Here is a 70,179-nt window from a genome sequence, read left to right on the forward strand (position 1 = left end):
AGTATGTTTTTTGATACAAAGTTATTATACAAACTATGTTGTTGCTCTTAAATTCATTTGGTGTTTTCCTTCTAAAACTTTATAATTGTTACCTGCTACTATTTTGCAGAAGTACCATTTTAAAAACTTTTCTTGTAGCTGCAGATGGACAGAATGCCTTATATTTATTTATTTATTTATTTATTTTTATGGGGTGCTGAGGATCGAACCCTGTGCCTCACACGTGCTAGGCAAGTGCTCCACCCCGGAGCCACAATCCCAGCCCAGAAGAAATATGTTTAACACAACAACCTGAGTTAATTAAAGACAGTAAGTCATCACCTAAGGAAAGATAAAATAGAATGCTGACTTCTAGTACTGACGCAGACTCACTGCTCCCAGTTCAAGCATGGTGAAGCTGCTGGGTGCCTTGGCCATGCCTAGAATCCCAGCTACTTGGGAGCCTGAGGCAGGAGGATCGTGAGTTCAAAGTCAGCCTCAGCAAAAGCAAGGTCCTAAGAAACTCAGTGAGACCCTGTCTCAAAATAAAATACAAAATAGGGCTGGGGATGTGGCTCCCTGGTTGAGTGCCCCTGAGTTCAATCCTTGGTACCCCCCCCCCAAAAAAAAAGACAATGGTTCTTTTAATGTAACTTGAGATTCGTACACAGGAGTGTCTAATAACTATCACAAAAGACATGGCCACAACTTGTTCTGGGTCAATTTGAGACACACAAATTTTCCTAACCTCCTACATAGGTAAACTTAATCTGTTTTTCACTGGTTTGATTGTGTAACTCTGCTATTTATCCCTCCGATTAGTCTATAGGACATAATCTGGCATGTGGAAACTCTGACCATTTACACTCAAAAGCTCTCCATGACCCTGAAAGAAGTCTCTCTCTCCTTACCATGGAGGTGGCTCTCATGAGAAAAGCTGTGTTACAAAACTGGAGGGCTTTGGATGTTCCCACTGCAGCTCAGAGTGGCCCTTGCGCCATTACCCAGATGGAATGCTGTGTCTGCATTCCTGACCACTCTGACAATGTCATGAAAATTCTTAAAGATTCACATTTTCTTTCTTTCTTTTTTGTACGGGAGATTGGACTCAGGGGCACTCCACCACTGAGCCATGTCCCCAGCCCTATTTTGTATTTTATGTAGAGACAGGGTCTCACTGAGTGGCTTAGTGCCTCGCTTTTGCTGAGGCTGGCTTTGAACTCGCAATCCTCCTGCCTCAGCCTCCCAACAGCTGGGATTACAGGAGTGGGCCACTGTGCTCGGCTAAGATTCACCTTTTCAATGAGATGCAAAGTGATGTCCTCACCTGTCTCATCATGGGATCAATGTTTTAGTGACCAGCGTTCTAACACTTCCTGGTGGAAGAGACTGCTGATATTGAGTCATTATCACATCACTGGAGTATTTAGATGTTGCTGTGTCTATTGTTGTGTCTATCTTTTTCCAATACTTATGTCTTCTCATTGTGTTCATAGGGCATCGGCCTCCCAGATGGCTTTATGACCTGTTTCTACTAACCTCGAGAATCACCATGACCCCCTGGATAGACCTGACTCATAATCTGAAGCATTTCCCTGATAGATAGCGAGGCCTGGAGACACCCACCCTGTAAACCCACGCCCCAGCTCAGCAGGAAGTAGCTGATGATTTGACTTCATACCCTTTATTCCCTGATTCAGGGTCACCAGTCTAGAGAGGGGGGTGTCAGGCAGAAGCTACCAACAGCAGTGAAATGCAGGCCAGGTCACGGGCACTCTTTAGAGTACTTTAGAGTTCTTTGAACTACGTTCAAAGTAGATGAGAGAGCAAAGGGTGGTAGTTAATTTGTGGGAAATAAACAGGAGCAAAGGAGCTAATGGGAAACTTTGCTTCTGTTTGTAAAATGGATCCCATTTTACAAGAAAGGATCCATGGGACTCCCCCGCCCCTTTTTAATGTTTTCAGTTGTAGATGGACACAATTCCTTTATTTTGTTTGGTTAGTCTTCTAGGGTGCTGAGGATCAAACCCAGGCAAGTGCTCTATCACTGAGCCCCAGCCCCAGCTCCTGGGGCTAACTCTTAACCCACTGAGGAGGGTGTGAAGCTGGGATTATGGCCCCGGGTGACTCCATCTGTCTGGGAGGGACGGTTCCTTAGTAGCACGGGCGCACTCAGGTAACTTCTGACCCGTCCCTGACCCAGTGCCCATGTTAACAGGGGACGGACTTGTAGATGAGGCCCCCCTAAATAGGAGGCCACCAGGACAGTTCCAGAGAGGACAACTCAGGTCACAACCCCACAGACCACGTGAAGGCACTGAACACCTGGTCGGCGGAGTGCAGAGGGGGTCCCGGCCCCTGTCACTTGCACTGAACTTCTCCTGATGGCTCCTGGTGTCTGACTTGAATTCTCTGTGGTCAGAATGCAGACACTGAGGTTTGGCATTTTAGCTCCCCACTTCCCTGGGACAAGGATGCTGTCACTAAATAACAAGGGATGCCAAGCAGGGCTGCAGGGGCCGAGACCACCACCCATCTGTCCTTGCCCTGTCAACTCCTGACCTTTCTCACCTGGAAGAGTCAGAGAATGTTACCACGCAGGCACGCGAGTGCCCAAACGTCCCGCTGACACTGAGGAAGGAGTGAGAACGAAGTGGCAGCAACGTGACATGCCTAGGGAATTCCGTCTCAGCAAAGCCACTAAGGCCCCCATCGACCCCAGGCTCCCAAGTGATGTGTGCCACCTCATTCCATTCTCACAACCCATTTTACAGATGAGGAAGCTGAGGCTTGGCGAGGGGACGGGATTTGCCTGCAATCAGGTACCCAGCAAGCGGAGGAGAGGGCCTGCAGGGGTGGCGTGTGCCAGAGGCTGCCCGTCCTCACCAGGCTCAGGACCGCCCCCTGGCCTCCACCCCCCAGGGGCCAGGGAGCTGACTTCAGTGTTCCAGAAGACCCCTCTCTAGGCCTGCTCCTCCACGCTGCCCCCTGCGTCACATGGAGCGCCAATGTTCCAGGAGCCTGCCAACAGGAGCGGCGTCCTAACTGCTGGTCCCAGGCCCCCCCCCATGGATGGTTCTGCTCTCCTCCAGCGTCCTCAGGTTCTACGTTCTGTGCCCTCCAGTGACCATGTGACCTCTTCAGGGCTCAGTATTCCTGCCACGCCCCCAACCCCTGCACCCAGCCCAGAACTCCAGGCCCCGGGCCCATCACCCTCCAGGGGATTCTGGAGCCACAAAACCACCAACGTCACAGACAACCCAGGCCGGCAGCAACGCCCCTCTGCACCTTCTCCCGGTCTCCCCAGCCCTCACCAGACGCCCCGCAATGGTCACAAGACAGGAGCTTCACAAGATGGAGACTGTGGGTCACTGGGCTTCCAGGTCAGGGCTGGCACAGCTTGGAAGGTGCTGAATGGGCACCCCAGGACAGCGTATGGGCAAAGCATAAGAGGCGTGTATCCATGGGTCAAAGACACTGATGGTGTGCACCAACACACAGGTGCATGCAGTCACCCTGAGACTGGCCAATCTGCGCCATCTGTGCCTTGCCACTTGGCCCAGCCCTGGGCCACAGTAGGCACTCAGGCAATAGCAGTGGGCTGAGCACTCTGAACCAGGTACAGAATCAGGAGCCGGGAGGGAGGCAGACTGAGTTCTCACCCAGGATAAGGCTCAGATGCCATGACAAGTGACCACAGGACCACAGGACAGAGCCTGTCCCATGTGGGAGGATGGCCGGGGAGGATGGCCGGGAAGGAGTGTGGAGGCCAAAGTCAGTGAGGACTGCAGCCAACAGGGACAGGGGTGAAACCATCCTCCCTGGACCCTGCCCTGGGGCCACCCCTGGCCGGGAAGCAGGATGGCTTCCCCAGTGGGGATGACCATGGCGGCTCTTCAGGAGGAGGCTGGGCCCAGCAGCAGCCAAGGCCAAGAGGAGGAAGGTGAGGACCACATGGAGATGAGCAGCCACGGCCCAGAGGCTGGACACAGGGCTCGGAGGAAGAAGGTGCAGAGGCCAGGCTGGGCCGCGGGAAGGAGGCCAGATGTGTTTGGATGAATTCCTGGGCACTGCCCCAGGAGCCCCAGGCCTGGACTCCGTGACCCAATTTCCCCGAATGAGAGCCGCAGAGGGCGCTGGCACAGGCGCCCAGCCTGGGGATGCACCTGCTACCAGGCAGCTCCAGTGGGGAGCCCGCGGCCGACTCCCGGAGGCTGCTCACGAGTGGAGGCCCCAGGATCAGACAAAGGGGAGCAGCTGCCACCTCTTCTTCCCTCTTGCCTTAGGATAGAGCTTCATTTTCATGTTTCTCATACTTTCTAGAAACTCCGGAAAGCACAGCAGCAGCAAGAGGCAGTAACGACCTCGAGGCCCGGGCCGCCTCAGCCGCTCTCCCCCTCTCGCTGGAAGGCGCCATCTCCGGGGACTTCTTGCCAATATGGGGGCAACACAAATTTCTTTCTATCCAGCTTTGGGCCTTCTCCATGTTAAAGGACAGGAGCTCAGAGCCCTGGGGACCCTGCTTTCCTTGGCTCCTTCCTGTCCATTCCCAGATCTGACCTGTAGGAAAACGTCCTTGCTTGGAGACGGCGGAGAGGGCAGGAGTGCAGTCCCGTGAAGTCCTGCTCGACTCTCCTCCCACTCCCCACCCAGGGGACCGTAAGCCTCTCTTGTGGCACTCTGGCCAAGCCCCAAGCACCCCAGGCCTCAGTATTCCTTCTGCAAAATGGGTAGGTCCAGCTGGCCACAGCCTTGAGCAGGATCCTCTGCTGGCCCTCTCTGGGCTGACCTCACAATCACCTGCACTCAGCTGCCCACTACCAACCAACACTGGCAGGAGCTGGGTCAGCAGGCTCCCATCCCTCCCACGAATCTCTCCCTTTGCCCTTAGAAACAAGGAAAGTGTGCCCTGCTGGTGGCCCTGGTGACACGCACCCAGCATCCTCCTGGTCCGTCCCCTCTGCTCACTCCACCAGCATTTCCTACCAGGCCCAGCACTGCACAGACCCTCAGCCAGGGTCTCACCATCCCACAGGACAGACATCCCACAGGCCGGCCTCACTGCACTTGGGGGTGGGGTCCCGAAGGAGGTTTACAGGTCAATCAGGACCATCCAGAACACAAGGGGGGGCACTCACACTCCAGACAGGGACCCGGCCTACAAAGGCCCCAGGGCAAAACCAGCCCCTGGGGGACTTCTGGGGTGGTGGGTGCTGGTACGTCTCCCTGAGAATGTGGGGCACGTTAGCCCTCCCCACCGGCAAGTGCCTGAAGGTTTCCTTCAATTTTCCCCTAGTGTGCGGGTCACCAGCCTGTGCCACGTGTGGCTCCAGACACTCGTGACAGCAGTGTCATGCCAGGCCCCACTCAGCCTGAGACGTCTTGGTGTCCAGATGCCCCCAGGGAGGAGGGTTGCTAGGGACATTCTGGGGTGTGCCCCCTGCCCAAGGCTAGTCCCAACAGCAGAGTCCCTGAGGGATCCTAACACAGTCCCTTCTGCAGAACTGGCCCAGACTCTCAGCTCCAGCCCTTAGCTGGAACTTTCCACTGGGCAGGAGCAGTATGTCTTTGGACTAATCACCCCATTCTCTGGGCCTCTGTGTCAGGACTAAAGATCTTGGGCTGTTTCAAGAACCAAGTTAATAGTAAACATTCCAGACGGGGCCAAACCATGGACTAGCTGGTCCCGGGCCCCAGGCCAGGGCTGGTTTTGCCTTCCCTGACCCGAGTGCATCTCATCTCCTAGAGCCTGGGCAGAGGGGCTCCTCCCCTTGCACACCCCTCACTGACGCAGCAGCACGCCCCTCGGGTGACTTCTGAACCCAGGGCGTCCCCTCCTGCCCACCGTGAGAATCCCCCCAGATCCCAGGCTGAACTTCACTAGCTAGAGCCACTCGGGTCACCCAGCCGAGGGCCCAGCCTGTCTTGCAAAGCCTCCTCCAGCCTGTGTGACAGGAGTTAGTCACTGCCCCCGCCAGAGACTCAGTTTCCACAGTGAAAAGAGAGTTATTTCCACGCAACTGTCCTGTGACACTTCAAGGGGATCCTACAGAAAAACTATGGCACGCTGGTTCTGTCCACGCCATTCATGAGTGACACCAGGTCATGTTCATGTGGCTGCTGGACGGGTGCCTTCCCCAGAACCAGCCAGTTCCGGCCATTTCTGGAAGACTCCCTCCCTGGCAGCTCTTGAAACCAACGTTCAACAAATACCTAAAGGCATTATCTGTGGAACGCCTTCTGCCTTCTGTGTGCCAGGCACGGGCCGCGCCCACCTGGGTGCTGGCCCTGGAGCCCCGCCCTTTTAATCATCCGTCGCCTGCCAGGGTTCACCCAACCAAAGGCTGCGTCCAGTAACAAGAGGAGCAGGGACCACAGGACCCGTCCAGAGTGTAAGGCAGCTGTGGGGGAGGGGCACACCCAGCCCTGCCAGCGTCCAGGAAGAGACACTGCTGCCCAGGGCGGGGGACAGCAGGTGCGTGAGAGCTGGGCGGCCAGGGACGGAGGCCAAGAGCAGGTGGGGGTCGGGGGGTCTCATGTGGCGGTTGGCACTGCACTTTGCGGGACTGGGCATCTTGGGGTCCACGGATCCCCTCAGGTGCAGGGCAGCATTTTAAAAACTGGGTTCCTAGGCTGCCACAGCAGGATTCTGATGCAGAGGGGCTGGGTGGGGCCGGGAAGTGCGTGCTTTCCCAGCAGCCCAGGACAACAGGAAGGAGGCCCGCTGTTAAAGGAGGCTGCCTGAGGCCAGGAAGCCGGGAGGCAGCTGCCTTGGGGGTGCAAGGGCAGGCCCCCTGCTGGGTGACCAAGGGGCCCAAATGGGCAGCCCTGCCGGCTCTGGGGTCCTAGGGTTTGAATGCAATCCCAGCCCTGCCACTTCCTGGCTATGAACCCCCAACTCCAGGTTCCTCCCAACTGTCCAGGGATGATAACAACAGGATCCATGCCCAGGAAGTTATGGAGAGTCACTGGGTTAGAGCACACAAAGTGCCTGGCCCTTGCCCTGCACGTATTGAGTACTCAACAAACAGCAGCAAGTCTTTGTCTTGGAGGTGGGGATGGAGAGAACCACCTAGAAAGCCGCCCATCAAGACTCTGCCAGCCAGAAGCCCAGAGCCCACCAGCGCCACCCGCCCTTGCTCAGACCCTGCACTGTTCCTTCTGGAAAGTTCAGTTTGCCTGGAGAGGGCAGCAAGAGGACAGGCCTGAGGAGCCCCGCAGGTCTCTGCCAGATCCAGCCTTCCGTCCTGGCCCCCCCTCCCCCGTGGGGAGCCCACTTCAGTGGCAAGTTTTGAGCCCAATAAGCCCTGAGTCCATAAAACCGCAGAGTAATTAGGTGCGTGAGCGATTTCTATTGTTCCAATTTTATTTTTATAGAAAAGATGAAAATAAGTGAGCCGAGGAGGAATTTCCACTTCAGGCAGCACAGGGAAGTCCTGGAGGATCATGGTAGCTTCCTGGGCTACAGGAGAGGCGTGGCCCCTGGCCAGCCCCGTTCCAGACCACGGGAGAGGGTCCCAGGCCTTCCACCAGAAGTGCTCCCTGTCCCCTTCTGGGAGGTTGGGGCAGGAATCCCTGCCAGCCAGCTCCCGGGGGCCATCCCTCTCCAGTGCAAAGCTGCCCTCTGAAGGGTCAGTCCACCCACCAGGGGAGGAGCAGGGGGTGTAAGGCCTGGACAGCAGGGCCTGGGCCAAGAATCGCTCATTCACCCACGGATTCACTCATTCATTCACCTGGTACATCCGTCACTGTCACTCATCAGGGGAACAATAAGCCTGTCAGAGAAATGGGCATGTGCTCTGGGTGGCTTCAGCAAGGGGACCTGACTCACAAGGGGTCCCTGAGCCAGCCATGCCCAAGCTGCCTTGTAAAGGGTGGGTGAGTGCCAACGAGAAGCTGTGCCTCAGTGTCCCCTCTGCAGAGGACCCAATAAATGACAGTTATTAATATTTCATGGGCAGACATGTGCATATCTAAGGGGTTGTGTGGCCGGTGGCAACAGCAGTGGGGAGAGGGTCTGTCTGATCCTGGGGTGGAGGCTGGCAGCTCAGAGGAGGCATATGAAGAAACTTCTGAGGGGTGACAGAGTCTTAAGGGACAGAGAAGAGCGAGGAGCGGAACAGATATTCAAGGATAGGAGCTGGTGTGGGTCTGTTTGGATCTCAGCTCAGAGCTCTGTTAAGCTAAAGCATGGGGTCCAGCTGGGCCATTCTGTGCAAAACCCAAGGCCAAGGTCAAGGTTAAGGCAGGTTAAAAGGTTTGGAAGGTCTCATAAAAGGAAGACTCTCAAACTGTGCCTGCCCCATCCCACAGCAGGCTGTTGGGGGTGGCCACTCGTCCCCAGCTCTCGGGCTCATCCACGCCTCCCTTGCAAGCCCCTCACCTACAGTATCTCCTGGCTCTAGCTCCCCTGAGTCTATCTGACCAATGGTACCTGGGGTCTTCTCTCCATGTTCAATCATCATTATTAAGCACCTACTGAATGCCTGGGTGCTGAAGCTGGCATGCACCACCTCCCATTAGGAGACTCTTGTTAAGCCACACAGGGAAGATGTACAGCATGGGAATCAGTCAGCACTAACTGGGGGGATTTTATCTTCTCAGAGAACATACCATTGCCTGCTGCTGGGGCAACAATTCAGAAAAGGCCACAGAGCCACAGTCAGAAGGGAAGGGAACAGGCCTCTGCCAAGGGCAAAGCAGGAGGCTCACTCTGAAGGTGGAGAAGAAGCACATGCCAGCGGAAAACACACCAGCCTGTTCAACTGGCAATAGAGCGCACCATCCCCATTTTACAGACAAGGCAACTGAGGAACAGAGATGCAGAGTCACACAGTAAGAAGTGGTGTGAGCAGGATTTGAACCAGGACGATGGATCTGGAATCTACTGTTGGCAACTCCCCCTGATCCAGGCAGCCAGCACCACCCTGGGCAGACAGAGGGTGCCTGGGGGGATCTACCACCAACTAGATGCCAATATCCTGAGAATGGCCTGTGTCTTCTCGACCCAGCACAGGACTCCTTGCCTGAAGGCACTGTGCTTCTTGGCCCAAATGTCAGAAGAAACTTCTAGAAGGGAGCACGAGTCCTTGTGGAAATCGGGGTACATTATGCAGGATGTGGAACAAAGAGGCATTGGCCTTGAGAAACAGAGCGGTATACTCCAAATATCCGGCTGTGAGACGACAGAGGTGTAGGTCTGCAGACCACCCTTCCGCTGTCCCCCATCTCCTCCCAGGGTTACCTGAGGACTGGACACTGAGCTCCCCGCTCTCAGCTGCCTCCCATTCCCATCCAGCCCACCTGCCTGCGCTAGAGGGCTCTGTCCTGGCCTGACATCTGACCTCAGATGTCCTCATTTGACAGGTAATAACACCAATGTGGTGGCCAGCAATCTCCCAAACTTCTCGGGTGCCAGGCATCCCACGCCCAACGTCTTACTCAACTCCCTCCAAAATCCTGTGAAATCCCATTTGACAGAGGTGGAAACGGAGACTCAGAAAGCCGACTCCCTTGAGGTGGGCCAGCAACTACAGAAGAGATGGCCAGTGTCCACCAGCAGCCCTGCCCACATCAGCACCTCAGGGCCCTGAGCCAGTCTGTTCCCAGTCAGCGTCACCTCAGCTCCCTGCTGTCCTCAGGAACCAGTGCCAAATGAAGCATGGCCAGCCACCTTGACTCCACCTGGTCCTCCTGCCCTTCTGCCCTCCCCCTGCCTCACCTGCCTCCTCATCACTTCTGTGGTAGCAAAGGGGCTTGTCATGCCCCACCTCCAGGGCACAGCCCAGGCCAAGCACTCAGGCCTCTGAGCCTCGCCCATGTCATTGCCTCTGCCCAGATGCCTCCTGCCCTTCTCCCCCCACAAGCCCTTTCACATTCCTGTCCTCTCCTCCTGGAAGTTCTTACCCCCTTGGGCTGGGAGCCCCTCTTTCAAACTTTCCCAGGACCTGAGCCTATCTCCTTAGCTCGGGGTAGCCTGAACATTCCTGCGGTGTGAGAAGGCATTGCCTTGCTGTCCCCCGGCATCCTCGTGTGTGACCCACTGTCTGGACCTTTAACTGCACCCCTTCCAGGTGACACACCAGGACTCCCCCATCAAGTCATAGCTGTACTGGTGTCTGTCTCAGGAATAAAGGGGGGACCACAGAGGAATCCCCCCGGGAGGTAGCGCTCTTGCCAGTACCCTTTCTGGGGTGCCTTTCAGGGTTGGAGTCATCTGACCTCAGGCCACCGGGAATGGCTGAGCTACCCATCTCTCCTTGTTGCACCCCAGCTCAGGCACCCCTCCCTACAAACACAACCCGGCTGGCTCCCCTCCCCACCCCCGGTTCCAGAACTCACTATTTGCAGATATTTATAGCGCCCTCCCCCAGCCACGATCCCTCCTCCGCCCTGGGCAGTGCAGTGCAAAGAGCGGGAGCACCCCTCCCCCTCTGGAAAGGATGGGGGCTGTTTGCCCCTGGCCTCTGCCTGGTCCCCACTGGCCGCTATGGCCCCAGCCCCCGCACCCGCCCAGCACCCTGCGCGCGCCTGGGCCTCGGCCGCTGCAGCCCCGGGTCGGGGGGTAGGGAAGGCGGGCGCCGAGGCCTCCCAACCCGAGCCCCGCGCCGCGCCGGAGTCGGGGGGCCGCGGCGCACAAAGCAGGGCTCAAGCTCGGCGCCTCGGGACGCCCCCCGCCCAGCCGGGGGAGGGGGTGGCCGCGACGCAGTTCTGCCCTGCGGCCCCGGAGAGCTCCGCGGAGCAGCCGCGTTGGGGGAGGGGACGCGGGCGAGGAGCCTCGGTGCATCCCGCCCCCACCTCGGCCGCGGCCCCCGGCTCCCGCGCCCCGGCCCCCGCCCCGAAGGCCGCGCTCCGGGAGGGGCGGCGGGAGCGGAGCCGGGGCGCCGCGCGGCGCGGGAGGCGAGGGCCGGGGGCGCGGGGCTGCGGGGCTGCGGCGAGGGTTCCCGGACGCCAGGGTCAACTCACCCATCGCCCGCTGGGTCTCAGCAGCGGCGGCAGCAGCAGCGGCGGCGGCGGCTCCGCGGCCCCCGGGGCCCCCGGCGGGGAGATGCTGGCGTCCGCCGCAGCCTCTCGCCCCATCCCGGGCTCCGGCGGCGGCGGCTGCGGCGGGCGCCCGGCATCGCAGGCGGCACGGCCCCGGCCGGGCCCCGATCCCCGCCCCCCACCCCACCTCCACCCCGTCCCGCGGGCCCGGCGCGGCCGCTCGCTGCACCCCGGGGCGGCGGCGGGGGCGCAGCGGGCGGACCGGCGCGGGGGGCGCGGCGCGAGGCCGAGCGCTGCGCACGGAGGTGCCTCTCCCGCCGGCCCAGGCAGCCCGTCCCCCGCCCCGCCCCGCGCAGCCCCCTCCCCGCCCGCCCGCGCTCCCGCCGGGCTCCCGCCGGGCTCCCTCCGGGCTCCGCTCGCCGTGCCGGGCCGGGCCGGGGGCGCCAGGGACCGCAGATCGTGCCGCGCTCCGCGCCTCCCGCGTGTGCTCGGATCAAGTGTGTGAGTGTGCGCGCGCCCTGCCTGTGACCGTGCGTGCGCCGGCCCACGGCCCGGGCGTCCTGTGCGGTTGTGTGTGTGCGGTGGGAGGCGGGGCCGGGCAGAGTGCGTGTGAGGGGTGCGCGTGGGGCTGCGCGGCGGGTTCCGAGTGTGCGTGGACGTGTGTGTCTGCGTTCTGCGGTGCACTGGGGTCTGAGTCACGGCGTGTGCCCGTCCGGTTCCTGTGTGTGTGTGTGTGTGTGTGTGGATGTGCAGCCCTGCGTTACCGTTGGTTCCTGGACCGTGATTTCGCGCACATGCGGTGAGAGGAGGACTCTGGGGCTGGGGCTGAGGATTGTGCGGGGCCCTAAGGGCTGTGATTAAGTGCACACGCACCTGTGACTCTGTGCAGAGGCTGGGCCTGTGGTGTGTGTGTCGTGTGGGGCCTGTCACCTCCTTGTCTACTCAGCTCTGTCTGGTTGGGTGTGGTAGCCGTGTTCCAGGGCCCCTGTCCCTCAACCCTCTACACCCACCAGTATGCCCAGAGCCGGCCTTTGCTGCTGTCACTTGTGTGACTTCTTGGGGAGACCTTCCTGCAGGGGCACTGGGCCTGGCCGGCCTTGCTCCCCTCTGCAGCCTCTGCTCTTGCTCCTTGTGGTTTCTGGACGCCCAGGCTTTTGCACCCTGACTCCACACACCTCTCTCAGCTCCTAGAAGGGACCTCTGTGTGATTCCTGCCCTTCCAGTGGTTTCTTTTGGGCTCGGGGTTCTGCAGGGCATCCACCTATGCTACTTGCACTGCCTGCTGGGTACCTACCAGGCGCCTTCAGCACCGGTGTGTTGCCAAGGATGTGTCACAACAGAAGTCCTGGAGAACCTTGGTGCTCCCTCAGGACAGGCTTCCTGCTCCAGGGGCTCCCTTGTCCATTTTCCTTTGTCTTTGCCAAGCAGCCAGTGACTCTTCTCCAGCATTCTTCTGGGCAGGTCACTCTCCTCCCTGACCCTTCCATGGCTCCCACTTACCCTCAGTTTGAGTTGAGTGCCTAGTGAGGCACAAGGAGGTCCTGGTGCCATGGCCCTGCCACCTTCTCTCATCTCACCCCTCTCCCCCGCACACAGACACTGCTGTCCTCTCCTGGAGGTTCCCACTGAGCCAAGGGTGGGCAAACTATTTTCTGGAAGGGCCAGATTGTAAATATATTGGGCTTTGCTGGCCATACGATCTCGGTCGCAACTCTTCCACTCGGCCATTGGACATAAAATCAACCATAGACCATATGTCAGGGAAGGAGCAGGGCTGCTTTCCAATAAGACTTTATTTATGGACATTAAGACTTGAATTTCGCATCATGTTCCTGGGTCCAGAAGCATTATTCTTTTCGTTTGTCTCCTCAACCAGTTGGGGATATAAAAGACATTCCTGGTCCCCACTGCTCTGAGTGCTTCTCTTAGCCCATGATAACGTCCCCACTTCCCGGCCTGGGGTATCCGTCACTTCACGCAGATCCAGTCTGTTTCCCCTGCCCCTATGTCAGCCTTCTGTCCCCTACCTGTGTCTGCAGGGGACTCTGTCTGACCCTCCACCACCCATCCAACCCTCACTACTGCTCACAGGTGCTCGCGGGCCGCCTCTGCCCCGGATCCCTGGCTCCTCGCAGACATGGTCCTTGCCCGGATCTCTGCCCCTCCCACACTGGCGTCCCCTGGAGAGGGGCACTGTTCCTAATCTGACATTTCCATGGGCCACGTTCTGGTCATCAAAGAAGCCTGGAGGCTGGTCCCCCAAGACCCACCTGGGCACAGAAGCACTGAAACTGGGGCTCACCCCCAGATAGGGGGTCTCATTCTTTACTCCCTTTGTCAGCATGCTCCAGGTGGGTGTCCCTAGTGCTCATCTGTCACCTAGCATGTACTCTTTCTTTCCAGGACAAACTCTGCTCTCCCAGGACTCTGAGCCCTGAGGACTGGAGCAAAACTTGAGCTAAAAAAAAAAAAAATGTGACTTTTTGTCCTTTATTATATTTGTTCATTTGTTTGTTGTGGTGCTGGGGATGGAACCCAGTGTCTCCTGCTTGCTGGGCAACCATTCTACCACTGAACTACCTCTGCAGCCCCTCCCTGCCCTTTTATTAAAAAAAAAAAATGAGTTCAGGTGAATAGATTATAGCTACACCCAAAATTATGAAAATTCCCATAAGGGGATATAGCTCGGTTGGTAGACTGCTTGCCTTGCATACACAAGGCCCTGGGTTCAATCCCCAGCACCACCACCACCAAAAAAAGAAAAAAACAAAAAACTGTTGGGCTGGGGTGGTGGCTCAGCCATAGAGCACTTGCCTAGCCTGTGCGAGGTACTGGGTTCGATGCTCAGCACCACATAAAACATGAATAAATAAAATAAAGGTATTGTGTCCAACTACAACTAAAAAAAATATATTAAAAAATATTACCAAAGCATCCAGCGGAAAAAAGGAAGGCCACGCCCCTGCCCCCACAGCTCCCCCATTGACCTGTAAGTATCTAATCCTCAAGACATTGTTCCCCCTTCCCCACTATAGGGGCTTGAGCCCAGGGGCTCTCTAACACTAAGCCTGATCTGCAGCCCCTGTCCTTTTATTTTTTATTTTGAGACAGTGTCTCTCTAAGTTACCTAGGCTGGCCTCAAACTTATGATCCTCCTTCCTCAGCCTCTCAAGTTGCTGGGGCTGGTTTACCTCTGGCAAGACATTGTTCTTGGTGCAAACAAGGACGCTCGAGAACCAATCCACCACACTTACAGCTGACTCCCTTTTAGGTTTTTAATTAAATTAATGCATTAATCAATTAATTGGTTTGGTTATTTGCAGGCTAGAATGGAGCCCGGGGCCTCGTGCATGCAAAGCAAGTGCTCTGGATAACTGAGCTAAGTCTGTTTTGGTTTTTAAAATAGATGCAAAACAGACAATACCAGCATGTCCCTGACCTCTAGCCTCTGCTCATAAAATGCAGAGAGGCAGTTGTGTGGCAGTTGTGTGGCTGGCTGAGTGTGGAACTGCCCTGCCCTGCCCAGAGCTGGTCCCTTCAGGAGGGTTCTGGGGCCTGCTGCCTGCTCTCCATCCCCCCTCCCCCACTGGGGTCTTTGTTTTCCCGACCTTTCCAGATTCCCAAGCTTCTTGGGAGGCCTCAGGGAGGAAGTGGGAGCCAGCCCTGTGTAGCCATACCAAAGTCCGCCTCCAAAATCCGCCGTCTCTGTCTCCCCAGTGCAGTTCTTCCAGCCCTTCAGAGATGACAAGAGACACACAGCCAGCCCCTGGCAGAGCCTGGCACACCAGGCTCCACCCTCGCCCCTCCCAGCTCCTGCCCTGTGGCACCCGTGGCCGCCTTTGAGAGAGCTGGCCACAGGGGAAAATGAATCCTAGTTCCTTCCTCCCCCAGCCGCCTCTCAGCTTCTGCCCTCCGGTGTTTATAGAGGCTGCACGTAGTAGGTGCGCAGCAGGTGCAGCAGCCGAGTGAAGGGTGTGGAGACCTGGTTCTGACCCAGCTCCACTGGGTGCTGCAGCCTCCATTTCTTCTTCTGTAGGATGGGAAGATGGCTGGCTCCACCTCAGTGACACAGTCCTCTCCGTCCTCTCCAGTCCCTAGTGAGGACAGGAAGGCAGGGCTGGGCAGATGGTCCTCCCGCCACGCACCCCTGGGGACTGGCTGGCTGACAGAGTCCGTGGGAGCCAGAGAGGCAGAGTACAAGATTAGCCAGCCCCAGGGTGTCACCTTACAGCCTTGTCACCTGGGGCTGGTTGGGCTCTGGGAACAATTGCCAGGTCTGTTATCCCTTCAGCAGCAGCTGCCTGGCCTGGGGACCTGCATTCCCTGGTCCTCCCTGGCCATCGCACTCTCCGTGGGGGTCTACTGACCCATGCCTTGCCCACCAGCAGCGGGAGCCCGCTGGGGGCAGGGAGCATGGAGGTGGTGGGCAGCAGCCAGCTCCAATGGAGTCCGCCCTCCCTGCCCGCCCGGCTCTGTGCTCAAAGCCTGCGTTGCGTTGTCTGCCCCCACGGGCATGGAGGGGGCTGCCCCATGGCATCCGGGGCCCGAGGCACAGAGAACAGGGGGGCAGGGCAGCAGTGGGCAGGCACCTCAGGCATCCAGTACATACTGGGTCCCTTTCTTCCCTGTTAACTGTCAGCCTCCTCCCCTCCCCCAACCTCCAACCCTAACCCCCACCCCCCTTGTCACACAGCCACAGCCCTCGGGAGTGACCGCTTCTGCAGCTAGTTTTTCTCTTCTTGGCACCTGACATATGTAAGTCCCGCCCAGAAGGCTTTTCTGAAAAATGTCCTTCAGATGGCCCCCTCTCTGAAGGGCCCTGAGGGACTTCTGGCTTCCAGAGGCCTCGCTCCCATCCATCTCCAGGCCTTTGCCGCTTTTGGGCAAAAGTGTCCCTCCAGCCCTGTCCCTGTTCTCTCCACCCAGCCCAGGCCCCGGGGCCAGCCTCCCAGCCCAGTTCAAAGGCCACCTCGCCAGGCTCCTTCAGAATTTCATCTTGGCCCACCACAGGCCACCTGGGACCTTCTTGGGACCGAGCACCTTCTGTCTGGAATCCTGGGCTCCTGCCTGGCTTGCTGTTGGCTCTCAGGACACGAGGATGACAAGGGCTCCTGCTGGCTCCTAGTTGAAGCTGGGGGTCAGAGGACCCTCAGGCAGGGACCCCTGGTGCTTCAGATTGGGTGTCTGGCCAAGTCCTGCTGACCAGTCCCTCTCCACCTGTGTGACGGTGGGCGAGTCCCTTCCTCTCGCAAGCCTCAGTTTCACCGTCAAGCGGGGGCCGTGGACTGGACACGATCCGCTATCTGGGGTCCAGGGTGTCCCGCAGGCATCTCTTAAAATCCCCAGGAGCGAGGCACAAGTGTCTGTGAGCATGTGTGACTGTGTGTGATCCAGGGCGGGGTTTATGTGTGTGCGCGTGTAAGGGCGCGCGTGCGCATGTGGTCACAGGTGAGCTTGTGAACACTGATGTGTTGCACGCCCATCCCTGTGTGTGGACACAGGCCTGCCCAGCATGCTCCCTGGGGAGGCTCCGTGCTGTTTTCCGATTTTCCAAGGGGTCAGGACCAAGGCGAGGAATCCTGGGCTCCCAGTGCTCCTCCCAGAGGGGATCCAGGGCTCCTGGAGCCTCTCTCCCCACCTCCACACCCTCAGTGGCCCCGGGCAGCAGGGTGATCCTGGACCCAGCTCCTTGCCTTCCCTCCTTCAAACCTGCCACAGCTCCCACCCTGCCCAGAATGAGGCCAGCGTCCTTCGGCTCAGGGCCTCCTGCTCTGGCTGGTGCCGCCCTGGGCCCCTAAGGCTCGGCCACAGCACGCTGGCTTCCCGGGTCCCCCGTAGCTGCCTGGACGGCTCTTCCCGGGTGCCCACAGCTCCTCGCTGCAGCCTCCCTCACATCCTGGCCTCCTCCCCGCCCCCCCCCCCCCGCCTCACCAAGCGCAGCCTCCCTGGTCCCTTTGCCCACTTTCCTTCTCAGCAGCTGGCAGCTCACTGTAGTTCCCCGTCGGCCTGCCTCCTTCTAGAACATCCCATAGGAGGGCAGGGACCTTTGCTGCTGACCCCTCACCCTGAGCTCAGCCTGGCACACAGTAGGCGCTTGGTAGATACTGCTGCACAGTAAGGTGCATCAGAACCCCCCTCCCTGGCTCTGTGTGATGTGGGGTGCACAGCCCTCAGCTGGAAGTGTCTAGTACCGGGGCACGGGCTGGTAGGAGCCCAGGGAGAGGAGCGCCAGCCCTCCAGGCAAGGGGACACCTTTGCATTGGAAAGTCCCCAGAGTGAGGCCAGGGTGGCTGCGCGTCACCTGAGTGTGACCTGGGATGCTGTAGCCTTTTGTATACAGGACACACCCATGTGCTGTCCTCTTAGCTGGGTCCTGGCAACAGCTCCCACACCCCACTGTGACCACAGCCCTGGCTCTCTGTCTTCCCCACGGTGCCCAAATGTTCCACTGTGGGGCCCCCAGGGGAGGGAGCTAGGACTGGGACCTGGGTCTGGGACTCCAGAGTGAATTTCTGTCTTCTCCCAGTTCCACCCACGGTCACCGCAGGGATGGGACCAGGGAGGTCTTTCAGGCTTGGACCCTTGTGAGCTCCAAGATGCCCAGGTGCTGCAGGCTGGATGCAGTCCCCAAGCAGAAGCCAGTAACTAGACACTCCCAAGGTCCCCTGAGCAAGGAGCAAAAACTACTGTCCACGCTGGCCCAGGCACGTGGCCTGCAGAACGAGGCTGGATGCCCCAGGGGAACGGGCTGAGTCACACCAGTGACCCCAACTGGTTTCTTCTTGCCTGGGGACTCTTCCAGAGGAGAAGTGGACACCCACACACCAGGTGGGGCACTCCCCCGCACCTCCCCTGACAGTACTCCGCGGGGACACGGCAGGGAGGGCAGGGCTGGGAACCGCAAGGACAGTGGCACGAGCCCCCCAGAGCCCCCTCCTCCAGGTTCCTCTTCCAGCCACACCCCTCGCCTGCTTGGGCGAAGGTGGTTTGTGACACAGACATGGGGCCACAAGCCAGCGCCGACTCACAGCCCGTCCACCTAATGCAGCTGCAGTTCCTGGGCTGCTTCAGGTTCCAAGGCCCGGACACTGGGCCACACACTCCCCTGGACACAGGAAGGTGGGTCCGGACCAGGCCTGGAAGGGACCTTGAGAGCATCTGGTATAAATGATCTTTTCTGAGCCTGAGAACGACAGGCCCAGAGGTGGCCTGTGCATGCCAGCGGTCTCTCTGGACCAGCTGATGACGGGAAACTCAGACGAGCTGGGGAGCTGCTGCAGGACCCCGGGCAAGGGTCTGTAGCCTTTTGTATACAGGACACACCCATGTGCTGCGGAGTCAGGTGTCCAGCGGAGTCAGGCCTGTGGGTGGAACTGGAAGAGAGAAACTCACCCCTGGGATCTGACCTGCAGCAGGAGAAGGCGACTTGCCTGCTGGGGGCCTGAGCTAGAAGCAGGGGCTCTGCATGACCTCGTCCTGCCTCCCGCAGGCAGCAGAACTGCCAGGCTCTCAGGGCTCAAGGCCATCTCCTCCCGGACCCCCGTGTCGCTCTGCCAGCTCCTGTTGATGGGGCAGCTCTGGCTGCCTAGAACCTGCCGTGGGACCAGGTCCTCCTCAGGAACTCGGCAGCTCTCTCACCACTTACTTCCCTGCCCAGGTTCTAGGCGCCCTGGGGGGAGGCTGAGGCAGGAGGACCGCCAGTTTAAGGCCAGTCTGGACAACTTAGGGAGACCCTGTCCCAAAATAAAATAAAGACATCTCGGGGTACCGTTCAGTGGTAGAGGGCTCCTGGGTTCGACCCCTAGTACTGCAAAAATCGAAAGCTTTCAAATTCTGTTATTTATGCTTGGGCTGATCTTTCAACCTCTCTGTGCCTCGGTTTCCTCATCTGTGGAAGGGGAACCTGGAGCAGCTGTGGCAGGGACGGAATGGGTGCACGCGCGTCGAGTGTCACTACTGCCACTACTCTGTGGGCGTGGCCCAGAGACGGGCTGCTCAGGGTCCCCCTCCTTCTGGGGATTTAGGGTCATGAAGTCTAGTTGGGAAGCTCTTTGGCAGCTCCTGAGTTGGAGTACCCTATGACACCAGTGAGGAAATGGGGTTCAGGGAGGTTGGCCTGTTCAGGGCCACAGGAAGCCGCTAGGAGAGGACCCCAGCACCAGGACCACTCAGCAGGACTGTGGCACCAAGGACCCACACTTGACCACTCCTCTGGCACTGTGCTGCCACCCTTGAGAATGATGGACACCCCGCCCCCAGCCCAGATTGGGGCTGCAGAGTCTGGGTCCTTGGGACCTTCAGAGGCTCTGCAGCAGGGACACCCGCCTCTGGCACCTTCCCTCGGAGGATAGAGCGCCAACACCTCAGCATGGGACCAGGGACTTCTGGGCCTGCTGTCCTTACACCTACCTCCCGAAGGCCTGAGCGGGGTGTGGAGGGAGCAGGGGTGGGCTCCAGGAGCTGGGCCAGGCCTCTCGATCTGGAGAGTCGCCTGGACACTGAGCAGCTTGCTTGGGGATTCCTCGGAGGAGCTGGGAGAGTCCGAGTTCATAAAGCCAGTCCTCAAGCCTTGTGCCCCCAGGGACTGTCACCCCAGGCAGGGGAGGGGAACCCTGAGCCCCGGAAAGGCAGGGTGTGTGGCAGAGGCCACACAGCAGGTCACGTTAGGGACCCTGTGACAGGAAGTTTCTACCCCAGGGCCTGACTCTGCCCAGGCCTGAGCCCTACCAGGTGCCATGTGTCCCCCAGGCTGGCCTCGGTCATCTTCCCTGCCCTGGTAGAGCAGGGCCAAGGGCTCAGTGACCACTGTGGGGACCCGGCAAGCCGGCTCTGGGGCCCACCTGTGGCAAGGACACCCTGCCCCTGCCACCAGCGCTGGAGCTGTTGGACTTCTGCTGGCTCCTTGCCCATCCTGCCAGGCGCCTGCGGCAGCGGCCACCCTGGTGCCCGGGATGGAGTCAAACTGGGTGCTGGAGGGCCAGGAGCCCCCGTGCACCACAGGTAGGGACCTCGAACTGCGCAACGGCCCCCGGGAAGCCACCAAACGTAAGAGTTGGCACAGGACCCGGCAAGTCCCCACCTATACCCAAAAGAAAGGAAAGCAGGGCGCATGTTCACTGCTGCACCACCCAAACGCCAAAGATAGAGGCAAGCCAGCCGTCCAGCGGAGTCGCATGTCCACGCGGTGGGACGTTGGCCTTAAAAAGAAGGGCGTCTGTCACTGCCCGGGTAGGGTGAGCCTGGGGTGGTGCCAAGTGGAATGAGCCAATCAGAAAAGGGCAGAGCTGCAGGCCTCCACCGCAGTGAGGCCCTGAGCAACTCCACAGACAGACAGGACAGACAGCAGGACGGCGGCCAGAGGCCACTGGGGGTGTGGGGCAGGGGCTGGGGTTTGATGGGCGCAGAGTCTGTTTCTAAAGATGAAAACGTTCTAGACGCGGCTGGTGGTGAGGGCGGCCCCCAACACCACTGGCCTGCACCTGGGAGCCGCGTGGACAGGGAGGAGAGCAGAGCGGCCCGAGGATCCAGGATGGTGACAGTGTGTGATAGTGATCAGAGCCACTGAGAGGCGCTGACCACAGCTGGCTGGCTCTTCTCACACTGCCAAGACACCAGCCAGGGGTGGGGGGCAGAGCGGCCACCCCGGCCCAAATCCCCAATTCCCCAACTGTGCCCTCAGGCAAGTTACCTGACCTCTCTGTGCCTATCTCCTCCTGCCGGTAAAGCCAGGTGCATCCTGGGTAGGGTGGCCACGGAGACTTCCTGGGACTTTCTAAGGGTGGAGGAGGAAGAAGGACGCTCCACCCACCCCACCCTCCCCAGAGACCATCAGCATCATGAACGTCATTATCCTTGGACTTTTTCTCAGAACCTGTAACAGGGTGCGGCCAGGGAGGGGCAGGGGAGGAAGGTTCTCAGGCCCAAGGCAGGGAGGGGCAGGCCTGAGGGGACAGGCAGGGCCCATGAGTGACCCCCAACAGGAGGAGCAGGCCCGGCCTCATTCCTCACTGGGGCCTGGCGGTCACCCTTGGGCGGGAAGCAGGGTGACAGTGGACCAGGAAGACAAAGGCCCTGAGGCCTGGGGAGAAAGGGCCTGGCCCGGCCAGCTGACCACCCAGCAACCAGCATTCACAGGCACACCCACCTCCACCCTGTCGCCCAGGAGCCCCTTGGCAGCCCTCTGTGTCCCCACTCTGCCTTCGGGGTGGGCACCCACGGGTGGAAGAGTCTGCCAAGGTGGCGCTGCCCGTCCCCCCTCGCGGACACAGCCCGCGCCTCCCAGTCCCCCTCCCCTGGAATGTGTGCTGGCCAGTGACTCGCCTTGGCCAATAGGGGAAGTGACCTGGAAATTTCCAGGCCTGGGCCTCAGGAGACCTTGCAGTGTCCCTGTCCTCCCGTGTGGAAGCCGGAGGTCGCCGAAGGAAACCTGATGGCCCTGGTGCTGGGGAGAGAGGCCACCGAGGAAGCAGCAGCCCTGGAGACCCCCAGGGACAGGGCCCAGCGTCCCGTCCTTTGTGCTGCAGAGACACCACCTGACAGAGCAGGTCCCAGTCCCGCTTCTGCTGCTAGGAGGGCTAAGGGCAGGCTAGGGGGTGGGTACTGGGGCTCCCTGGAGGGTCCCCTCCCCACGGGAGGGTGGCCTCTTCCTGTCACCGCTCTGCCCAGCCATGGTGGCTGCTTTTCGTCAGCCGAGCCAGGCAGATGGAGGGGGAAGGGGTCTCTCTCCCACCTCAGGGAAGCCATCGGGCTCCTGGGCTTTGGGTCTTCTAAGGTAGAAAGGCCCCAGGACGGAAGCAGGTGGACCCCTTCCCAGCTGCCCCCAGGGAGCTACGGACACCCCCGTACGACAGGCCACTGCTGAGTGACATCCATCCTGCGCCACATCTGAGCCTCCTCCAGCCCCAGGCGGGAGGCTGAGGGATAGTGACTTCCCCACGGTCACAGAATTTGGGCAGAGCTGGGCCCCCAGCCCAGGCCTGGCAGGTCTGGTGGCCCTGGGCCTGTCCTCCTTCTACCTGACCTGAGTCCTCCCCTGCTCTAGGGGAGGGGAAGATGAGCAGGGCCACCTGCCAAGGCTAACTGGAGAGTGGCACAGTGTCCACCCCGTGTCTCTTCCCCTCCCCCCAGCCCTGCTGCCATGCCTGTCACTCTCTGGCCGGGTGACCAAGAGCTCGGCTCAAGGAGCCACGTGCGTGTCATGGGGAGGGGTGACGCCTTCCCCCGTCAGCAACATTCCTGAGAACCCTCAGGAGCCCAGTGTCCCCAGAGCCAGAGAAGTGGGCGCCACGCCCCGGGCCACACAGCAAGAGGATGGCCGCCGGCCATCTCTCCCCTGGGCCAAGTCCTGCTCCCACCCCTCACGTCAGGCTCTCCAGTTTGAGGAACTGCCAGAAATTCGGGGTGCTCAGCCCACCCAGAAGGGTTGTGGGACTAAATCTCTACAGAGGGGCTCAGCGGGGCCTGGGGACACATATCTGCTTGGCCAGCAAGCACGTCCTTTACAAGTCAGTGGTAGGTTCATCTGAGGCCCGTGGGGACTGGAGGTCACCAAGACCCCTGGAAACCGCCACGGTGCTGCGTGGTCTGCCCTCCGCAGGGCCTGCTTCCCACTGCCTGCTCCATCCCCCGTGCCTGGGCACGGTTCTCCCCCCAGAGCCCACCCTAGACCCTCCTGCTCGGCCTGGATGCTGCCCACTGCTCTTGGTCACCTCTGCAGCAGACAAGACCCAAGCAAGACTCTGTCATCCACTAGCAGGGTTCAGGGCAGCCAGGTCCTGGGGCTGACCCCTGGGGGCCCACCCAGCCAGAGGCCTCTCCAGCCTCTGCCACCTGATGGTACATCCTAAAGGGTGACAGAATAGGCCTTCCCCAAAGATGTCATTTTAAGAATTATTTGGGGCTAAAGGCCCTTAAACAGAAGGTGCAAGACTCTCTGAGCCTCTCCTTTTTCCTCCTGAAAACAGATGAAATTCCACGTGCAAGATGTCCTCTGTGCACCACCAGGAAGGACCATGCTGACCTTCCAGGCAGGAAGTTGGGATCAAGAGGTTTCTTTTGCTTCCATTGCTGGGGATGGAACTCAGGGCCTTTGCACATGCTAGGCAAGCGCTCAAGCCCAAGCCATAACTCCAGTCCTTTTTATTTTTTAACTTGAGACAAGGGCTCACCAAGTTGCCCCCGGCTGTCCTCCTCCCTCAGTCTCATGAGTTGCTGGGAAGGCACCACAGCTCTGTGTGTGTGTGTGTGTGTGTGTGTGTGTGTGTGTGTGTGTGTTGCTGGTGATGGAACTCAGTGCCTCACGGATGCTCAGCTAGTGCGGTACCACGGGGCCACTGGACCCCATCCCACGTCCCCCCACCCCAGACTGAGAGGTTCTCTGCGGACCTCGTTGAATAATTCTAGTCCTTCCTTTGCCTCCCCACCCGTGTCCTGACTTCCCTGGGTCTTCCTTTCCTCCTGAGGGCTCCTGTATGTGCTAGAATTTATATTAAATAAATGTGCTTTTCTCTTCTCTGTCCTAAATCAGTTTAATTTTCATGTCCTATCCAAAGTCCCTAAGAAGATAGAGGTAAGTTTTTGTGTCCCCTGTGACCTTTGCTGGCGGACTGTAATGGGGCAGGGGGCTCTGCCTCTCTTCAAGACGCAGCCAACAGGCCCAGGGGGGTCCACCTGCCCACGTCACCCAGCAGGAAAGGGCTGAGCCTGGCACCTGGCTCTGATCCCATCTCAGCAGCTCCCGGAAATGGCATCTCCTTCCCTGGGGCTGAAGGGAGAGCGGAGGTGGCCACTGCTCCTCTGCCACCGACTTTTAACCCTTGATTCCAGTAGAAGAGGGTTTGCGGTCTCCGCCCGTGACCTGCTCCCCCCACCTTGGAGGGGCCACCTCCACGTCACAGGTGCCTGGCGCCAGCCCTGAGCCGGGCATCGGGGCCCCACGTGGCTTGAGCAGGTGTCTCTGCCCGGGGACCCTGGCTCGCTTCTGCCTTGCGGGTCCCTCCACACTCCCAGGTCTGCCGGTGCCTGGGACCTGGGGACAAGAGGAGGCACTGATGATCCCACGGCAGCCCTGAAACCGCAGGAGGGGACCTCTGGTACTGGACTCGTGGCGCGTGGGCAATCGCATTTGTGCTGGGGGACAGGAGAGGGGCTGTTTATAAATGGGGTCCCTCAGCCTCCCAGAAGGGTTGGGGATCCTGTGACCCGCGCAGTGTTTCTGCTCTCCACACCCCCTGGAGACTGACCTGCTCCAGATCTCGCAGCCACCCCATCCTCTGTGTGCAGACCTGACAGCTGACAGAGGCTGAGGGGTCACCCGGGCAGGGCTGGCATTCCCAGGAGGCCTGGGGCCAGGCCTCTGAGGGCACAGAGGTGTCCGAGCGCCCTTCCTCCCTCGCCTGTCTTCCCCTGCTGCCCTGGCCACTGGCTGGGTGTGATACGGGCACCATTGCTCTTGTGCCGGCTTCCTCTCCCCGGGGAAAAACTAGGTGCTCAATGCGTATTTGCCAAAGGAGTGAGTCGGCGTCCACTGGCCGTTCCTGGAGATGCAGGTCAGATGGACAAGCCTGGCAGAGGGGAGGCCCATGGGGGCCGATGGGTAGTGAGAGGTGTGGCTAAGGGGCCTGGGCCAGGGGTGCAGGCTGGAAAGGAGGAGAGGCCAACAGGTCCAGGCACTCTGTGGAGGCCGGGGCAGGAAGGGGTGGGGCACTGACTCTAGGGGCTCTGAGGGGCTAGGCTGCCCCTTGGCTACCCACCCCTGCAAACCTGCAAACCGGGCTCAGAGTCTGGGTTCCAGGTGTGACATAATGGGGGCAGAGCCAGGTGCCCTCAACCCTCTCTGCACTGGGGCTGTGGCCCCCCTGGATATGCCATTCCACCTTCATCTCTTGCTCCCCCAAGGCCGGGATGCAGGCCTCCTCCGGGAAGCCTTCCCTGATTCCCCTCCCCTGGGACGAGCTCCTCCTCCCCTGCTCCTCCACTCACCCCCTCCCTCACTGGCTTCACTCAGGAAACAGTTCCAAGATTGGCCCTGGATGCAACCCCTGGGGACACAGATGACCTCGCTTCAAAGGAAGATACCAGAAGCCAAACCACAGCATGACTCACCACCCAGTGATGCCTGAGCTTCCTTCTCATGGAGCCTGGGGTGGTCCTCCGTCATTTTTATTATGGTGTTTCTTAAATATGTGCAGACGCTGAGCCAGGTAGAAACAGCTGTGTGCAGCTGGCCTCCGACGCTAAGCAAATTTACAAAGGAATATAGAGGGGGCATGGGAACCAATCCAAATCCAGGTTGGCAGCAGGAGGAGGCTTCCCTGCTCACGGCAGGCAGGAGTTCAGGAGCCCAGGAGGGCTTGGGTCTCCAGGGCCAGGTGGCCTTGGCCACCATGGCCCCGCTTCTCCCTGTCCCCTCCTGTGTCCAGCCACCCTGTGAGCCGTTGGCCGACATAGTGCCTGACAGTACAGGGCCATTCCGGGCACCTCAGCTGGGCACTAAGTCTTCCCGTCTTTTCTGATGGACCTCTAGTGCCCTGGTCAACACCAACCCTAACACACTGAGCAGGAGGACAGTTTTTAACTGTGGTGGCCAAGCTTGGCGCACGCCTGGAATCCTGGCAACTGGGGAGGCTGAGGTAGGAGGAAAAGGCTGAGCCCAGAGGATGGCAAGTTCAAAGCCAACCTCAGCAAAACCCAGGCGCTAAGCACCTCGGCGAGATCCTGTCTCTAAATAAAATACAAAATAGGGCTGGGGATGTGGCTCAGTGAAAAAGGGACTCTGGGATCAACCTCCAGTGTTGAATAAACACATATATAAACAAAAAGACTGTGGTGAAATAGACACAGCACGAGTACCACGTTGGCCACTTTTGAGGGTATGGCCTGGGGGCGGGGAGAGCACAGCCTGGAGGCATTGAGTGTGTTCCACTGGTCACCTCTGCCCGTCTGGAGATCCATGTCCTCCTCTCCTCCAGCACTTTCGGTCTATGAACTTGGCCCTTGGTCTTCACACGTGGTGAGCCAGGTGCTATCTGCCCTTTCGTGACTGGTGCGTTTCTCTTGGCAGGTTCTCAGGCTCATCCAGGTTGTGGCCCCGGCAGGGTGCCCACCCTCTTTCTCTGAATGACATTCTGCTGTCTGGACAGACGCATCTGGCTTGTCCATCCCCCGTGGCGCCCACCTTCCGCCATGGTGAGCAATCCCCGGCAAGTCTCACTGGGAGCATCTGCTGGAGTCTTTGCTTTCAAATCTTTGAGATGTGTACCCCAAAGAAGAATTGTGGGGTCCAGAGGGAAGTCGGTTTTTTATTTAGGACATTTTTAAGGTGCTTATTTACATGATCTTAAATGGGATTATAGTCAATATGGTTTTAATTTATAGACTCAAAAAATCCACCAAGTTAAAAAATCCTCACACTCTTCAGATGATGTCCAGACTCTGTTGGAAACAGTCTGGAGCTGTACCATCCAGTGGGGTGACCTTGAACCCCGTGGCCAAGCAGCCCCAGAGGGTGGCCAGCCTTGTGGGAATGTTCTGTAGGAGCAGAAGGCGGCCAGATTCTGCCGACGTGGCAAACAGAGAACGCGAGGTCCTCGCTGGTTCCATCCTGCCCCCGCCCCAGGCAAACACTGCAGTGTTTTCCATCCCTAGGATTTACCTCTTCTGGACGTTTCCTTTCAAGGGAATCATAGAACACATGGCCTTCTGTGTCTGGCTTCTGTCACTGAGCATGATGCTTTTGTTTTGTTTTGTGGGTACAGGGGATTGAACCTGGGGGTTTTTCTACCACCCCTTTTTATTTTTGAGACAGTCTTGCTAAATTGCTGAGGCTGGCCTAGGACTTGTGATCCTCCTGCCTCAGCCTCTTGAATCGCTGAGATTACAGTTGTGTGCCACGATACCGGGCAGTGAGAATGAGGTTTCTAAGGTTTGTTCACACTGTAAGGCGTGAAAACATTCATTCCTTTGCACAGCTGAATAATATTCCATTGTATGGACATACTGCAATGTGTTTACCCCTTGATCTGTTGATGAATGTGTGGATTGTTTCCTCCTTTTGGCTATTATGGGTAACGCTGCTGTGAACTTTCTTGTATAGTTTATGTATGGATACGCGTTTTCATTTCTTAGGAGTAGAATTGAGGCTCATACAGCAATGGCTGGCTCCTTCTGTCTTTCTAACATTTACCTTATTTATCAAAGTTCCAAGTTGCCAAGGTCAACTGGCTCCTAAGAGTGCGAGGACAGACACTTGACTTCAGGTAGGTAAGGTGTGGGAGGACTTGTTGGGCATCTCTCATGTCCTTCCTGGAGGGTGTAGGCCTGGCTGCCCACTGGTGACTCAGCTGCTACCCTGAACACTTGGGATATAGCTTGTCAGTGTCCCTAAGTCAGTTGCCTCTTTTTATGGGGCATGGGAGTACCAGGGATTAAACTCAGGGGCATTCAGCCACTGATCCATACCCCCAGCCCTAAATTTTTTTTCTTTTTCTTTTTGTGGTGCTGGGGATCGAATCCAGGGCCTTGTGCATGGGAGGCAAGCACTCTACCAACTGAGCTATAGCCCAGCCCTCTCTTCTGTCATTTTAATGAGAGAAATTCCTGTGTTCCGCCTGCCAACTTAGCAGCCTGGTCAGGACAAGACCAGCCTCCAGCAGTGCCCAGCCCTGGTGCAGTGCCCGCCTGCTCTGGGAAGCTTCCCGGACCCTGTCAGCTGGAGGCTCCCCTGGCCTGGCCTCAGTGCCCATTCTGCTGGGCCTCCAGTGGCTTCCTTCACCCAGTCCTCCTTTCTCTGCGCCCTCCAACTGCAGCCCAGTCTTGTACTTTGCGCTGCAGAACGGAGTGGTGGGCACCTGTGGAGACAGCTTGCAAACCCTGGGAGGTCACAAAGGGCCCCTGTGGGCACCTCCCTTGCCTCCCTCTTCAGTCTCTTTTGGCCTGATCTTAAAACTTTCCCAGACCCCAGTGGTCTCAGGTTCAAGAAGGCTGGGACTGAGGCCTCCCCCAGGCCACCCCACTGAGGACTTAGGCCCTGCAGGTCCGTATGACAGAGCTGTCTTCCTGACTGGGTGCAGGGGGCACAGAGCCTTGGGTCTCTATGCTTTTAGGGGCCTATGAGAATGTTTCACTTTCTTTGAGTCAGAAAAAACCCCAAAACTTTTAGTTCAAAGAAGAATTTTAGTTGGATGCAGTGGCACACACCCTCAATCCCAGCAACTGTGGAGGCTGAGGCAGAGGATTGCAAGTTCGAGGCCTGGGTAACTTGGAGAGAGTAAAAATTAAAAGGGCTGAGGAAGTAGCTCAGGGGCAGAACACCCCTGGATTCAATCCCCAGGACCAATATATATATGAATGATACCAACACAGTCAGAAAATACAATTTTAAGTATTTTTTTTTTTTTGCAGAAGAGGCCCATGGAAGCCCAAGTGCACCCATGCCCATGCCCAGGGCCACCCACCATCTTGAGCTCCCAGACTCTGCAGTAGAGTGGTCCCTTCCACAGAACAGTAGTGGCCCTTCCAGTCCCACCCAATGCCCACATGCTGCCCTGTGCAGGGTGCTGGGACCTACAGATGAACCACATGTGGGTCTCAGCAGGAGCCTCAGGGTCACACTGTGGACTGAGTCCGGGAACTGTCCCGGATGCCCTGGGCCTTTGGGATTCAAGGAAGGCCTGGGAGCAGGGATGTCCTGGGGAGGGAGGTGTCATCGAGCTGTGGCCTGTAGGTGAGTAGCTCTGTCAGGGAGTGTCAGCAAAGGCACAGCTGCCCAGTGTCCAGGCCAGTCCTAGGCCTGAAGGGTGGCCCAGCTGGCTTGAGTGAGGTGTGGGGCCTGCTGCTTGGCCAGTTATCTTTCTCTGCCAGTGGACTCCAGCCGCCCCTGTCCCCAAGGTCACAGAACTGCTGGTGTACATGTCACTCTCTGGGCTCAGTCCAAGGGGCCTGAGCTCTTGGCCAGGACTGGTCAAGACTGGTGATGGCAACCCCTTCCCACACTCCACTGCCTGGTCCCCCCACCTGCCCAGACCCACACCCCCTGCTAAGCTCACACCCCCCACCTGAGGCCCGAGTTAAGGCACTGTGAGCACCCAGGGGACCTGGCCATACAAAACAGTCTCTAATTAGGATCACCTGGGCCCCTCGGCCAGACCACATGGGTCTTCAAACCTGTATGATTAACATGATGTTTTTTTCTGATGCACTGATTTACTTTGATAATGAGTAATTTGAAATATCGTTTTGAAAAAAAAAAGTGATGCTATTTTTGTATTAAAATTAACACAGGACCTGACATACAAAAATGATAGGTGTGTAAGCTAATAAACATTAGTTAGCTTGACTTAGTATTCCTATATGTATACATGTATCAAAATATTAAGGTACACAAACACATATATCTATAACATTTGTCAATTAAATAGATGAAATAATTCCTATCCCTACTCTAAACCAAAAAAAAAAAAAAATTTAACACAGGGAACTGGGAACATGGTGGCACATGCCTATAATCCCAGTGCCTTGGAAGGCTGAGACAGGAGGATCGCTAGTTCAAAGCCAGCCTCAGCAAAAGCAAGGAAGGCCCTAAGCAACTCAGTGAGACCTGTCTCTAAATAAAATACAAAACAGGGCTGGGGATGTAGGTCAGTGGTTGAGTGCCCCTGAGTCCAATCCCTGGTACCAAAAAAAAAAAAAAATTAACACGGGGGGGATGGAGAGGGGTTCTGAGGACAGTAAAGATGGTGGAATGAAATGGACATCATTACCCTAAGTACAGGTATGATTGCATGAATAGTGCGTCTCTACACTGTGTACAGAGAATTGAAATGGTGCGCTCCATTTGTGTACATTAGAAATGCACTCTGCTGCATTAAACAAAAAGGTAAATAAATAGAAAGGCAAAAAAATTTACTTTGTTTTTCTATTCTTATTAAATATCCTTTTTACATAAAAAAATAAAATTAACACAGGGATAGTATGAATTTAATTACAGAATCCACGTATTCAGAATGAACGACAAGGGCTGGGGACGTAGCTCTAGGGGAGTGCTTGCCTAGGGGTCCAATTCCCGGCACCCCCACACACAGAACAAAACGAGGACACATCTAACTTCTTTTTTTTTTTGAGAGAGAATTTTAATATTACTGACCCCCAAACCCTGGGGCCTGGGGTGAAGACCTTCCTGTAGCCACGCTCTGGAGCCCTGCTCTGTGACTCACCACCTGTCCGTGGTCATCCTGGGGCTGGGGAGGACCAGTGGCAAAGCAGGTGCTGGAGGTAGAGGCTGGGGCCACAGAGGTGCCTGAGCTCAGAAGTGGGCCCTGGGATGGCTCTGCGAGGCCACAGTGCAGGACCTTCATCCTGGTGCACGTGGAAACCAGCCACGGCGCTGAAGGCCCGCCTCTGCCCTACCCCGGCCCCTTGGTGGCCCGAGAACAAGGCAAGAGGGCTGCGTCTGGCAACGGCCACAGTCCAGGGTCCTCCGACACCTGTGGGGTCTCCAAAGGCAGTTATGGGGTCCAGGCACTGGGGTCAACACTGCTCAAGGCTGGCTGCCAGGCGGTCTGTCCTCATGAGGCCACCCAGTCTCGAGGAAATGTCCAGCACTGGTCTGCTCTGGGCTGGTGTCACCTTTGAGTGGGAACAGAGTGTGCTTGTGCTGAGCCCACCAGGAGTGGCAGTGACCAGAGTTCTCCCAGGTTTCAGGAGGTCCCCAGAAGGAAGCATCACCAAAGACTCCTGAGGGGGAGTAGGGGGCCTGGTCACGGCCTCTGTCTGCGGCTGAGAGGAGGCAAGAACCACAGCCACCACCCAGCCCCTGGGTCCCAGCAGCCACAGGGACATCAAGCCTGCTGTCCGTCCCCCCCACCCCAGGTTTGAGCATGTGCCTGTGGGTAGTGTTCCTCTAGGGACGTGTCCTGGACCAGGCTCCACTCGGGCGGGAGGGCAGAGGTAGGGAGGGGACCGCCTGGGGCCACTGGCTAATCTCAACAAGCAGGTCCTATCTTCACAGAGGGGAAGACCAAGGCTCAGCGCGAGCCCCTGGCCCAGGTCACAGGACGAGTCCTCCCCCCACTCACTCGTCCACTGAGTCCCTAAGCACTTGTGAGAGGGCCCACTAGGGGCCTTAGGGCTGGAGCCAGTGGAGTAAAGGTCACAAAGTCGCTGTCCTCACAAAATGGATAACAGTGGACAAGGGAGATGACACAGATAAAGCAGCAAGTGACATTTGTGAGTTTCTAGGAAAACTGAGCAGAGTGGGCAGGTGGCCTCCCACAGGAGGGAACGAGAAGGGGGCAGCATGCGGAGAGCACCTGTGCCTTCCCTTGTGACTCAGGGTAGCCAGAGTCCCTGCTCCTGTCCCCTCCCACAGCCACCCATGGAGGTGCCCCATCAGCAGGGGTGTCTTGGGAACCTGCGCTGCAGCCTGGTGGATGGCCAGCTCAGGATAGTCAGAGGCCAGGGCCAGGCCCGGAAGTCACAGCAACCAGTGGTGGCCCAGGGGACCTTGCTCTCTGGCTGGTCCAGTCCAGGGCCCCAGTGGAGCCCCAGGCTGCTGTCAAGGGATGGGGCTGGCAGTGGGCTTCCCGGCTCTCACCTGCCTCAGGGAATGAGGGTCTCCCCCTAGAGCTGTGGGAGGGGTCAGCCCTAAGACCCTGGGCCCAGGGCCAGCCGCCTGCCACCTGTTGGACACCTGGAGAAGACGCTCACCAGTGACTGGCCACGGCACAGCTCTGCCTGGCCGTCGGACTTTTCCTGGTCACCTCACCATCAGCCAAGGGGACCCGGCCTCCAGTGGTGTCCTTCCATTTGCCCTCAGGAGGGCTCACACAGAGCTAAATGACACCAAAGCAAGGGACGGAGACAAGGCCAATAGGGCGTGCCCAGGGCCTTCGGGTTGGATGTGGCCTGTTTCCTCCTCTGAGAAGGGGAACGGCCAGCCTGCCGGCAGCCCTGGCACTGTCCCTCCAGTGGAGACGGAGACCGTGTGCAGCGGTGCAGCCCAGGCCTGGCAGCTCAAGCCTCCTGCACCTGTGGCTCACCAGAGAGCAGTGCTCTCACCACCTCCCCGAGGGTGGCCGGAGGGACACCATGGCTGCAGGAGTGTGCAGGGCCCCGTGGTCATCAGACACCAGGGCACGGCTGGGTGCTGAGGGAGGAAGAGACTCTGAAAGGCCTGACAGTGAGGCAGGTGTGCAGGACTCCCTGACCACACCCACAGCTCTGGACCAAAGCAGCACCCAGCCTGCCAGGCCTGCGCTTCCAGAGGGAGAGTCTGTCCCAGGGAGCAGAAAGAGGCCCCCTGCGGCCTGGTGCTTATAGAACATCCTTAACCAAACAAAGCCAAGTAGAGCAAACCAGCCAGAGGGCGAGGCCCCTCCCCTGGTGACCACAGCACCACCCACACACAGAGGCCCTGGGCTTCCACTCTCTCAGGGAGTGAGGAGAGCACCACAGGGGAGCCCCTGGCACGGCTGGGGCCCTGCCGCCTGGCAACGGTGTGGCTGTGAGCGCCTGGCAGGCAGTGCCTGTGCTCCCCTGGGGACGATGGGCACAGCTGTAGTCAGAACCCCTGGCTCCACCCCATCCCTGCCCTTACCAGCCTGGCTAGCTTGGTCCTTAGCATCCTGGGCAGGACAGGAGGCAGCCACCTCCCAGGGAGAGAGTCATGTGGGACAGACACTGCACCATGTGACGCCACCCTGTGTGACTTTACTGCATTAAAAACAGAACTCTACTGCGAGAGACCAAACAGCCAAACAGTGACCGAGACATTCCTGGGAGAATTCCCTTTGTTCCAGAGCCTTTGTGACGGTTTAACCTGCTCCCTGCAGGAGAGCGATGGGGGGCTTCACAGGGGCGGGCAGCTGCCTTTCCTCTGCTTCCCCAGGAGACCCGGCCTGTCCCTGGCACTGCACTGGCCTCAGCTCTGCTGCAGAAATGGACTTTGGGATCATGGAGCGGGCAGGGGACCCTGGGGCCAGCCTCCACACTACAGAGAACAAGCATACTGGGGCTGTTCAGTGGTGGCAGGTCCCTGGCCAGAGGGACATCATGGGTTGCAGACTCTAAAGAAGCCACAGGCCTGAGCTCCAGCTCTGCCATCGATGGTGTGACACTGGCAAGGAGCAAGTCTCTGTTTCCTCCTCTGAAAATGGGAATGGCAACCCTTCCTGGCAGCCCTGGCGGTGTCCCTCCAGTGGTGACAGACCGTGTGAAGCGGTGCAGCCCAGGCCTGGCCAGCCCAGTCCTTCCCCTTCAAGGCCTTGAGGCATCTCTTCCCTTGTGGAACCAGTTTTTGCTCTTTTCTCTTGACCACGCCCCTCAGCCTGACCCACAGGCAGTGTGTCAACCAGAGTCTTCCAGAATCGTCCCCAGTGTAAAGGCCACGCACCTCACCTGTTCCTAATGTGGCCTCCCTAGCACCAGTAGGGAGGATGCAGGGTGGAACTGGCTCACTGACTTGGGCCTGCCCTGCCTCTTCACAGCTCAGTGGGGCTCAGCCTCACCTCTCCAGCACCCTCTTGGGAAGGCCCAGCTGCCCAGTGCACGCCCCTCTGGCAGCTCCAGGGCTTCTCTTAGGCCAGTTCTCTCGGGTCCTCTCCGTCTGACCTGGTCCCGGTGGCCATGGGAACACGAGGCTGAGAAGCTGGAGAGGGGAAACCACTTCCTGGGAGTGGAGGGGCGCTAGCAGTGGCCCAGGTTATTTTACAGGAGATGGTGGCACTCGGGGCCCACAGGACAGCCTCTTCCCACGCTGCTGCAGGGCTGAAGGAATCCCCGGTGGCCTGCAGGCCAGCTACAGCTTCCACACTTGGGCCCTTGCTCTGAGGAACAGCAATGTCCTGGCTGAGGCTGTGGCAGAGTGGCCTCCAGCCTCCCGCGAGGTGACAAGGCATGGACAAGCAGCACAGTCTGCACCCGCAGCTCTACAGCCCAAGAGCCACGGGGCAGAGGCTGGTGCAGGCCGAGGACGGGGGTGCCCCTGCTCCTGGGCACAGGCAGTCAGGAAAGGCTGAACCAGGGCTGGCTCCTGCCCTCACTTGAGGTCCACTGGGCTGTACTCGCTGGCCAGGCTACGGCGCCGTCATCACGCTCTGCTCGCCATGGTCCACGCTCCAAAGGCGATAAAATTCAGCAAAGTCCACGTAGGGCTCCACGCGGCCGTCCTCGCCAGGCGGGAGAGAGTGGGCGGGCCGGGAGCGGAAGAGGCCGCCGTCGGAGCTGGAGCTGCTGCTCTGGGTGTGGGTGTTGGTGGACTGCAGGGTCAGCGTAGGGCTCTGGCTGCAGGGACAAGAGGGGAGAACCACTCTGGGATGGCTGGGTCAAGGGGGTCTTGGTCCCTGGCCTGGGGACAGAGAATTCCCTGACTCATCAGGCCCTTGGGCCACAGGAATCTCTGGCAAAGGTGGCCACAGAAGGACAGATAAAATGTCAGACACGTTTCTTAAGGACTGGCCGCATGTGGCTGTTTCAATCAGCCACTCCTGGTGAGTGGCTCCTGTGGGACAGGCAGACCCACCCCTGCCAGCCTCCCAGTCTGCCTGGCCACGCCTCCACCCCACCCCACCCCACCCTCAGCCCACTGAGTACAGGCAGCCAGTCCCTTCCAGACACCTGCCTCCTCTCCCCTCCCCCTGCTCCCTCCCTGGCCACACAGGGACAGGTGCCAAGGCCTTGGACACCCACCTTCTGTCACAGAACTATCTGTTAGCCGCTGACCTGTCAATGCCCAGGACACCCAGCTCAGGCACAGGGTCAGCCCTCTCGGAGCTGGGGAGGGACGAGGCCGCACAGCCCAGGAGGCCAGAGGCAGAGGATGCTGAGTGTCCTGTCTTACCGGAGACAGTCCACGGCCATCAGGCTCTGCCTTGTGGACACAGCTGGTGGTTTCCTGGGGCAGCCCCACAGGGGTGAAGGATCGGCCACCCCGACCCTGTGCTGGAGGTGGAGCTTGGCTGCTGGGCAGGCTCCCACCCGCCACAGCAAGGACAGCAAGGACAGCAGGGGGGGGGAGGCAGGGGAAGGAAGGACCCCTGCAGAGTGGAGGAAAACAGGCCACTCCCTCCTTTCAGCCACTTGTAATTGGCCACATCCTGTCAGCCACCCTGGGATGGGCTGGGTGTGGCATCTCTATTATTCTGTGCTGGAATGTGGAAACCAGATCTGTCTCGGGCTTCCTGGGGTGGGGGGTGGGGGTGGGGGTGGTGGACACCAGGCCTGCCAGGCAGCTCTGCACGGAGGTGCCCCCTGCATCCCACCCAGGCTGCGGCCTCCACGCACCCCTCTTAATCTAGTCAGCCCCCTCAGAAGCTGGACTCTGGGCATCACAGTTGAGAGCAGCAGCTGTGCCAGGCCAGGCCACAGGGAGCCACCTACGCCACAGGGAGAAGAATGAGAGCATGTCCCCGTGAACAAAAGCCAGAACACAGGCCCCAGCAGGCAGAGCAGCGGGCTGGCACCTTCAGCAGCCCCCCCCCCCACAGGTCCAGCTTTATCCAGCTGCTGGACCAACAGTGCCACCTCTTCCTGCCCTGGGCTCTAAGGAGATCTCCCTCAGCAGGGCCCCAGGGCTTACTTGGTGAGCGTGGGAGTGGCTTCGTCCAGGGTGGAAGCACTGTGGGCCCCATTGACCATCTGGCCCTGGGAGGGCATGACGAGGGAGAGGGTCACGCTAGTCTTGCTGGTGCTCTGGGCACTCGAGTAGGGCACGGACACGGGGTACACGCGGCCCCCTGCAGCTGTAGGGGGAGAGAGCATTGGGCACCAGATCAGGAGGAGGGTTAGGGCTACTCTGAGGCCTGACAGGCACCTGGGGGCTGAAACCCTTCAAGCCCTGGCACAGCCCTTGCCCCTTGGGGCAGCCCAGGAGTGTCCCTTGGCAGAGATTCTTCCAGAGAGGCTGGGACCTCCCTCCACCAGGGAAGCCACTGATGCTCAATGGAATCAAGAGCCCGGCTTCCCGTGGATGATCCAAGGACAGTCTGCTCCTAGCGGATCTTGACCCAATACAAACATGGCTGCAGGAACAGTGAGCCTGAGAAACTCCAGCAAGCCCAGGGGCACAAAGCATCAGGGATGCCTGGGCTCCAAGGTTTCCTTGTTTAAAAAAGAAAAGGAGGTCAGCCCTGAGGAGCCCAGTGATGCCTTGGGAGGGACACCCCAAGGCACGACCATTTCTGCGCTTATGATTTAAGAATTAAAAGGAAAAAGGAAGAAAGTAACAGTCTTCCCTGTCCAATGAGGCCAGAGACAGAGCCAGATGCTGCAGCCTGACCATCTGTCCAGTACCTAATCTTACCTAGGTCCCTTTGCTCTGAAACTGTTTCCTCTTCCTGTCCTTACACTTGCTCACAAGGACTACAGCAAGCAATGCAGGACAGGATCTGGCCTCACGGGCCCTCAGCCAGGGGTGCTATCACCTTCATGTGCCTCTGTGACCCTGCATACCACCTGTTCACCCCTTAGGTCTGCAGGAGGACAGGGCAGGTGGTGCTACCCTCATTTCACAGACAGAAGGAATAAAGGGGCAACCAGGTGTAATGGCGCACGCCTGCCTATAATCCCAGCAGCTTGGGAGGCTGAGGTAGGAGGATTATGAGTTCAAAGCCGGCCTTAGCAGCAAGACCCTGATCAACTCAGTGAGATCCTGCCTTTAATAAAATATAAAAAATAGCTGAGGGGGCTGGGGTTGTGGCTCAGTGGTAACGCGCTTGCCTAACGTGTGTGAGGCACTGGGTTTGATTCTCAGCACCACATACAAATAAATAAAAAATAAATAAATAAAACAAAACAAAACAACAAGGGGCAGCTCAGAGGCTGGAGGTCAGGGGCCTGGGTTAGAACTGCAACCCAAACCTCCTAGCTCCACCTGCACTCCAGGTGCGAGTCCAAGGCTCAGCGGCTCTGCACCCACCTACAGCCTCTCTATAAGGTACACATACCTGGGGCCTGGGTTGGTGTGGGCTGGCTCATTTCACCCAGCGGGTAGCCAAAGTTCCTCACCAGCAGGGTCATGTCCTCGTGTCGTGGGCAGAACTTGGCACGCTCCCCACCACTGGCGAAGGTGTCACCATGGATGCGCTTCACCCGGTCCACCACAGCCTGGGCCACTGCATCCAGGGAGGTCTGCTTGGCGAACTCAGTGTCAATCATTGCAGCAATCTCCTGGGGACAGGGCAATGAACCTGGTGAGGAATGAGGGGTGGCCAAGGGACTGGGGGTGGTCACTCCAGAGCCTTCTTTGAGAGACTTAGGTTTTACCAGACCACAGGTGAAGGAAGTACCCCGTTAGCCAAGCCTATAATCTGAGCTTGTCAAGGCATTCAGGATAATCCTTCTGGAACTTTCTCATTAGCAAAAGGCAAAAGATTTATCTGATCCAAAGAGAAACCAGAGTATTAAGAGTATTAAGAACTTTCTCATTAGCAAAAGGGTGTGACCTTGTGACCTCTCTGATTGTTTAAATGGGTAATATGCACCTTGCTGGTCATTATGAGGGTTATATAACACGGACGTGACAGCACTCTGCACACTACCACAGGGCCCAGTGTAGATGCACATCAGTAAGGACTTCCTTCTGGAAAGACTTCATGTAGGCTATGATGCACCAGATCAGGCATTTTAGGGATGCGGAACAAAGACACTGTTCTTGCCTTCAGATAAATCCCCTGTCCAGCATAATCTAGAACCCCATAGAAGCCACTGGAAAATTCTAATGATTAGACAAAAAAAAAAAAAAAAAAAAGAAAGAAAAAGAAAACCACACTGATGAAAACATCAAAAATGGATCTAATCCTATTTTACTCAGGAGGCTGAGGCAGGAGAGTTGTAAATTCAAGGCCAGTTTTAGTAAGGCCCTCAAAATAAACAATAAAAAGGGCTGAGGATATGGCTCAGTGGTAGAGCTAGTACTGATTCAGGCCCCAGTACCAAAAAAATAAAAAATTAGAAGCACAAAATCCTCTACATGAGGGCTGGCTACAGCCTGCTCCCCCATTACTGGGCCAGGGGTGCTCTATCACAGAGCTCTGTACACAGTCATTATTATTTTTTGAAACAGGGTCTCACAAAGTTGCTGAGGCTGGTCTTGAAGTGTAATCCTCCTGCCTCAGCCTCCTGAGTAGCTGGATAATAGGCATCACTACTGCACCCAGTCTTTGGCTCCAGCTTCTTGGAGGCAGGAAGGGAGGGCAATTAAGGGCAATGACCTTGACCTGGACCTGGACCTGAGGAACCCAGCTCCACCGCCATCAGCGTTTCACCTCAGGCAAGATCCTGAACTAGAACTAAGTAAGCCAGGGCCCCTCTTGTTAGGAGGCTGCTGGAATGAATAATAAGATAAAATGGTGGGAAAGCCTTGAGCACAGGGATCAGGGATAGTCAGGCACTTAAGACTTCTTCCTTTTAGTGAAGAAGGATGAGGCAGAAAAGGTGAGCCCCCATCACACCCACTGCTGATGGAGGAAGACACGGAACACAACCCAAGGCTAGGCGAGGGCGGCCTCCTCCTGAACACCTGCCCGCAAGTCCCACTTCCTGCCACGGTGCAGAAATAAGCCACTCCATGTTCCCACGCCTGACCTCACCACGGTCCCTCCAAGGGAGATGGCACCCTCCCCATCCACTACAGGAGGGAGGACACTCTGGTGTTCTGACCAGAAGCCCCAGAGAACCCCTCCTGGAAAGGGGAACAAGCCTGACCCACTGCCCCCCTGGGTCCAGGCCTCTGTCCAGCACCCCAGAACAAGGCTGCCAGGAGGAACTCACTGCCCTCTTGCCCTCTGCCCTTGGGCCTGAGGGCCCTGGGCGCTGATACTGCTGCTCACCCAGGAACAGAGCTTTGGGAGGGACAGGTGTTTTCAGGGCTATGGGCTTTTCTTTTTGGTGGTGCTGAGGACGGAACCCAGGGCCCCATGCGTGCTAGGCAAGTGCTCTACCACATCCCCAGCCTAAGCTCTGGGCTGTCCCTTCCCTCAGCTCTGCACTCAGAAAAGGTGTCTGGTGATAGCATCTGGGGATCAGTGCTCTGGGCTGCCAGGAGAGCACCTATCCTGCAGGCCAGCCAGTCATGCCACGTGGTTGCCAGCTCTGTCCCGACCAGCTCACCTGGTTGGCTTGGCCAGGCCCGTGGGCGGCCTCCAGGGCCTTGTACAGCCCCTCAGACATCAGGACCAGGAAGCCGGTCACCCCATCCAGAGGCTGTGCTCCATGGATTTCTGGCTCTGCGATGATGGGTTTGGACTTGGCAGCACTATGGAGAGAGAGTGGAGGGAGGACTTTGTGTGGAAAGGTCTCCAGGTGAACGTTGAGTCTGCTGAGGGGAAGAATCTACACCCAGAGTGTAAAATAAAATGCATGAGTTGGTGAGAGAGAAAGAAAGAGAGGCAAGAGAAAGTCAGCTGCTAGAATAAAGCTCAGAGGGCAAGAAAAACTGGCAGGCTGTGGGGTCAAGACAGCAAAGGCCCAGTGCTGGCTTCTGGCCCTGCTCCATCCTCCTACCCCCAAGAGCTCAGCCCTGGCAGGCTGCAGGGCAGAGCAGCAAGAGGTAGCATGTGCACACTTGTGCGTTCTCTTTTATACCAGTGATTGACCCCATGGGCACTTAACCACGAGCCACATCCCCGTCCTTTTGAGATAGTTTCACTAAATTGCTTAGGGCCTTGCTAAGTTGCTGAGACTGGCTTTGAACTTGTGATCCTCATGTCTCAGTCTCCTGAGCCACCACCGTGCTGGCTAGGAATGGCTGTCTCTTAAAGCTTGCGCCTCTTGCTGTTACTGGGGCTCCACCAAAACAGATTCCCATGCTGACTAAGGGCTTGGGGGCCATTTCTGATGTGCGGGTCATTAGATGTAAAAAAAAAACCTCCAGTGTGTGTGTGCACATGCGCACGTGCACATGAGGATGTGCCTGGTAACAATACTTGGAAGAGAGAAGTCTAGTGTATCCTGAGGGTTGGTCAGTTGGGGGCTACTCAGGTAAGGAATCCTATGGGAATCCCAGCAACCTCCACTGCAGGTGTGAGGGGAGGAGGGATGCACATTCTTTGTGAAAACAGGGGGTCGGTGTAAACTCAGCTCTAACCTCACCGAGCTGCATATATTAAATATACACAGCTTTTGTGTGTCAACCGGACCTCAATAAAGGGTGAGATCAGAAAGCCAGAAAGGTGTGTCCAAACTTGTGGCAGCCTGCTTCTCAGTTGCCACAAAACACAAACTTATGCAAAGGCACATGTATGCACACGTGCACAGACATCTGTGGGCAGGACTCACGAGAAACTAGAAGGCTCTGGTTGGGGGTCCTGGCTGGCTTTCACCACACACATCCTAAGGCCTGTTCAAAGCACTTTAACCAGACCTACTTTCCTTCTTTTTGTAGTACTGGGTTGGGTTTTTTTTAATATTTATTTTTTAGCTATAAGTGGACATAATATCTTTATTTTATTTTAATGTGTTGCTGAGGATGGAACCTAGTACCTCACACATGCTAGGCGAGCGGTCTACCTCTGGGCCACAATTCCAGCACAGGATTTTTTTTTTTTTAGTATATATTTTTTTAGTTGCACATGGACACTATACCTTTACTTTATTTACTTTTATGTGGTGCTAAGGATTGAACCCAGTGCCTCACATGTGCTAGGCAAGTGATCTCCACTGAGCCACAACCCCAGCCCTGTGGTACTGGGATTTTGAGACAGGTTTTTTTTGTTTTGTTTTGTTTTGGGGGGGGGGTACCAAGGATTGAACTCAGGGGCACTCAACCTCTGAGCTACATCCCCAGCCCGTTTTTGTATTTTATTTAGAGACAGGGTCTCACTGAGTTGCTTAGTGCCTCGCTATTGCTGAGGCTAGCTTTGAACTCACAATCCTCTTGTTTTAGCCTTCTGGGTGGCTGGCATGTGACACTATGCCCAGCTTTGCTAAGTTTCTGAGCCTGACCCGGAACTTGCAATCCTTCTGCCTCAGCATCCCAAGTAGCAGGGGGCCACCACACCCAGGTACCACAGACCTAATTTTTTTCTTTTTTTCCATGGTGCTGGGGGTTGAACCCAGGGCTTTGTGTTTGTGAGGTAAGCACTCTACCGACTGACCTACATCCCCAGCCCACCAGAGACCTAACTTTCAAATAAAGCAAAGAGAACCCCACAAACTAGGAACAAAGGTTCTAAACTTGCTTTCCTAAACCTTAGATGGACAAGGAGTTGAAACTAAGCCACGAGGCCTGCCTGCAGCTGGGGTCTCTGGCAGGATCCCTGCAGCCCTGGCTGTGACTGGTGCCCTACAAGTGCACAGGCGTGTCTGCCCAGCCTGTTTCCCGTGAAGGTCAGCCGGCAGGTGAGGACACATGCTCCAAGTTCAGACTGCCTGGGATCCAGGCCTGCCGCAACCATCCCTAGCCCTGAGACTGGTGGCCACCTCAGTTTCTTCCTAGGAACATGCCTATGGGGTGGTGACAGCATGCACGTCACTGCTGAGTGGGGGATCCATGTCTGAGGAGCTGTGCAGGGTGGACTCAAGGGCTCGCCATCCCTACTACTGCTAATTTGTTGCCATGAGGACCTGGGTGACACCCAGAAGGGAACTGTCCCTGGAGGGAAATGGACAACTAATCTCAACTCTGGCCTGGCCTGTCACAGGCAGCATCCATCAGCCATCCATCTCTATCCATGCCAGGTACCTCATGCCAGGTACATCCACGCCAGGTGCTTCATGCCCCAGGCTCTGGGGCACTACTGCTGCCTTGGGCTTTGGCCCAGCGCCCTACTATGACACCTTGCCAGTCTGGCTTCACAGACCCCCAACTCTGCTGAGCTCGGGTCCCACCCTACACCAACCTCTCTGGGAGGAAGAAAGAATACCCTTGTGCTCTGAACTAGTTCAACTGTACCCACCCCTGCAGCCTGAAATGTGCTTCTGCCCCAGACCCTCAAGTCTGACAAAGAACTGGGGGCAGCTGGGCTGGCCACCTACCTGAGCAGGTCAATGTCAGTATAGCCGTACTTGACTTTATAATCCCCAATGCGCCTGGTACTCTCCTGCCCACAGATGATCCCCACTTGCTTGATCTTTCCTGCGTCCAAACCTACCAGAGGGAGAACAGTGCACATGAAAAACCAAGAAAAGGGGACAGAGGCAGATCCACCAAGACGAGGAGTGAGGACCCACCAAGAAGGAAGTGAAGACATCAGGGCACTGGAGAGCAACCTAAGGTCCCTTGCTGTCCTCAGCCTCACTCCCACGAGAATGCCCAGGCCCTCCTCCACACACTGCGGCCCCACCTACCACGGCCCTGTCTGCCTTGGGAGCAGCAAGCTGCCCTCAGCCTCCATGTCTGTCACATCTGCCAGGAGCTCAGGGAAAGAAGGAAAGTTACGCAGTGGCTGGAATCTCAGGGTTCCTTGGCTTTTCTCAGTTTCTGTCAATAACAGTGAGTACTACTGTGTGCCAGGTACTTTAGGGAGCATTTTCATGTATTATTAACTCTTTTAACCCTCACAACACCCTGGGGTAGGTGTTACTACCATTCTCATTACAAAGATGAGGAATCTGAGGCAGAGAAAGCTTAAATATGTCCCCAAGTCACCACTTAGTAAGCAGCAGAGCTGAACAAAGCCCCAGGCAGGCTGGTCACAGGGTCTCGTGGCTCTTCCACTATGCACCTGTCTGCCTGCCACCAAAGGAGGACAGGGGAGTCCCAGAGCCAGTCTCCTTTCCCATTTATCCCTCAGCCTGGCGCCCCCTCTCACCCAGCTGTGAGAGGCGGAAGAGCTCATCCTCATTCTCTGTGGTGTGGTCCACGTTTAGTTGGGTCACCTGCAACCCGTCCACCGTAGATTTGCATAGAAGTGCCCGGTTCGTACCTGCAGTAGAATTTGAACAGTGACCAGAGACTTAGCGGAGGAGGAGAGGAACCCCCAGCCTGGAGGGATTTAGGCCTCGGGCCCTGGAACGGCCTTTCCTCCTGCCCTTCACTGCCCACAGCTGGCATCTCATGCCTGCATCTGCCCACCTCTAGCTGGGACACGACACACGGTGGCAGTAAGGAGGAAACAGAGGATGGCCTTGAGACACTCTACGTCCAAAGCATCCACGTGTGTGGACCCTGAAGCCAAAACTTCCTCCCCGCGCCTGGATGGGTGAGCAGCTCACCTACATTGGCGACGTAGAGTTTGTTGTTGAGAAGGACGGCCACCACGGCCATGGCTCCTCCTGAAATCTCCCTCTCCAGCGTCTTGAGCCTCTCAAGGATCTTCTGATACTGAGGAGGCAACTGGTGCTGAGGGACGCCCTGCAACCCACCACCAGAGGGTCAGGGCAGGGCTGGGCCTCGAGGGCCAGCTGACCAACGCCCTCCTACCCTCAGGAGCAAGGATGTGAGCCCCGGAGGACAGATGGTCTGTGGCACCACCAGGAGGGAGGCCTGGGCTGAACCCCAGGGAGTGGCAGTGACCCAGCTCAGTGGTGGCCCCAAAGGTACTGGTGGGTGACAAGAGGGATAAGTGATGAGGCTGAGGACTGATTTAGGCCTTGGGCCCTGGAAAGGCCTCTCCTCCTGCCCTTCACTGCCCACGTCAGGCCAAGGAGGCCCCTTGAGGACAACCCCTGGCACCCCCAGCCTCTCCATCAGGATCTGCTCCCTTAGCTCCTGCTGCTCGGGCCCAGCATGCGAGCGACACAGTGGAGGTGTCTGGCCCCGACCTCCCCGGGTGCGTGGAAAGAGTACCTCTGGCAGCTGGGACTGGAGGCTGGCCTTCTCAGCCAGGGTGTCGTCGATAGACTCCAGGAAGCTCCTCTCCACCACATCAAAGGCCTGTGGGGACAGAGAGGGGGCAGAGCCTGGCTCACACACCACTGCACCTGACGCCAAAAATGTCCCTACTGATGACACCGTTGTCATGTGACAGAGGCTTTGCACACAGCAGTCCTGTCTCACAAACTGCAAGGCACCCAATGCTTCCTGCAAATCACCTCTGACAAAGAACTTAGGCCCAAGGGACAGGCACACTGCACGGGAGCCATTGTAGAAGGGACAGCAAGACAGGCTCAGGCAGGACCAGAGCACAGACCTAGAATCAGACTGGCGGGGTGTGAACTTCAGCTCCGCCACCTTGGGCTCCTCAGCTGCAGAACGGGACCACAAGGTTCTGAAGTGCCTTCGGCACATCCCCGGCCCAGAGGAGGGCTGGGCACAACCTCTGCAGGAGCAGGGTGCCTTTCCCAGGGCTTCTGCAAATCCTCCTGCTCCCTGAACACTGATGACACTGACAACTTCCCTGGGGTGTGGGGCCTGCTGAGAACCACTGGCCCAGAAGCCCTGGGGCCCAAGAGGACAGGAGAAGGCTGGGCTGCTCTCCTGGATCAGGAGGACAGCCTCACCTCAGGCAAAGGCCTCCAGCTAGGCTTTGAAAGGAGCCCCCAGGAGGGCTCCCCACACAGCAGCAGCAGAAAGGCAGACTCCCTCCGGGGGCTGGGACCCACCAGCCTCCCCTGTTCCCTTAACTCCTGCTGCTCTGGCCTTAGCACCACATAAAAATAAATACATAAAATACAACTAAAAATACATTAAAAGAAAAAAGAAAGGCAGAGTCCCAGCAAGCGTGGGGAGGCCAGGCCCCTGCACACCCACCCAGGACTCTCCGAAGTCAGAGGCAAGCACCTGACCACATCAAGGAAAGAGTCGCTCTAAAGCACCTACCAGGCCTGGCCGCACCCACCCACACTTCAGCCCGAGCCCACAACCCTGGCTCCCCTTCTCCAGCCGAGTTGCCTCCTCGGCCGGCCAGTCACAGGAGGGATGGCTCCTCCCTGCCTGGCCCTACACTCCCTGGGAGCAGCGAGTCCCTGCCACTGGGAAGGGCTTCCAGGGCTGACCCTGGGTGGGATGAAGAAGCCTGGAGTCTTCAGAACAATCCTGTCACATTTCACAGTTGCGGAACCCGAGTTCTGGGGGACGGGGAGGACACACAGTAGGCGAGGGTACCACAGCAGCCTATACCCCGTACCTGCAGCAGCACCCGCCGCACGTCAGCCTCGGTGTGTTCGGCGTTGAGCTGGCCAAGCAGGAGCTCTGCGGACAGCCGCTGGGCAACAAAGTTGGTCACCCGGTTGCCATCGTAGCCATTGAAGACCCCATAGAGGAAGCAGTTGTTCTCACTCCTGGCGGAGGCAAGGCACAGAAGGCCTGAGACCAGGGCATCACAGGCAGCGGGGGAGAGGGAAAGGAACTGGGGAGACCAAGGTAGATCAGCTGCAGCTTCAAGTACCCACCGGGGGGTTGGGGTTGTGGCTCAGTGGTAGAGTGCTCGCCTATCATGCACAAGGCACTGAGTTCAATCCTCAGCACCACATAAATGTAAAATAAAGATATTGTGTCCACCTAATGCTTAAGAATAGATATTTAAAAAAAAAAAAAAAAAAGTACCCACCGGGGTCCCCCCACTTTGGCTATCATGTCACTGTGGCTGTGCTCTCTTGGGATGCCTTCCCCCAGCTGTATCAGGCCTTGAATTACACACGAAGGGACCACAACAGAGGCCACTCCTGTAGGCCACATCTCATCGGCAAATCCCACGAGACAGTGGCAAGACTGGCACCTTTTCTTGCTTACAAACCAACTCTCTGCCAAAAGCAAGGCCAGCATGCACACCTGAACTTGAGCCAGCTGTCCTCCGGAGGGTGGCTCTCAGTGCCCTTGCCATCAGCAGAGTAGATGCGGTTGGAGGCTGATCCCACTCCAGAGAGGTGGCAGAGTGGCAGGTCGTCTGTCCAACTCGGTTGCTGCTCCTAGAAAAGGGGGCCAGGAAGCCATGAAGTCACCTTCCCAGGGCAGACCCCATCTCACTTTCTTTTTTTTTTTTTTTTTTTTGGGGGGGGTACCAAAGATTGAACCTGGGGGCGTTCAACCACTCAGCCACACCTCCAGCCTTTTTTAGTTTTTATTTTTAGACAAGGTCTCCCTAAGTTGCTGAGGTTGGCTTTGAACTTGCAATCCTCCCCGCTCAGCCTCCCAAGCGGCTGGGATCACAGGTGTGCACCACCTGCTTCCCTTTACCTTCTTTCCCAACAAAATCCTAGCAGGCCCAGCAGAGCCTGGACCCCACCCCCTGCAATACTCACAGAGGGCTCCACTTCTTTCCGGAGAACAGTGATGCTTCTGTGAACAGACACTTGAGGGGGCTTTGCTAGTCCGCAAACTGGTTCCCCAAGACAGAGGCATTCCCAAGCACAAGGCTCGGGAGGTCTCCACCAGAGAGCTGTGCAGCAAACGCCCCGCACGAAGCTCCCCACAGCCCCACTCCTCCCTGCAGAGCTTCTGACTGCGTGCACAGGAGTCCCCTGGCACCAGCTACACCCGCAGGTCTCAATGTCCAACCTGGGCACAGCCCTGGACATCTGCCTGGTAAACAGCTCCCCACACGGGACTCTCACTGGGGCCTGAACTTGAGAAACTCCCACTCACAAGCTGGCCGCAGACCCTCTGACACTGGGGCCTCTGCTGCTGGCATCCTCCCCTCTGCCCCTCCAGCTTGTCCTCCTGGGCCAACACCTACAGCCCGCAGCCCTGCACACACCCTTCTCCCTCCATGCAGAGCACCCCAGCAATCCTCCACGTCCTCTGGACTCTGGCTCAGGAGCCTTGCTCTGGGGAACTCATTCTACACGCCATTCCACCCTCCGCCTGTCTGCATCTGACTCCCACCCTACTCCACACACCGTCACTGTGGCTGACACATGCATGCTCACCCAGGTGTCCAGGCCCTGATCTGTGATGAACTTCCTATATCTCTATGGGGTGCGCTCTGAGTAGCTGTATCTTGATAAGCCCAGAGACAACCCAAAACAGGTGTGATTCCTGCTTCTTGCCTGGCCTGTCACCTGAGCACCACCCCTGGTTCACACAGGTCCTGCCACTGTGTTGAACTAGAGCAAACTGAACAGGGCCTCTGCCACCCGGCCACAGCTGTAGCCCTTTTTATTGTTTGAGACAAGAGTCTTGCTAGTTTGCTAAGGGTCTCACTACATTGCCCAAACTGGTCTCAACTTGCAATCCTCCTGTCTCGGCCTCCTGAATAGCTGATATTAAAGGCATGTGCCACCACAGCAGGCTCTATGTCTAATTTTTGTGACTATTTTCGTCTTTTGTTTATTTACATACTTAGAGGGAATTGCTTTATTACCTTTCCCCCCCATTTTAAATACTTTTATGTTACATTTATCTATTTCAGTGTTTCAGTTCTATATTTAGTACACAGGAGCAATTTTGGCAGGGTGTGGGAATCTATTTTATTCTTAAATTAACATGTAGTAAAATTCACTTTAAGAGTCCTGTTAACACATGGAGAGATCACTGCAACAGCTGGGCACAGTGGTGCATGCCCAATTCCCGCAACTTGGCAGGCTAAGGCAGGAAGATCCCAAGTTCAAGGCCAGCTGGTGCAACAGTGAGACCCCTGTCTCAAAAAAATAAAAAAGGGTTGAAGTAGCGGTAGAATACCTGTCTATTATGTGTGTCCCCAGTACAAAGAAAAAACAAAGCAAAATAAAGCGTGTAAGTGAAATCATGCAGTGTACATTCACGCTCCCTTCTGTACTAGGGATTGATACCAGGGATGCTCTATCACTGAGCCACCTCCCAGGCCCTCTTCCTTTTTATTTTTTGAGACAATATTTCACTACCACTGAGCTACATTCCCAGAGGAGGGCCCCACCTTTCTTTTTATTTTGAGATAAGGTCTCACTAAGCTGCCAAGGCTGGCCTTGAACTTGCCATCCTCCATCCTCCTGCCTCAGCCTCCTGGGTGGCTGGGATTATGGGCGTGCATCTCAGTGCCCTTTGAGGCTGGCTTCTTTCATCCACACCATGCCCGAGACCCCTCTGTGTGCTCCTGTGCACACCCACAGCTGCTCCTCATGCTGCAGACCATTCTCTGAGCAGCGGATGTTTACTTACTCATCCACCAGAGGGCACAGGGCTGATTCCAGGGTTTAGTGATCATTAACAGTGCTGCTATAAACATTCACTTTGGTTCTCTGGGGTAAATACCCAGGGTGGGACTGCTGGGTCCTACGGTGAATGTGTGTTTATCAGACTCTGCCAGGCGGTCCTCCAGGTGGCTGTACTGGCTGCACTTCCCCCTCCCGGCTGTGTGGTTTCATTTGTTGTTTTGGACTTCCAGGAGGCTGCAGGCACTCCTCCTGCTTTAATTCAAACTTCCCTCAAGGTCAATGATGTTGAGTTTCATGTGCTTATTTGCCACCTGTCTCTCTGCTCAAGCATCTGAGTCTTAAGCCCCCTTTTAATGGAGTTTCCTTAACTATTGAGTTTTTTGAGTTCTTACAGCCTCAGCAATAGCAAGGTGCTAAGCAACTCAGTGAGATTCAGTCTCTAAGTAAAATACAAAATAGGGCTGAGGATGTGGCTCAGTGACTGAGTGCCCCTGAGTTCAATCCCTGGGACCAAAAATAAATAAATACATAAATAAATAAATTCCCAGTCCGCAGCCGTTCACTCCACTCCCTCAGCCGTATCTTCTGCAGAGCAGGCTTTAGTTTGATGGTATCCATCTCACCAATTTTTTTCCTTTCATGGTTCACACTTCTGGAGTCCTAAGAACTTTTTGCTCAGGCTGGGGTCAAAAAGATCTTCTGTTTTCTTCTGAAAGTTTTTAGTTTTATATCTTACAGATCTGTGATCTATTTTGAATTAATTTGTGTAGAAACTAGGAGCTTGAGGTCCATTTTTTTCCTGCACATGATATCCAATTGTCCCAACACCATCTGTTGAAAAGATTAGCCTTCCTCCACTGAATTATCTTTGTATGTCTGTCAAAGTTGACTGGCCACATTGTATGGGTCTATTTCCAGACTCCACTATTTTACTGATCTGTGTGTCTCTCTGCCAATATCACAGTTTATTACCTCAGCTTTATTACTGTGGCTTTATAGTTAAGTCTTAAAATAACTCGATGTGATTCTTCTAATTCTATCCTTTAAAAAAAAACATTTATTTTTTTAGACGTAGTTGGACACAATACCTTTATTTTGTTTATTTATTTATTTATTTCATTTTTTTTAAGAGAGAGAGAGAGAGAGAATTTTTTAATATTTATTTTTTTAGTTTTCGGTAGACACAACATCTTTATTTTTATTTTTAATGTGGTGCTGAGGATTGTACATACCAGGCAAGTGCTCTACTGCTGAGCCACAACCCCAGCCCTAACTTTATTCTTTTAGTTGTTCTAGTCCTTTGCCTTTCCATATAAATTTTATTTTAAAAATCTTGTTAGGAATTTTTTATTTTTTGGGTTACTGGGGAATGAACTCAGGGGCACTGGACCACTGAGCCACATCCCCAGCCCTATTTTGAATATTATTTAGAGACAGGGTCTCACTGAGTTTTCGCTGAGGCTGGGTTTGAACCTTTGATCCTCCTGCGCCACTAGGATTACAGGTGTGTGCCTCCCGCCTGGTCTTGTTCGGAATTTGATTACACCTGTTTTAAACCCATGGGTCAATATGGGGAGAACCGGAATCTTCACTGGCTGGTTCTTTTAAATCCATCAACATGGCATGTCTCCATACTTATTATGTCATCTTTTTTTTTTTTGTACTGAGGATTGAACTCAGGGGCACTCAACCACTGAGGCACACCCCCAACATGTTTTTTTATATTTTATTTATAGAAAGGGTCTCATTAAGTTTCTTAGGGCCTCAATAAGTTGCTGAGGCCGGCTTTGAACTCGTGACCCTCCCGCCTTAGCCTCCCAAGCCACTAGGATTACAAGCATGCACCACCACGCCCAGCTTGACCTGTCTCATTTTAAACCAAAATAAATGTCTCCCTTTACATAAATGGGAAATTAAGTCTTGGGAACCCACCTGTGATATTATGTGATTATAGGACATTCAACTAATATATTCATTCAACAAACATCTGCTGAGCATTTGCAACAGGCTGGCAGGACGATCCCAAGTTCAAGGGCTTCTGGCATCTTAGCAAAACCTTGTCTCAAAATAGAAAATAAGGGCTGGAGTGTAGCTCAGTGACAGAGCACCCTGGGTTCAATCCTCAGTATTGAAAGAGAAAAACAAAGGGTTGATTGAGCTCATCCTGTGAGATGAACAATACAAATGCATCGCCCACGACGCAAAGCCTGTCATGGATACTGCAGTTTGTGCCTCTTCTGCCATATTCTAACTCCCACAAGGGGCAGGAATAGGCATCCTGGGCTGGAATCTTTCTAACAATCCATACTTTCCAGCAAAAAGTAAACATTACCCAAACAATTTATGGGCCAACTTGATATTAGAGATACACTATTAAAAAAACTAGTGAAGGGCTGGGGATGTGGCTCAAGCGGTAGCGCGCTCGCCTGGCATGCGTGTGGCCCGGGTTCGATCCTCAGCACCACATACAAACAAAGAAGTTGTGTCCGCCGATAACTAAAAAATAAATATTAAAATTCTCTCTCTTCTCTCACTCTCTCTTTAAAAAAAAAAAAAAAAACCTAGTGAAGTTGTCTTGCCAAGAAGGAAACTATTCAAATAGACAACTGCAGGGCTCGCCACACTGGTATCATGGCACAAGGACAATTCACCTGGAAGCACTTCATGGGGGTGCCCAGGACGATGCTAGCAGGGGCAGGAAGTTGTACTGACAATTTGTCATATTTGGCTGATGTGGGAATAACAAATTCTCCCAAACTAGAAAACCTATGTGTGTGACAATGATCAACCTACTCAGCAAGCACCTTATTTCTGAGGAAGTCTGCTGAACAGTGAGTCAGACTAATGTCTAGCTACTTCCTTCTTTCTTCCTTTGTTTGGTATTAGGGATTAAATCCAGGGGTGCTGAGCTACATCCCTAACCCTTCTTATGAACTAGGTTTGTTCTACTTGATAGAAATAATCAAGAAAATAGAAATTGATTAAGACTTTTTTTGGAGGGGGGATGGGGAAGAGGTACTTGGGATTGAACCCAAGTGCACTGTACCACTGAGCTGCATCCCTAGTCTGCCTGTCTGTCTATCTATCTATTTATTTATTTATTTATTTGTTGTGGTGCTGGGAATTGAACCCAGGGCCTTGTGCATGTGAGGCAAGCACTCTGTCAACTGAGCTATACCACCAGCCCTCATTTAACTTTTTTTTAATTTTGAGACAGGGTCTACATTGCAGATTCTGGCCTCAAATTTGCAATCCTTCTGCCTCAGCTTCCTAAGTAGCTGAGATTACAGGCATGTGCCACCACACCCAGTGATCAATACTTTTTAAATATGCTATAAATGTATACTTTAGTCAGTCCCAATGCCAGCATCTTACTCAGTAGGAAAGACAACAGAAGAGACTTTCCCATTATGACTAGGAACCCATTATGATCAGAAACCCAGCAAGAATGCCTGTTCTCCCCATTACTTAACATTCAACTGGAATGTTAACCCAGGCACCTAGACCAGAGAAAAGATAAGAGCATAAGAATTGAAGGGGGGAGGGTCTATTTGCAGTTGATATGATAGCATACCTGGAAATCCTAAAGAATTAATTAAAATTAACTCAATAAAAGAAACTAAGTGGCAGGATAGAAAGTTAACACTCAAAACCCAATAGCCTTCATATATCAAATGAAAGACGGGCAGCTAGCTGGCTTCTCAAAGTTCCTATCTGCTGTTAACTAAACCAGCAACATCTTCCCGTAAGTCCTAATGTGTCAGTGTCCCCCAACCACACTCCTGCAGAAAACTTTTAAATCTAGATTTATATAGGTTGATTCTGTCTTCATGCTCTCATCCCAGGAGGCTGGCGCAGTACTGAACACTGCCCTCTCACACCAACAACCTCACGCAGCCTCTATCGCGTGCAGATAAAGCCACCTACGCAGGGTTCCAAATGACTGTTGTAAACTGTAACCAGACCAAACTCCTGGGAAGCTAACCAACCCACTTCTGGCAGGAGGGGCCCACACCAAACACAGAAGAGAATGACATTTCCACCAAACACTGCACTCCTGGAAGGCAGGAGACAATCTGGGACCTCAAATAAAGAAGCTCTGTCCCCACAGGTACAGTCCCAGAGACTGGTAAGACCAAATCAAGTCTTTCCCTGGAGAACATCAGAAATCTGAAAACGGAAAGGCAAGGAGCTTTCTCGGCTTTTAAGATCAGTTTTATTCCCTGTCCCTCCAGCACACTCTGAACCAGCTCATGGAGGCCCAGACTCGGGCACAGGGCTCAAACCCTGGAGCCCCTGCCCTGAGACTCTCTCCCCGTGGCCTCACCTTGGCACTCTGTGTACATGCAGCCTGTGGCTTCTGTCCATTGTCACACTAGAGCCTGGTGGTTTTTTTGTTTTTTTTTTTCTTTTTTTTGGTACTAAGGATTGAACTCAGGAGCACTCGACCATTGAGCCACACCCCCAGACCTATTTTTGTATTTTTATTGAGAGACAGGGTCTCACCAAGTTAGTTGCTTAGTGCCTTACTAAATTGCTGAGGCTGGCTTTGAACTTACAATCCTGGCTCTGCCTCCTGAGCCACTGGAATCACAGGCGTGCGCCACCGTGCCCAGGCAGAGCCTGGAACTGTTAATTAGCTCCCTTAGTCCGCTGACTTAAGTGCCTGCACTTTGTGTTTTATGATGTCTGCAGAGGGTATGTTACAAGCTAATTAGCATTTTTTTTCCTAAGTAGTACCGAAAAATACCGATGTGTCCTTACCATAATGGTGTCTCAGGTTCACTAACAAAAGGGCAATTTCTTGTGTCATTTGGGCCCTCCTTTGGTGGCAGCCCTGCCTGGAAGGTGATCCTTAGAGCATCTCAGACACTGACTCAGTAACAGGTGGCCCAGAATTCCAGGAGGTCCCACCAACAGGAGACTTCGCAGTGTGGAGGCCGAGCTTTGAGCTTTCCCATCTCATCTCTGGCAGGAGTCACCCACGCAAGGCACCCAGGGCCCTCCACCAGCAAGCCTGCCAAGGCTTGTCGCCCCCCCCCTTTGGAACAGCTTCAAGAAAGGTCACGTTTGCTATTCTCAAGCCGCCCACCCGCCCTGCCATCCCTGAGGCATGCTTTCTCCCACATCCCCAAATGCCAGGCGGTGAGCTCAGGGCACCAGCCTCCAGGAAGCTGAGAAGGGGGCGACTTTTGCTGGCACCCTCAGCCCAGATCTGTTCGCACACGACAGTGAGCACAAGGGCATTCCCTCCTCCGCCGTTCAAAGGAAATTTATGAAAAATATGGCAAAAAGAGAAGGCTGCTCAAAAGGGTCTCACGCCGACTTGACTCTGTGTCCGGAAGTCCTATTTGGCATGAAGAGCTTCTGCAGAGACCCATTTAACCTGCCAGGGGCTTCTGAACACCTGAGCAGGTCTGTTTGAGCTGAACTCTACACACGAACATGTGTCGGTGTCACACTGAGAGCAAGCACCCATGCTCATCTCCAACCTGAGTCGCACATGAGGACAAAGCACAATTCCAAGCTCAGGGCTCAGCCTCCACATCAGATTATGGTGTGAAAGACCAAGTGTTTCTGTGCTGAGAGCACCCGGATGTCTGAGGCAAAAAGGCACTCACAGGGGGGACTAAAGGCCTCCGGGAAGGTGGCTCAGCGACAGGGGCAGTTTCTCCTCTCCAGAAAGCCTCTAGCCATCTCTATCCTGCTGAATGACCCACTTCTCCAAGGCCAACTCCCTCCTAGCCTCCACTGCCCCAAGGGTTTCCACCAAAGGCCCCCTGAGCTGCCATTTCAGAGCCCCTAACAAACACCTGTAGGGGTACTTATGGGGACCAGGGCAGCAGATGGACTGCATGACTGACTGCCGGCGAACAGCTACAGGTGACAGCCTAATGATGTTTTTAAAAGATGTTTTTACTTTCGTAGGTATATACTTATTTTAATAGAAAAAAATGCATGACTAGTACCTGTGATTTCATAGATGTAATTGCTTACAACACGCATGTCTAAGTTTAAAAAATCGATTTCAACCTCATTATCTTGTATTTAACTTTTATTTTTTTGGAGACAGGGTCTCACTGTGTTGCCCAGGCTGGCTTCAAACTCCTGAACTCAAGTGACTTCCGGTCTGTTTCCAGAGAGGCACACACCACAGTGCCTGGCTGACTGTTTTTTCTCTCAGGACTGGGGACCCAACCCTGGGCCTCGGGCTTGCTAGGCAAGCACACCACCACTAAGCTACATCCTCAGCCCTTGTTTTAAAATTTTATTTTGAGACAAAGTTTTGCCAAGTTGTCCAGGCTGGTCTCAAATTTGCAATCTATAGCCTCACCTTCCCAAGTAGCTGTGGTTACAGGCGGACCCCATGATTTTCTTTTTATACTTACATGACCGTCCTCAAACACTTGTCCTCCCTGGCCACAAACCATAAAAGGCACCAATGTTGTTCAAAACTAACTTTGAAGCACTTCTTGGCTTTTCTTCCTCTGCCATGCCCCCAACATCAGTAAAACACACCAGCTTTTCTGCCAAAATACTGCTGGACTCTGAGACTTCCAACCACTCCAGCTACCAGCTGGCCAAGCCACTGTCCTATAGCACCTAGATTATTCTAGTAGCCGCTTGGCAGGTACCAGGTTTCCATTCTTGCCACTAAAAAGAGGATTTTTCTCTGATCATAAATCACACCACATCAAGCCCCTACCACCCAGAAGCTTCATATCATGCTCAGGATGGAATCCAAAGGCTACTCCAGCACCCACAGACCTGAAGGGCCCAGCTTCCTTGGATGGTACTGACCCAACGTGATCCTTTCCAGCCACACTGGCCTTCTTGGGAGTCCTGAAAAGGGCAGGCCTTTGTACCCCCAACTCCCTTCCCATGTCCCCCACTTCATCTCATCAAAAATTGACATGTCATCCCCTGCCAAAAATGGCCCTCCACCCTTGTGTGTGCCTCACAACACATCTGCGGTTGGATCAGAGACACTGTGCCGTCACGATCATCCGTGCGGGCTCAGGGCTCACTGCCTGTCTCCACACATAAGCTTCACCACAGCAATGTTCCTGTACCTGCAGGCACCTATCACATGGTGAGTGCTCAGTGACACTGGAGGGGACAAACGGAAGACGTTCAAAAGCAGGATTAAAGCTGGAAGTTCATGGCTAGAGTGTGACCGTGCCAGGTTAGGGGAATAATGTGTGAGTTCATTTAACACCAGCAATATTCCCAGGAACCTTCTTGGTTTGGAGAAACTGAGGCTCAGGGACAAGTGACTCTGTTTTATCAGGCTGAAAGGGCTGGGGTTTTTTGGGGGGAGGTTGTTTTATCAGGCTGAAAGGGCTGGGTTTTTTTGGGGGGGGTTGGTTTTTTGGTTTTTTTTGGTACCAGGGATTGAACCCAGGGGCGTTCAACCACCAAGCCCCAGCCCTTTTTTATATTTTATTTAGAGACAAGGTCTCACTGAATTGCTTAAGGCCTCACCAAGTTGCTGAGGCTGACTTTGAACTTGAGATTCTCCTGCCTCAGCCTCTCAAGTTGCTGGGATTACAGGGGTGCACCACTGTGCATGGCTGACGGCTGGATTCTTTAGAACATATCAAGCTTTCTCTGAAAATTTTTTTTTTTAAAGAGAGAGAATTTTAATATTTATTTTTTTAGTTTTTCGGCAGACACAACATCTTTGTTTGTATGTGGTGCTGAGGCTTGAACCCGGGTCGCACGCATGCCAGGTGAGCACACTACCTCTTGAGCCACATCCCCAGCCCTGAAAGTCTTTCTTCAAAAAGATGTGTTAAGGTATCAATCTACCTAGGGAGGAACGACGAAACTCTTCAGGATGATGTTCCACTCTGCCAACATCAGGGTACAGCCTGGTAAGCACCAAATCGGCAAACCCCCACCCTTGCCTACAATCCCACTGCCCCAGTCACCTGAGACGGCTGCACTGCTCAACACAGACTCTGGTACCCATTCTAGCCTGGGAAAGGCTTTCCAGACACCTGATGCATACATATTTAAACACATGTCCCCCTGGAATGTCCCTCTTTTCCCCTGCCTGGCAAGCTCCAATGTCCTTTAAAGCCTCTGCAGTTCTCTACTACCTGCCCAGGGCTCCTTGCTGACCCAGGTCTACATTCCCAAGAGTGCCTTACCCACCGTGCCACTGGTATAGGCTCCTTCACAAAGTTGAACTGCAAACACAGTAAGAGTGGACACCAGGCCTCACTCATCTTCACACCTGCAGGGCCAGCAGCCACAGAGCAGGTGGCTAAGCACAGGTGTCTGAGATGCTCTCAGCAGACTTGGGTCAGAGGCCAGGTCAGCAAGGCCTACACTCTGGACTAGACCCTCACATCCTCTCTAAGTAGGAACATCCTGGTTATTATGAGGCCAGGATGGACCTTGTATAGACAACCTTGCCAGCCAGCCCCTTGCCTTACATCAAGATGCTATGTTTTTAACGCTATTCTTATTTATTTATTTGTTTATTTATTTATTTATTGGTATCAGAGGTTAAACCCAGGGGTGTTTCAACACTGACCCATATCCCCAACCCTTTTAAAAAATTATCTTGAAACAATGGCTCACAAAGTTGCTGAGGCTGGCTTTGAACTTGTGATCCTCCTGTCTCAGCCTCCTGAGCCACTGGGATTACAGGCATGTGCCACCATGCCCCACGACACAATTCTTTCTTTAAAAAAGCCCACCACCATCCAGAGAAGCACATTCTAGAGCTCATAAAGCTGAACTTCTATCTAACTCAGGTTCCTTGGGCCCAATTACACCTAGGAGGGAGGGAAGCTGGCAGCCACCCTGCTCTGCGTGATCCAGGTGACCAGGTGACCGTTTGCTCCTCAGCAAAACAGCTCAGTCTGCCCTATTTACCACTTCTTCCCAGTCCTTCTTTCTTAAGGGTGCAATCAAGCTAGTGTTTCCTGGATGCTTTCTACAATGAGGACATTTATACAGGGGCCCTGCCCTCGAGGAGTTTACAGAGCAGAGGGCCAGAACTCTCTGCTTCCAGTCTACACTGCATGCAGCAGTGATGGCCACCCCTCACGCACCAGCTCCAAGGCTTCAAGACCCTCCCAGACTCCACCAGTGGAACTCCACATCATGTACAACCACAAGAATGGGACGTTACGCCCCAGGTGTGTATATGTCCAAATACATTCTACTGTCATGTATAACTAAAAAGAACAACGACAAAAACCCTCACAAGCAGGAAGGCCACAGTCTGCTCATTTCTGTAAGGGAAAGGCTTAACACTGGGCCTGGCTTTACTCATATTTCACCGATATTAATTGAGCACCCAGCGTAGAGGGGTGATAGGAGGAGACACAATGGTAAGCAAGAGATCACAGCCTCTGTCTTAGAGGAGTCCACTTTCTAGTTCAGGGGACAGAAAAGTCCACAGGCAATTCCCACAGAGCGCCATAACAGGGGAGGACTCAGGGGACAGGCCCCCTGTCCTGGAAGGTCAAGAGTAGGCCACAGTGCCAACCTGCGTGTGCACCTGCCTGTCAGGAAATGCAGGGGCTAGAAAGCCCTGAGGGCGACTGGGGGAGTGGGAGCATCCTGGGCCCCACTCTCTCGGAGGCCAAAGGCACAGTGAGTTACAGGGGGACCATGGCTTCAGTACAGCCCCGAGATTACGGGGCGAGAAAAACTGCCGGATTTTGATCCTGTCTCTGCCACTTACCAGCTGCGTGGCCGGGGGCCGATGACGGCCACTCTGTGCCTGAGTTTCCTCATCTGTAAACAGGAATCGCTATGGTACCTATCTCCTGAGGCTGTCATGAAAATTAAACTCACTGACGTAAGGGCATGGGCACATCACGTCTCACGCAAGCGGAGGCGGCTACTGCTATTCCTGCACACACGCTCGGGGCTCCGCGGCGCCCCAGACCCCTTCCGGCCCGCGGACGCTCCCGCCGGGGGAGACCCCGGCGGCCTGGCCCGCGGCGCGCATGCGCAGGCCTCGCTGGGCCGCGGGTCTCGAGCGCGCCGCTCGCGCCGTCGGCCTCGAGAGGGAGGCTAGGACGGCGGACACACTCCGCCACCGACAGGAGCGGCGCCTGCACCGACAGCCCTCCCGGGCTCCCAACCCCCAAACTTGGAGTGGGTCGGATCCTCACACTCTGCAGCAGACTCCTCCTCTGCGCCGCCATCTTGGAAGGACCCCCGCGGCGCGCCCTCCTCTGGGCGGAGCAACGAGTCGGGTGGCTAGAGCGGCTTAAGGAGCCGCGGAGGACTGCGCCGCCGGGCGCGTGAGCACAGCGCCGCCCAGGACGGGAGGCGGGATGGGGCGCGCGGACCATGTGCGCAGGCGCGCTCTGCCACCCTTACCCCCCCCCCGCCCCAGGGACGGAATATGCGGAGTATCTTATTTAACACTCCATATGAGATTGTTCCTAGCCCGTCTCTCTTTTTTCTTCTTTTGGTTCCTGGAATTGAACCCAAGGCACTTAACCACTGAGCCACATCCCCACCCTCTTTTTTTCTATTTTATTTAGAGACAAGGACTCTTGAGTTTTTTAGGGCCTCTCTAAGTTGCTGAGGCTGGCTTTGAACTCGCGATCCTCCTGCCTCGGCCTCCCAAGCCACTGGGATTGCAGGCGTGCGCCACCGCGCGGCTCCTCACCGGCCGTTAAGTGCTGACTTTCTCCAGGATGCCTTTCCGAGGGGGTTCCTAAGGCTCTGGCTTAGGGCTCTGAATCAGGGGGACAGGGGAGTGAATTATTCACTCAGTGAACTCAGGCTCTTGGTCTGTGCCTGGCCCCATAGTGAATTTCACAACCAGCAGAACAGGCCTTCCGGAAGCTAACGTTTTAATTTGCAAGGACAGAATTGACATCCCAAAAACATTGCCAAGGCTTTGAATGATTGAAAGAAGTTCAAGTGTAGAGGCACTGGAGTGTGGTATTGCTGGCGACAGGGACACAGGCCAGGTGCAGGGAACTGGTGCAGAGGAACCAGGGAAAAGAGTGAGTTCAGGAAGCATGCAGGTCACAGAGGGCCACCAAGGCCAGGCAGAGGAGCTTGGAGGGGCGTGGGCCCCAGGCAGAAGCTTAGCGATCCCTCTTGAAGGCAAAGCTGTCGAACCTGAGGAAGCCATTACCGTCCCCTTGGTAGAAAGAGTTCTTTGATATTTTCAGGGGGATGGGAGTGGGGACAGGAAGACCAATTAAGGGACTCTTCTAGGTTAACAGTTGGGTCGGCTGAGGGCCGTGGGTGAATTTTATTTAGGAAATGATTTGATCCTGGATTGGTTGTGGGTGGTTGCTGAGGTTTGAATGTGTCCTCCCCAAATTCATGTGTTAATGGTAATTGGAGGTGAGGCCTTAGGGACTTAATTAGGATTACGGAGATCCTGAGGGGGTGCCTCACGACGTCATTAATGGCTTTTTGAGAGGAAGAGAGACTCATTCGCACACTTGCCTGCAGCGCCCTCCGACGTGTTGTGATGCAGCGCAGGACCCTTGCCAGCAGCTGCTCCAGGCTCTGGGACTCCCCAGCCTCTGGAACTATGATCCAAATAAACTTTTATTCTTTATAAATTTCCCAGTCTCAGGTATTTTGTTACAGCAACAGAAAATGGACTTAGATAGTGGTGACAGGGAGAGAGATGTCAAAGATTCTCCCCAAGGTAACTACCCAGGTAACTACCGTAATTTCCCAAAGAGCCCCTTAGTTTCCTGTCGACACCTGTGGAGTGCCCTTCCCCGACACCCAGAGACCACTGATGAGCTTCTGCTCTTATCTAATGAAATTCCTCCTTAGAAAGTTTTCTTGATTCCCACCCCAGTAGGAGCCCCTCTGTCACTTTTTTTTTGAGGGGGGGGGTGCTGGGGATTGAACCCAGGGCCCTGTGCATGCCAGGCCAGCACTCCACCAACTGAGCTATATCCCCAGCCTCACCCCTCCTCACTTTTAATCATTTGGTCACTTTGAGTCATTTAAAGGCGAGTGTAAATGCTGACAGTGAACCTCCCGAGGGCAGGAGCTCCGGAGACTAGGCCCTGGGTTTCTCCACAGCCTCCAGGAAGCTGCTTGGCAAATGTTCACAGCACCAAATTGATTAAAGAACCAAAAAAGTGGGGTGCGATGGCTCACACCAGTAACCAGTGGCTCCGGAGGCTGAGGCAGGAGGATCATGAGTTCAAAACCAGCCTCAGCAATTTAGCAAGGCCCTATCGAGAGGGGGCAAATTGTGACATATGCAGTGGAGGGGAGAAATAAAGAATGTCCACGTGCTTCTGCTCCTTTCAATGCTGTATTCACTCAAATTACTCGATACAATTTCACTCTATAGGTTCTTAATCAAGAAAACAGCAATCCTAATGCTGGGCACTGCAATAGACATGATCAATTGACAGCAAACAATTCTAGATTAATTCTAGGCACTGCAGACACACTTAATCATGACAGGCTCGTGACAGACATCCCCTCTCGCGCTGAGTTCAGAAGTCTCAAGCCTTAGGCTTTACGTCCAGCAGGTGCCCACTCGCTCAGACCGCGGTGACCAGGTGGGGAACAAGGCAGGCTTCCCCTGGTGTGGAGCGGACGCCCGGCTGAGGAGAGGTCGCAGGGAGAAGGTGCGGCTCTCACCAGGGTGGAGTTTGGAGCTGGGAGGATCCCGCAGAGGCTCGGGAAGGATGACAAGTGATGGGACGTCAGGTCCTCCTCAGGTCTCCAGCTCCAGTGCACCCTTGTTTCCGCGGGCTGGATCCCTGCTCATCAGCTCTATTATTTATACTAAATTTGGGGGGCTTTTGACCCCCCTTTCAGTCCTTACCAGCTACCACTAGATTTCTCAGTGACATCATTCTGTCCGGGGTCAGAGACATCTGATCTGGTGGTTCCCACCCTGATCTTCTGGCCTTTCCCTCCTTCCAGGCCAGGACAGCCTGCCGGGGGCTTCACTCTGTTGATCAGGGTGAGGGGAAGTGACTTGTCTGAGGCCACACTGGAGGGCTCCGTGGGTGTGCCTGGGGAGAGTGCTAACCTGGAGTTTTTAAGATGGAGTTGCTTAGGCTCAGGCCTCAGGCCATCCTCACAGGCCTAAGCAACTCGGCATGACCCTGTCTCTAAATAAAATATAGCATGGGCTGGGGATGTGGCTCAGTGATTAACTGCCCTGGGTTCAATCCCTGGACCATGTCCCCCCAATAAAATAATAAAGAAGAGGACCCTGAGCCCAGAATGGCCCTTGGAGAATACACATTAAGTCAGCACCTTCTGTTTGCAGGGACTGAGCTCTGAAGGACTGCAGGAAGGACACAAGGACGTCTGCTGTGGACGGGCCTCCTTCCCCTCTGGGGACAGCGTGCCTGGAAGCCAAACTAAATGGATCCTCTTCTCCCAGGAGAACGGTGCGCGTCATGTTGGAGTCTGCAGTCAGTTAAGACTGTCTCCTGCCGGAGGGACAGAGGCACCGCAGCCACTGGCTTTGGTAACCATTTAAACAGCCAGAGTGAGCTCTGGGCCACATCAAGCTGTCCCCGTGGGCGGGCTGGCTGGGGTGGACCAGGGTCCCCATGCGCCGTGGAACACACACCTGCCTGGAGCACTGGTGATGACTGCACTGTGACCTTCCAGGCCCAGACACCATCAGCTTTGGCTGCAACAGCCACCTTCTGGGAACCGAGAAGGGAAGGTTCCAGACCTCCTCTTAAGTCACAAGGAGGGCCCCTCACCCCAGCAGCGCCACCCAGCCAGCAGATGCCAGTCCCCCTTCGCCCTCTCATACGGTGTTGCAGCCACCTGGTTTGCAGGCAGTTCCTTGAAAAGATGACACATGGGAGAAGGTCGTGAAGGGACAATAAGATTCTCCCCTCACCCACCGCCGCCCCCTTCCTTCCCCTTGCTCTGACCCGGATCCCAGACAGATGCTTTGAAGGAGGGCGAGGAGCAGCAGCCGAGCCCTGGGCCTTCTTATTCCTTCTCTATTGCGAGCATTGTGTCCAGCGGCCTTGGCACTGACCATCTTAATGGCTGCATCAATTGGAGATGGTCGGTCAGGAAACTTCTCTGCAGTTGCTGTGCACTGAGGACTCACTTGTGCATTTAAGAGCTATTTATTGAACTTCTTAGAGGCACAGGGAAATGCCACGGGAAGGGGAGGATTTGTTTTTATAACACGTCAGCAAAAGAAAAAAGGAGACCCGTGGGGTAAAATCTGGATCTCTGTGGGATCTGGGGTGCGGGGCGAGTGGGGTTTCCTGCTGCCCTCTCTGTTTTTTTGAAAGGTATATTTGAAATGTCTTTTAATAAAAAATTCAAAATTCAGGATACGCTTCACTGTCGTGTCTATCTAAAAAGAACAGATAAAAAATTAAGAATAGAGGATGGGGTAGGAGCCCTAGCCGGGGGGCCAGGAAATCAAGGGCGGCTTCCTGGACAAGGTGACACCTGAGCTGAGGCCTGCAGAGTGCCTAGGCGGAGAGGGACTGGCCAGGGCAGAGAGCTGGTGGAGATGGCCCAGCCGCAGGGACACCTGGACACAGAGGCCCGGCTGGCTTGAGTGCGGCGAGTCCACAGGGAGCCACGGCCAGCTTGGCAGGGCCGGAGCAGCCACACTCCGAACCATGGTAGAGTCTGGCGTCCCCCAGCGAGCCGTGCAGCAGGGGACACAGGACCTGAGGACACTCCCTCTAGCTGCAGGGCAGGACCGGTTGTGGGGCTGTGGGTGAGAGACTGTCGCGCCTCGGGGGCACCCCTTTCAGACAGGGTCCCCAGGTCTTGTCCCTGGTATCTCTGTGCACCTTGATTTTCAGACCAGCTTGTGCCTCCTGGCACAGGCCCTCCAGGAAGCAGGGGTCGGTTCTACTCCTCTCTGCCACCCCAGTGTCTCGCACACAGCAGTCACCAAATAAATGCTTGGTGAATGAGCATATACTGAGCGCACACCAAGCGGCACATTCATTACTTCCTGTGCCGGGGCTACGGGTGTGTGACTGTCATCCCTGCTCTCCGGGTCCTCCAGAAGTGAGCGCCAAGATCAGGTATCCTGGGGAGACCCCTGTGGAGGACAGGAGGGGAGCCAGAGAAGAAGGGAGTTCCCCAGACAGAGGCAGGTCAGCGTCCCACACAGGGGACCGGGGTTAGGGGAGATGAAGGGGGTTTGGTAGGAGGGGCTCAGACCTTCGTGTAGCCTAAGGAAGTGCTGACCAGACCAATCTCTCAGGAGCCCCCTTGTGCTCAGTCGCTGGCTGGGAGCAGCCTGTTCCTGTAGGAATGGGAGGGGAGATCTAGAGGGCAGCAGCTAGAACTGCTGGCTAACAATGTGCACAATCACCATTGATAGCTCTGCGAATTGAGGCCCAGAGAGGTAAGGCCACTTGTCCAAAGTCACACAGCTGGGAAGGAGCGAAGTCCCTTTGTTTTCGAGGCTGTTTGTGACTCCAACTTGACAACAGCATTGTTACGGTGGAATTATGTCCCCAATTATGGGATTAGGTCAATGCAGATGTAATGAGTTCAGATGAGGTCACACTGGAGTAGGCTGGGCCACTGACCCATGTCATTGGTGCCCTTACGAAGAGGGGGAATTTGGACCCAGAAACAAATGCATACGAGGAGAACACCAGGTGGACACTAAAGCAGAGCCTGGGCGGCAGCACCTACAAACCAAGGGACGCCGAGGGCCACCAGAGCCAGGAGGGACTCAGGAGAGCGTCTCCCTTACGGCTTGGAAGGAACGGACCCTCCGACACCTTGACCTCAGACTTCCAAGCCAATACCTTCCTCTTCTTGGGCCCCAGTAGGTGGCCTTGTCACAGCAGCCATAGGCAGTTCAGACAGTGTGACATCCTTAGGAGCAAAGAAGGCTGAGGTCTCGGGCTGAGAAGCAGCTCTGGGCTGCAGGAGGAGCCGGGCAGGCCTTGGCCGTGGACCCAGGTGGGCCTGCTCTGCCCGGGCACAGGTGCACATGGAGTCCAGGCTGCAGGAGCGTTTCCAAAGGTGTCCGAGCGGCATCGGTGACAGGATCACAGCCAGGAGACTGAGGCCCAAAGGATGGGAGTGACCAGCTTGAGGGTGGCATGGCATCGGTGAACCCCAGATGGGCCCATGTCCCGTCTCTCCGGCCAGCCCCTGGAGAGGGCCGAACCGCGGCCAGCTGCGCCCCTGGCCGACCTGGGCAAACACACGGGCAATCCCTGGCCCTCCGGAGGCCGGTGGCCGGCCAGCCTGGGACGAGGGCTGCTGAGGCCCCTCTCCTGCACTTACCCTCAGCTCTGTCCACCGAGGCCCTGGCTTCTGAGCCGTCCTTCCCACCAGGAGGCTGCCGGTGCCCATCTGCCAGGCAGGCTGCTCTTCCGTCTGGAGGCTCCTGGAAACTAGCCTGTCCTCCAGCCGCCTCGGACCCCCCCTCAGCCACCCGCCCACCCCAACCACCTGGCCACTGGCCCCAAAGGAAGGGGAGTTTGCTGGAAGATGGCCAAGTGGGAACCCAAAGGTGTCTTTCCGGAGCATCCAGAGGACTGTGGGCAAAGGAGAGCCAGAGTTTGCCTCCCAGCCGGTGGCACCCACTTCGCCATCTCTGCAGCAGATGGGCACCCAGCAGGTGTCAGGCCACAGCAGGGAGGCGCGGGCAGCGCGTGGACTGAGGCACCGCTCTCGGGAGACCTTGTTCGGGGCTCAAGTCAGCCACGACTCACTTTGTGACCTCAGACAGGTTGCTTCACCTCTCTGGGCCTCCTTTGTGTCAACAGTTAAATGGAGGTAATTTTACCCCCTCTGCAAGATGCCTGGGAGATAGAGCAGGCATGGGGCAGGGGCCAGCGCAGCCGGCACTCGGCAAAGACTCCAGCACTGGCTCTGTGTTGCTATGGAAGGCGCTGGGGGTTGGGCGGTAAGGTGGTGCCCCTGTTCTTGAGGAGCAAACAGGTAAAGACAAGTGTGACTCACCCATTACTGACCCACACCACGGGCGAGTCACAGAAGAGGGCCGTACAGGCTGGTGGTGGGAAGAGGAGAGGAGAAAACCCCAGAAGGCTTCCTGGTGGAGGGAGCAGCGCTAGGCAGCTCAGCTAACTTCTCTAAGAATCTGGTCAATTGTTCCTCCCTTCCTCCCTCCCTCCCTTCCTTCCTTTTGCACTTCTGGGGATTGAATGGGGCCTTGCTACCCAAGTTCTCTACCACTGAGTTACACCCCAGCCCTTTTTTTAAACAATGAGACAGGTCTTGCCAATTTGCTCAGGCCAGACTCAAACTCGAAATCCCCCAGCCTCAGGCTTCCAAATAGCTGGGTGGAGAGGTGTGGATCCCTGCCTGGCCAAGCTGCTTCTCTTCCTTTTCCTTCTTTCCCTTTCCTTTCCTTTCTTCCCACCCAACCCCAGGAACTAGGGATTAAGCCCAGGGGGACTTTGCCACTGAGCTACATACATCCCCAGCCCCTTCTATTTTTATTTTGAGACGGGGTGGTGCTAAGTTGCCAGGCTGGCCTCAAGAAGTAACTTTGAGACAAAACCAAAGCTGATCAGTGCTTACAGGAGTAGGGCTGGTAAGGAGCCCAGGGAATGTTCTGGGATGTTCTGGGCCTCATTGTGCCGCTGTGTTTGTGGGACCTCATGGCACTTCACACTTGGAAGTGGTGAGTTTTACTGTGTGTGAATTGTGTCTGATGGGGCGGGGCTGGGGCTGGGGCTGGGGCTAGGCGGAGAGCGCTTGCCTCACAAGTGTGAGACCCTGCGTTCCATCCTCAGCGCCACATAAAAATAAATCAGCAGTCACCCATAATCCCCACTGCATTGTTAATGACTTGGTAGATGACCTAGAGAAGTAATATGTGTACTCCATACTTACCTTTACAAAAATCTGGTATCACTGTAATACTATTTTCTAATCTGATTTGTGTGTGTGTGTGTGTGTGTGTGTGTGTGTGTGTGTGTGTGTGTGTGTATCAGGGATTGAACCCAGGGACTTAACCACTGAGCCACATCCTCAACCCTTTTTATTTTTTTGAAACAGGGTCTCACTCAGGAGCTTAGGACCTCACTGCATGGCTGAGGCTGGCCTCCAACTTGCAATCCTCCTGCCTCAGGCTCCCAAGCTGCTGGAGTTACAGGTGTGCACCACTGTGCCCAGTTAATTTTCAAATCTATTTTGATATTATCACGTGAACATTTTCACTCTGCTATTATCCTGCAATGAAGTTTTATTTCCCACATGGTGGCCCACCTACAGATACCACCCGCCTGAGTGCCCCCCCCACTCCCATGTGATGGCCTGTCATTTCCTGCTTCTCAGGCTCCTGCAGGGTGCCTTGCACATCCTACAGCACAACTCAGCATTCCCTGTGTGGCCCCAAGTGGACCTGGTGTGAGGGCCCCCCAGCAGACCGTCTCCCTTCAGGAGAGGCAGAGCAGCCCCTGCCCCAGCACCTCCACCTGAAGCTGAGCCCCCAGGCCAACCCAGCCTGGGTGAGCTGACCAGGGGACCCACAGACGCACGATGAGTCCTGGAGGGTTTGCTCTGCAGCAAAAGCTGCCCCATGCAGTGAGGGGACCCGGCCTTCAGCCTTCGTGCAGAGAGCACCATCTGGGCTGGGAGTCAGGCCAGGCCGGGGAGGGCCAGGAAGCACTGAGGGTGCCGCACATCGTGAGCTGCAGTGAGATGTCACTGCACACCCTCCATGGCTAAATCCCAACACCGACTACACCAAGTGCTGACGAGGATGCAGAGCAACAGAAATTCCCGTTCTTTGCTAGTGGGAATGCAAACTGGTGCAGCCACCTGGAAGATGGTTAGGGGGTCTTCACAGAGCTGAATATTCTCCTACCATAAGAAGCAGCTCCTTAGTATTTACCAGAGATGGAAAGAAATGCGTTATCAGACCGTGAAAGGACATGGAGGGACTTCACAGTATATTGCTAAGTAGGAGAAGCCAGTCTGTAGAGACCACATAATGTATGATTCCAACATTCTGGAAAAGGCAAAACTGGGGAGATGGCAAAGAAAGCAATGGCTTCAGCCAGGCACTGTGGGTGGAAGCCCAGTGACTCGGGAGGCTGAGGCAGGAGGATTGCGAGTTTGAGGCCAGCCTGTGCAAATTAGTGAGGCTCCGTCTCAAAATAAGTAAATAAATAAAGATGTCTGGGGATGTAGCTCAGAGGTAGAGCACCCCTGAGTTCAATCCCCAGGAAGGAAGGAAGGAAGGAAGGAAGGAAGGAAGGAAGGAAGGAAGGAAGGAAGGGCATCCAGGAATGCAGGGAAAGAGAGGGAAGGATGAATAGGTGATACATAGGGGATTTCTAGGGCCATGAAATTATTATTCTTTATGTGCTTCATTTATTTTCAGAACTAGAGACTGAATCCAGAGGCATTTTACCCCTGAGCTTCAGCCTCGGCTCTTTTCATTTACTGATTTCATTTTATTTTGAGGCAGAGTCTTGCTTAGTTGCTGAGGCTGGTCTCAAACTTGTGATCCTCCTGCCTCAGCCTCCTGAGTAGCTGGGATGACAGGCACGCACCGCCCTGCCTGGTGCCCTGAGATTATTAACCCCCTAGGACGGGTTCTGTTGCCTAAGCACATGCCCGTTTTTAATGGTTGATGACCGGAGGGAGAGTTGACTCTGTCTACAGCTGGGCCTCTGGGCTTTTTAACTCAGATGAAAACTGCGGCAGTCCACGGGGTCAGGCTTCGAGGGCCCCCACCCCACTGCCCACCCCTGCTTCTGTCCCCCCAGCAGTTCCTGTTCTCTGCCCCGACTTTGGCTGTGGCTCCTCATCTCAGCCACGGCCTGTCCTCTGGACTCGTCGGAGACATCCCTCCCACAGTCTGGTGACCTCTCCAGGCCTCGTGGGCTGGCTGATGGCTCCTGTGGGCTGGGCACCCTTCCTGAATCACAGAAACGAGGCCACCATCAGCTGAGCAGAGGCTTCTCACAGGTCTGGGGCAGGTGGACGTGGATCTCAGCCTGGCCCTGGCCGCGGGAGGTCCTGCCTGGGACGGCACCAGCTGTCTCTCCGCTGTCTGGGGTCAGGCCCAGCCGTGTCCCACAGTGGGAGAGCCACAGGCCGGCACCGCACCCGGGGCCCTGGCCCAGGCTGCTGCAGCTCCTGCTCCTGAAGGGTCCACAGTGGGAACACCGTTCCCCTGGGGAAGGTCCCGACTCTGCTAGGGGGCTGGTCACCTCCCCAGGCCCGGCCAGACCGCCAGGCCAGTGGCCGCGCATCTTCCAGCCAGGCGAGCTCTGCCGGCCTGTTGTGTCAGGTCTTGTTGTTGCTGTTGTTGTTTTGTCTTCCGCTGTGAGCAGAGGCCTGGCACGACAGTCCCGGGAGGAAAGTTTATTTGGGCTCCTGGTTTCAGAGGTCTCAGTGCACAGATGGCCGGCTCCGCTGCTCTGGGCCCGAGGCGAGGCAGGACATCCTGGCAGAAGGGTGTGGTGGAGGGAAGCCACTCAGACCAGGGCACCAGGAGGCAGAGGGCTCCACTCCCCAGGGACGAAATATGTACCGAGGGCACCCCCCAGTGACCCGCCCCCCGGCCAGGCCCACCTGTGACACTCAGTCAGTGTCTTCAAGTGGGTCACGGGCTGCGTGGGCTAAGGCGCTCCGATCCCCAGCGCTTCACCCCTGAACCTTCTTGCTTTGACTCACACGTGAGTTTCGGGGGGACACCTCATATCTAAACGATAACACCAGAGCCCCAGCCAGGCCCAGGGCACCCTGCTGAACTTGGGCAGCCCCCTGTGGAAGCGGTGGTTACAATGTGAGCACACGCGCGCGTGCACACACACACACAATCACAATCACAATCACAATCACAAGATTTTCCTGCATATCGCTGTCAACGTTTTTTTATTCTTTAACACACCAGCTCACAGGATTGAACGGAAGACGTGATACCGCAGTCGGAAGTGCCTGGCTTTGGGCAGACTCTTCCCCCCAGCTGCCTGACAAGGCCTTTCAAGAACAAAAGGAGGGTCTTCCCGGAATAAATCCCCTCTCGCGGCCCTTTAATGCAAAAACTGCCCACCATCTTACAAATGGCAGTTTGCAGCTTGGCACCTCTAAGATGCCTTCTCCCGTGGCACCCCGTGGCACGTGGCTCATTCCACTTGCATTGATGCTTGAAAATTGGCCATTCAGAACGGTACTTTTTCGTCTGGGTACTTTGGCTGGGTGTGGTGGTGCACGCCTGTGATCCTAGTGGCTCAGGAGGCTGAGGTAGGAGGACCATAAGTTTAAGGCTAGCCTCAGCAACTTAGTGAGGCCCTAAGCAACTGGTGAGACCCTATTTCAAAATAAAAAATAAAAAGGGGCTGAGGATATGGCTCAGTGATAAGGGCCCCTGGGTTCAATCCCTAGGGGACACACACACACACACACACACACACACACACACACGTACTTTGATTTGTTTTAATTTGCATTTCTCTGATTGCTAGAGACATTGGACATTTTGGGGTACATATATTGGCCCATGTGTATTTCTTCCTATGTGAGTTGTCTATTTCAGTGACAGGCTTATGTTTTTGTTGCTAACATGTTGGGATGATTTCCCCCAGTTTTTCATCCTCATTTCATTTATGTTCTGACAGCTGAACATTTACAAATTTACCTGGCCAGATCAAATATTTTCCTCTGTGACCTCTGTCTTCTGTGTCTCCTGAGAAAAAGACTCCCCACCTTAAATTCATGTCCACATTCATTTAGGAGGCAACCTTGATTCTTGTTTGGGATTTCAACTCGATGGAAGGGATCCAATTTCATTGTTTCCAGATAAAAGAGCCAAATTCCTATAAAATTTGCTTATTGAATAATCTCTTCTTCCCCCCTCTGCTTTGAAATGCTACCTTTATCGCTTTAGTAAATCCTGTACACCTACCCCGGTGTCTTTGTTCTTAAAATCCCTGCTCCCCAGGGTGTTATGAGATTAAAGAAGTAACCTCTTCAGGCCTGAGCAGGGGACCTGGGATCTGCTCCAGGTGTGTGGCCTCCCCTCCCCTCCCTTCCTCCATATGCTGTGCCATTGACCCTGGGGTGCGGCCACAGCTCCTCACCATTAGGCCCCAAGCCACTTTCTGGTCTTTATCACCTCTGTCAATGTGATCTGGCTCAGGAGCCTGGGTGGATTGGGGTGGGGTGGCCGCCACAATTCTGGCAGGGAGACTTCACAGGGAGATGGCCTTTAAGCTGGGTGTGGGAGGGGAGAGGAGTGGGCAGTGGAGCCAGGAGAAAGAGCCATGCAGGCCAAGGAAACAGCATGACCCAAGTGGGGGTGAGATTGGGCAAGGACAGGAAGTCCAGGGGGAGGGGGGC

The 70,179-nt window shown here is 55.6% G+C and overlaps 1 protein-coding gene across 1 annotated transcript; it reads right to left on the reverse strand.

The window, feature by feature from the left end:
• Positions 1-29,927: 29,927 nt before the first annotated feature.
• Tab1 (TGF-beta activated kinase 1 (MAP3K7) binding protein 1) lies at positions 29,928-58,123 on the reverse strand. The gene is made up of 11 exons (XM_026411500.2): positions 58,047-58,123; positions 45,605-45,741; positions 44,961-45,114; positions 43,682-43,768; positions 43,108-43,246; positions 42,705-42,818; positions 41,929-42,040; positions 39,064-39,208; positions 36,900-37,122; positions 35,534-35,696; positions 29,928-34,239 (listed from the first exon to the last, which is right to left on the reverse strand). Exons 1-11 carry the CDS (start codon positions 58,077-58,079, stop codon positions 34,032-34,034), a joined length of 1,515 nt encoding a protein of 504 aa, XP_026267285.1. The 5' UTR covers positions 58,080-58,123; the 3' UTR covers positions 29,928-34,031.
• Between the last annotated feature and the right edge of the window lie 12,056 nt (positions 58,124-70,179).

This window comes from Urocitellus parryii, chromosome 5 (genome assembly GCF_045843805.1).
Source record: "Urocitellus parryii isolate mUroPar1 chromosome 5, mUroPar1.hap1, whole genome shotgun sequence".
Lineage (NCBI taxonomy): Eukaryota > Metazoa > Chordata > Mammalia > Rodentia > Sciuridae > Urocitellus > Urocitellus parryii.

Coding starts and splice junctions, on each gene's coding strand:
- Tab1 (XM_026411500.2), bottom strand. CDS start 58,079: ATGGCGGCGCAGAGGAGGAGTCTGCTGCAGAGT. Junction 43,769..44,960: donor TGCGGCGGGTGCTGCTGCAG/GTACGGGGTATA, acceptor CTGTCCCCACAG/GCCTTTGATGTGGTGGAGAG. Junction 34,240..35,533: donor GCCACTCCCACGCTCACCAA/GTAAGCCCTGGG, acceptor TTGTCCCTGCAG/CCAGAGCCCTACGCTGACCC.